Raw genomic sequence first — 72089 nt, forward strand, 5'->3', positions numbered from 1 at the left:
AGAGTTTGATAGGTTTTCAGAAACTGAACATGCCTGCATGACCAGAATTCAGATCAATAACAGAATATAACAGCATCTCAGATTTCTCCTTATGCCCCCTTATAGTAATTTCCTCCACCCTGAAGGTAATCATTCTCCTGAATGTTATCAGCATAAGTAAGTTTTGCCTGTTTTTCTAATTTATGTCAATGCAATAAAATACCATGTACTCTCTTAGGTCTGACTTCTTTTACTAACATTTGTATTTATGAGATTCATCAATGTGGTTGTACAAAGTTACAGCTTGTTCATTTTCATTGTTGTATAGTATTCCTTTGTGTGAGTATATTGTAATTTGTCCATTCTACGGTTGATGGGCATTTGAGTAATCTTCAGTTTGAGTTTATTACAAACAGTGCTGTTATCAACATTCCAATACTTGTTTTTTGATCAACATATATAAACTTTTCCATTAGGCATATACCTAGTAGTTAAATTGCTAGGTCATAGGGTATGTATATGGTTAGCTTTAGTAGGTAATGCCAAAGAATTTTCTAGAGTGGTTTTATCAATTTATACTCCCATCAAGAGAGTATGAGAGTTCTGGTTGCTCCATATCCTTACTGACACTTAGTATTTTCCATCTTTTTCGTTGTAACCATTCTGAAGAGTGTGTATATATAGTGTATATATAGAGTCTTATGTTAAGACTCTAACCAATAAATAGGTGTGACCTTTGGTGCCTCATACATAAGATATATATAAACCAAATCAACAAAACAAATATATATATATATATATCTCAAATCAACAAAACAAATATATATAAATACATAAACAAACATATATAAAATACATATATTATTTTAAAATATGAACCTTTGTCTAGTATATGTATTGTGAATATCTTCTTCCACTTTGTGGTGCCTTTTAAACTATCTTAGCAATGTCTTTTGACAAACAGAATTTCTTAATTTTAATATGATCCAATTTATCAAAATTTATTTCTTTTATGCTCAACCTCACTCATCGTCAGGGAAATGTAAATCAAACCTACAATGAGATATCACCTCACACCTGTCAGAATAGCTAAAATTAACAACACAGGAAACAACAGATGTTGGCAAGGAGGGAGACAGCCAGCGAGAGAGGGAACACAAACAGGGGGAGTGGGAGAGGAAGAAGCAGGCTCATAGAGGAAGAGCCTGACGTGGGGCTCGATCCCAGAACTCCGGGATCACGCCCTGAGCCGAAGGCAGACACTTAACCGCTGTGCCACCCAGGCGCCCCGAAAAGGGAATCCTCTTACACTGTTGGTGGGAATGCAAGCTGGTACAGACACTCTGGAAAACAGTATGGAGGTTCCTCAAGAAGTTAAAAATAGAACTACACTATGATCCAGCAATGGCACTACTCAGTATTTACCCAACGGATACAAAAATACTAATTCAAAGGGATACATGCACCCCGATGTTTATAGCAGCATTATCTACAATAGTCAAATTATGGAAACAGCTCAAGTGTCCATCGAATGACAAATGGATAAAGAAGATGTGCTATATACGTACAATGGAATATTATCCAGGCATAAGAAGAATGAAATCTTGCCATTTGCAATGACATGGATGGAGCTAGAGGATATTACGCTAAGTGAAGTAAGTCAGTCAGAGAAAGACAAATACCATATGACTTCACTCATATGTGGAATTTAAGAAACAAAGATATGAGCAGAGGGAAATAAAGAGAAAGAGAGACAAACTAAGAAACAGACTCTTAACTAGAGAGAACATACTGATGGCTACCAGAGGCAAGGTGGGTGGGGGGATGGGGATTAAGGAGGGCACTTCTTATGATCAGACCAGGTGATGTACAGAAGTGTTGAATCACTATATTGTACACCTGAAACTCATATTACACTGTATGTTAACTAACTGCCATTCACATAAAAACTTTTTAAAAAATTTAAAAAATAAAAATAATTGTTTCTTTTATGCCTTTCAAATCTTATTTAGGATTTTCTTACCTTGTCCAAGGTCAAAAATGTTTTTGTTTTATCTAAATGCTGTATTTTTTGATGCCTTTCACAGATCCGTAATCTATCTCTAATTGCCTGAAAAACTATACAGTTTTAATTTTAATCAAATATCCATCTTTTTTCTGAAAGGAAAATGATGATGATGCTCTTGCCTCTTGCATAGGTCAGATCTGAGCATCCACTGAGTCATTTCCTGTAAAGCATATTTAAGAAGTGCCTGATTTTGTAGTGGTCATAATTGTTATCTCTCTCCAGCTACTTAAAACTCCCACATATCCAAGCCAAATCAACAAAACAGACACTCAAACTTTCTCAAAGTTTTACCATCTATAGCATCCCAGTTGCTTTCTGGAGATTTTCCAGGTCCCTCCCTTAGTTTTTTAACTAGCTGTTCCCATTGCTCTTGCCTCCATGATCTTATAAGCTCTGCAGGGGCAGGGATTGTGCCAACTTCATTTCTGCAGCCCCTTCAGCTTCCTACCCCCACCTCAGGGCCTAACCCAAGGGGGCTTCTCTGGGATGTTTACTGCATGGAATGGGAACCTTTGCTCTGATAGTTTCTCTGGTGCTTGACATAAGACAACCCTCTTCCCTAGGCCCATAAATTCAGAAATAAAGCAGAATCTCCCAGACTAATAAGTTACTTCCTAATTACTAAAACTAAGGGAAGGCCTACAAAGTTGCCTATAAAGCAGCAGCCTCATGAGTTGCAATTAGAATAAAGAGCAGTGACTTGGCAGACTATGACCCACACCCACAGGCATAGAGGCCTTCTCACAGGGCTCTTCAGAGGGCAGTCCTGGCTCCGGAACCCATGGGGAAGATCCAAGTCTGTCTTAAAATGTCCTTTTGGTAGACTCTGGCTTGAACCCACTCCATGTGACCCCCTGGTACTGTTTTATACACAATGTCAGTGTACAGAAGACAGAGTAGACAAGCCCTAATCTTTAAGTATGCCTGTTTCAGAATGTCATGCCAGCCACCCTAGGAAAATGTTTACTCCTGTCACTCTGATTTTCAAGGTGTGCATGTAATTTATTGCTGACAATACTCCTAATGGAGTCTGTCCTTTTCTTTTTTTTTTAAGATTTTATTTATTTATTTGAGAGAGTGTACACGAGAGAGGATGAGTAGGGGGAGGGGTAGAAGGAGAAGCAGACTTCCCACTGATCAGGGAGCCCAACCCAGGGCTTGATTCCAGGGCCCTGGAAACATGACCTGAGCCTAAGGTAGATACTTAACCGACTGAGCCACCCAGGCACCCCGGGTCTGTCCTTTTTCTGACCAACGTGTTCAAAAGCTGTGTTGAGTCACTACCTTAGGTCTGGTTCCTTCCAAATACTTTCTGGGATGAATTAAACATCGATGGACTCTAAACCATGGACTTCTTGCTCCTCTGTGCCAGTGTGATATTTCATAAATTATGGGATCAAACCCATTTATCAACTGATGTCTAGTGAGCTTGGCAGACACTTGTGCTATTAAGCATTAGAAAATTCAGTGTGTGATGATGATGTAGTCAGGAGGAAAAATAGTGTTTCAAAAAAGTAACCTTCGATATTTTGTCAACTAAGTATTTGAAGATAGATTTTACTCATTTAGTATTTTCCATTAGAGATGTATTGATGATAATTGCTTTGAAAACACAGTAGAAGCATGAGACCCGCTCTTTGATGAGTTTGCAAGAATCAGAAAGCTGGAAATCACATGGTGATAGCTTCCTCCCAAGGACCAGCATGTTCCTCTAGCAGGGAATTCAGAACCTCACTGGGAGCAGGTTGGGGAATAGGGGCTTGAGTGTCAGTGGTTTCCACCTTTGTGGAAGAGTTCAAAGGGAAGAACTACGAGTTACTGAACTCCTATTACTTAGCAGGTATGATGCTAGGCCCTTGATGTGGTTTATTTAATCTAGACTTTACATTAACACCAGAAGGTAGATATTATTTCCATGTTTGTTTTCTGCTTTTAAAACAATAAGTGATAATCCATCATATCAACAGCCTAAAAAAGAAAAATCATATTGATATATCATTGATGATCATATCAATAGATATAGAAAAAGCATTGACAGAATCCAATACCCATTCATGATTTTTCAAAAAGGTTTCCATAAATTAGGACTAGAGGGGAACTCCCTAACCTTGATAAAGTCCATCTACAAAACACCTACAACCAATGTCAAACTTAATGGTGAGAAACTTGAAGCTTTCCTACTAAGATCAGAAACAAAGCAAGGATGTCTACACTCACCACCTCTTTCAACATCATACCAGAAGTCCTAGATAATTAAATAAGACAAGAAAAGGAAATAAAAGATATACAGGTTGAGAAGAGAGAAATAAAACTGTCTTCGCTTATAGATGGCATGATTATGTAGAAAATCTGAAAGATTTGACAAAAAAAAAAAAACAACAACCTGGAATTAATAACCAGTTACTGCAAGCTTTCAGGATACAAGATTAATACACAAAAGTCAACTGCTTTTCTACATGCCAACAATGTACACATAGAATTTGAAATTAAAAACACATTACCATTTGTATTAGTGACTCCAAAAATGAAATACTTAAGTATAAATCTAACAAAATATGTACAAGACTTATATGAGAAAACCCACAAAGCTCTGATAAAAGAAATCAAAGAAGACCTAAATAAATGGAGATATATTCTATGTTCATAGATAAGAGGACTCAATATTGTCAAGACTTCAGTTTTTCCCAACTTGATCTATAGATTCAACACAATACCAATCAAAATCCCAGCATGTTATTTTGTGGATATTGACAAACTAATTCTAAAGTTTATCTGGAGAGACAAAGGACTCAGAATAACCAACTAAATATTTAAGGAGAAGAACAAAGTCAGAGGACTGACACTACCTGACTTCACATCTTATTATAAAGCTACAGTAATGAAGACAATGTGGTATTGATGAAAGAATAGACATATAGACTAACTGAATAGAATAGAGAGCCCAGAAATAGACCCCCCATAAATATAATCAACTGATCTTTGACAAAGGATTAAAGACAACACAATAGAGAAAAGATAGTTCTTTCAACAAATGGTGGTTGAACAAGAGGACATCCACAGTTAAAAATATAAATCTAGAGACAGACCTTATACCCTTCACAAAAATTAACTCAAAACGGGTCATAGACTTAAACGTAAAACACAAAAATATAAAAATTCTTAGAAGATAACATAAGAAAAAACCTAGATGAACTTGGGTATGACAGTAACTTTTTAGATACAACACCAAAAGCATAACCCATGAGAGAAATAATTGATAAACTGAACTTCATTAAAATTTAAAACCTATGCTTTGTGAAAGACAATGTCAACAGAATGAGAATACAAACCACAGATTGGGAGAATATATTTTCAAAAGACACATCTGATAAAAGACTGGGTTATCTGAAATATACAAAGAACTCTAAAAACTCAACAGTAAGAAAATGAACAATCTGATTTTAAAATGGGGTGGTGGGGGATGGGGTAATTGAGTGATGGGCATTGAGGAGGGCACTTGATGGAATGAGCACTGGGTGTTACATGTAACTGATGAATCACTAAATTCTACCCCTGAAACTAATAACACACTATATGTTAACTAAATTGAATTTAAATTAAAAAAATTAAAAATAAATAAAAATGAGCCAAAGACCTTAATAAACACTTCACCAAAGAAGATATACAGATGGCAAATAGCATATAAAAAGATGTTCAACATCATATGTCGTTAGGGAATTACAAATTAAAACAACAATGAGATACCAGTATACACCCATTAGAATGCTCAAAACCTGTAACATTGACAATACCAAATACTGGCTAGGGTGTGGAGGAACAGGAACTCTCGTTCATTGCTGATAGGAATGCAAAATGGTCTGGTGCCCTTAAAAGCCAGTCTGACAGTTTCTTACAAAACTAAACATAATCTTCCCATACAGTCCAGAAACTCTGTTCCCTGGTACTTCAATGAGTTAAAAATTTATGTCCACACAAAAATCTGCACATAAATGTTTATAGCAGCTTTATTCATAATTGCCAAGATTTGGAAGCAACCAAGATGCCCTTCGGTAAGCACATGGATAAACTGTACTATATCCAGACAATGGAATATTTTTCACGACTAAAAGAAATGAGCTATGAAGCCATCAAAAGACGTGGAGGAATCTTAAATGCACAGTACTAAGTGAAAGAGGCCAGTCTGAAAATGCTACACACTGTATGATTCCAACTATATGACATTCTGGAAAAGGCAGAACTATGGAGACAGTAATAAGAACAGTGGTTGTTAGGAGTTAGGAAGGAGGGAGAGTTGAAAAGGAAGAGCACAGATTTATAGGGTAATGAAACACTTCTGTATGATACTACAAGAGTGGATACGTTTTATTATACATTTGTCAAAATCCATAGAATGTACAACACCAAGAGTAAACCTTAATGTAAACATGGGCTTTGGGGGATAAACATGTTTCAGTGTAGGTTCATTAATTGGAACAAATGTACCCCTGCGGTGTGGGATTTTGAGAGTGGGACAGGGGTTAAGGAGGGTTGTGAGTGTATGGGGGCAAGGAGTAAATAAGAACTCTGTGCCTTTCACTTGATTTTGCTGCAAACCTAAAACTGCTCTAAAAGTAAAGCAGACTTTTGAAAAGATTATAAGGAAACAATAAATGAAAGAGCAGGGAAGGAAATTTAAGAAACCTCTCCATGATCACACAGTAAATGTTTAGTAAGTCAATCTACTGGTAAAGAGAATAAAATGGTCTTAATTCATGGAGACTATTAGCCTGCTGGTCCGAGCTCTGGCCTCAGTGTGGGGAGAGTGGTCTGTGAACTACCCAAGGCCGCTCAAATAATTGTGTAAAGACATATATTTTTATTTTTCTGGACAGAATCTCCCTAGCTTTCCCAAACACTCCCAATAGGTTAAGAATCACATTGAACTCATGATATTGGAATTGCTCTATGGATAAAGGCAGGAAGCCAACTTTGGAAACTATTTAGTGTTATCAGTGTGAGTATAATGGTTACAACATGTTCCAACCTGTCTAGGTTAGGACTGGTTGGAAAAATGAAAGAAGAACGTCATTGCTGTTCGTTACTGGGTCAGGACACCATATCATGGGAACTCCCTAAGGTTTATCATCTCAGGCTACACTGTATTCTCTGAATATGTAAGTGTCTCTTATGTGGTCGTTGGAGATGTGACTTTGAGAAATCCAAGTTGGATTTTTGAACTCTCCTCACTGAATTCTAAACTTGTTGAAGACCCCCATTTTAGTTACATTATCCTTCTGCGCTGGTACAAGAAATACATACACAGCTGAGAAAAACTATGGTTATGGTGCATGATGTTAGGGCAGAAAAGGACCTTACAATTCTGCCTCTCTCAGTGTACATAAAGGATATTGATTCTGAGAGAGGAAGGGGAGTTGCCTCTTGCCATGGATCACACAGCAAGTTTTAAGAGCTGAGTCAGAAATGAACTGAGGTCTCTTGCCTCCCAGGCCAATATTCTTTTCAGAAAGGTGACTTCTCTAACTTTCAGACTCATTGTCTCTAAATGCTTACTGAACATCTCTATTTGGATGCTCCTCTCAGGCATTTCAAACACAACAGACCTCAGAGCAAACTCATGACTTCCTCTCTACTCCTCGCAAAACATCCTCTATTACCTTCCATCTCCACTCTCCCTTGTCTTCACAAACCCTCAAACTACTTCCATAGCTCCATAGCTCCTCCTCTGTTCCTGTTATCCACTGCTGCATGAAAACTATCTCAAAATAATGGCTTAACACAACATTTCTCATGCTTATGAATATGCAGTTTGAGTAGGGCTCTATTCTACTTGGCCTCAACTGACTGTCTTGAAAGCTGGGGAATGAATCTCTCACATGTCTTGCAGTTGGTAGCCTTTCCATGTGGTCTCATAGCTTTCTCACATGATGGTGCCTGGGTTCCAAGGTAAGCATCCCAAGAGAGGAATGGAGTGGGCAGGTGGAAGTTCTATTGTCTTTTTTGACCTAGCCTCACAGTGTTACTTCTGCTACACTGTGAAGGCATTTACAAAAGCCTGAGTAGGTTCAAAGGGAGGATAAATACACTCCACCTCTGTCAGAGGAACAGCAGAGTTCTGCAAGAGCATATAGTTCAGAAATCTTGCCAAGACATCTTGAGACCATTCATCATGGTACCAATCACCAGGAACTGCTTCCTGTTTTGGGATTTGGAGCCTACTTGTCTGCTTTTCCAGAACTCTAAAAAAAGCTGTGTGGTGTTAATAGTAGCAGGGCTAATCTGATTTCTTCATTTTCCTCCATAAGATCTAACAATAGGCCCATTAAAGTGTTAAGGAGAGGGACCTTGAATATTCTTTCTGCATAAGAGAGTTACATTCCTTAAGGACCTACATCTAAATCTACTGTCAGTGCCTATGGGTTTCATGCTATTATGGCATGTTCTGCAGACTCATAAGGTAATGTGCAAGGCAGTGTTCACAAATGTTTCAAATAAGTTTATGACCTCCACTATAAAATAGGACCTATTCATTTGGGGATCTCACTCACTCACTCACTCACTCACTCACTCACTCACATGTGTTCTGATTGATTTGTTAAAAATCATAATACTTCAATGGATCCTACAAAATATTCTATCAGATGTGTTCTTCCTAAAGGGACCATTAACTGACTGCAACATGAAAATGGAAATGGGCACTTCATAATTGAGATGGTTAATTGAAGAGTGTTGTGGCTAATAATGTGCTAGCAAAGTATTCATACCGAGAAGTTAATGGAATCTCATGTGACATAAAGTAGAATTTTCAGGAATAGATGAGAAGTCTGGTCTACTGTGTATAGTTCAGGCAATACCTGGAACCAGGGCTAATAGACACCATGACCGATATAAAGGGACAACCCCTGGCAACCCTGCCTGGAATATTATATAACCATGGGCACCATGCATCATCAGAGGAATAAGGAGAAGCATGATCATGTTCTCATGTTGGGGTAGGGGTCTCAGAACTATGTTATGTGATGAATAGTGAAGACCCTCGGGGTGATGTGGTAGATTAAGTTGTTGCTCCCAATTCTTCATCTTCTGTAATACTGTAATATATCCACATCTTTGCCCTAGTCTTGTGGTGAGCACAGAATACTTTCCTGACCTTTGACTTTGGTCTTAGCCAATGTGACGTCAGTACATGTGATGCAGACAGAGCTTGAGGTTCGGTTACTCTCTTACACTCCTACATTTCACCATGAGAACATGCCCATGTAGCTGCTGGCGCAAGAGAGAATGAGAGACCTGTAAAGCAGACCTGGATCCAACCCACAACTTAGAGCCAAGCCCAGCTGAACCCAACCTAGACCGCCAAGCCCAGCTGAACCCAACCTAGACCACCTGAACCCCAACCAATTTGCAGATGCATGCATGCAAACCAACTGCCTATGATGGCATTGTACTGAGTTTGGGAGGAGGGTTTGTTATGCTCGATTATTGTGGTAATAGCTATAATTGAGATGGTGATCACTTAGAAGTTACATAACACTAGTGCTGTATTATAATCGAGTCCCAGATGGAGTAGAGTAGAAAGAAAATGCGACTATATATCCGTCTAAGGACTCTTGTAGCCCTGATATTTTCCAGTTTCATGGAAGGGTATGAAAAGTTTTCTGAAGTGAGCAAATGTCTTTTGATCCATCAATTTTTACAATTTGAAGTCAATAAAAAGAAAACACTCAATCGAGTTAAATGAGTTAAAGTCAATATCCATCTTATTCTATCACCTCAAAATCTTTCAGATTTCTTCCAGGTGTGAAAATAACTAATGCTGTGGCTCTAGATCAACTTCCTCACCTCTGAAAGTTTGGTGAAGGTTCCCAAAGGCACTGGATCTGTGCTTCAGGGAAGGTCAAGAGAATGAAGCTGGGCAAAGTGGCCTGGCCAGCCCTGTAGGTCCCAGAGGGAAGTCATCCACTAGCCGTTCTTTCCTTAGCTTTAACATATGCCAGAGAGATATTCTTCCTTTAACAGATTATATGCTACTCTAATAAATTCCCCAAATCCACAAGGGAAAGATGGGAGGTTGACAGTTATTTTGATCTCCATTTTTCATAAGGACTTTGGTCTTGGAATGTCAGTATATTAGTAGTGTTGCTAGAGATTTTAAAAATCCAGGGGTCACTGGAATCTAAATTATATACATAGCTATGCATCTTTCCAAAACTTTCTAAAGGTGGAGAAAAGTGGTAACTGCACAGCAAAGATGACTTTGTAATGCACTATACCACTGACTGACTCAAACTAATTTTCAGAGATATTAAAATCTCTGCTAATGGATTTTCTATTTAAATAGGAATTAAATAGTATTTATTTTCTGCCTCCCTTGCTTCCAGCTTCCTGCTACATCTGCACCCCCACCCCGAACAGAAATACATACCCTCCCGCCTTAAGGCTTTGTGCCAGCTCTAACACCAGACTGAAACTGATTGGTTGAGCCCTGCAAATAAATACGCAAACCACACTAGGACCAACTTAAATAAGGAGATGTTGTTTCTCAAAGTGCAGACCTCAGACCACTAATGGATCCCTGATAATCTAACAAGTGATTCCAAGAGAGTTCCATAGTTTTAGTGTAAAAGGTGATGAAATAAATTCATTCACGGAGGCTCCTTAGGTTTGAAAGGTAAGATCAATTATGACTGTCACAGAAATTCTTTAACATTCCTAATAAGTAGTACAGTCTTTAAAGGATGGAATTTATCAGCTTGTCTTACCAAATAATTCAGTTACCAGATGGCTCTTCACTTACATTTTTATGTCATTTGTTGTTATTGTTTATGGGTATTGTATTTTTTGTTGCTCCTATTGTTTATTGTCCTTGATTATATCCCCAATTCAAAACAGTAGATCAATGACTCACAATGGTTTAATGAGGTGTAAAAAATCTCAAGAAAATGGTAACATAAATATAGTTCTAAATAATGCTGTAAACTTAAATAGTGAGCAGAACCCAAGTATGACTACAGACCGTGTGTTCTAGGACAAGTGGATGTGTGCTTGCAATGATTTCACATAAACAGCCAAAAAAAAAAAAAAAGAGGGAAAATGTAGCTAGGAGATATGCTGATGACTGTGTTAAAAAATAAAACTTTGTTAAAAGATTGCATACAGGCATCACAGCTTTCATGTCCTTTTCTAACAAAGCACACAACATTACTTCCAATGCAATACACAATAAGGCTTTCTGGAAATAAATTAATCATTTTTTTCACTAAAAGCAAAGCATAGGCCAAACTACAGATGCTTTATTCAGGATTTGCTCCTTGTAGCAAAAATCAGGATGTGACAGAGGCTGCTAGGGGTCACCCATATCCATGTACCCCTTTTTGCATAAAAAGAAAGTCTGACTTCTGTTGGGCACACACACACTCAGAATACATAGAAGATGGCTCAGTTTTGTTTTGTTTTGTTTTGTTTGCAGCTATGCTATGCGTGGTCATGGAACTTAATTTTAGCCAATGGGATGTGAGGGCAAGTGACGTGTACAACTTCTGGAGTATGTCCTTAAAGGGAAAGGGTGTATGCCTTCCCCGCTCCTTCCTCCATCTGCCACCTGGAACGTGGATGCAGCAGTGAGCCATCTTGGACCATACAGGTGAGGGCAACAGTTGAGAGGAGGTGTGGGGAAAAGCTACAAGGAGCCTAGATCTCTGGATGACTTCCTGGAGCGAAGCCTCCATGCCAATTCTGAAGCTTCTGACTCCAGACTGACACGAGATAGAAATCAACTTTTAGTTTGTCGAAGACTCTGTTAATTTTGGTCTCTATTTCATGCAGCTAAACATATACTCAGACTTCATAGCCAAGTTAAGCTAATTGATTGCCAAGAAGGTTGTGATAGCAGCTGCAAATTTAATGACAAATACTCTGCTCAGAGAGAAAGACTAAAAAGGTGTTAAATGACACTGTTGGTTGTTACAAAACATCAATGACAAACAAAAGGAAGAGCAGTTACTATCACGTGGCACGAAAGCAGATATCTCACACTATAGTTAAATAAAACCACTGATGTATAGAGTATAAATCAGCTCTTGGCATATGTGTAGGGCACATATGATTGTTGCCTTCAATTACTTTTATTATTGCTCTGTTTATTACTGACAACCCAGAGTACAGAAGGGTTTATTTTCTTCATTTAGTTAATGATTATTTTGTGAGTGATGATTTTAACAGGGAAGAACAGTGCATCTGAATTACTACTGATAGAGAATCCACAATGTGCACAGCAAGGAAGGGTGTTATAAAACAAAGAATTAGAGGTCGTGTCTGAGCACTGCAAGCAGATTTGTTCATAGAAAACAACTGATGGTCAACAACTTGTCTCCTGATCATGTCTTGGTTTTGAAAGGAATGGTGAAAATCGTGAATATGATCAAAATATGGCCTCTGATTTTACTTCTTTTATGGTTGTTACAAGAAGAATCAAACAGTGAATCTAAGACTACTTTTTGACAATAAAATATCCTGGCTGTCAAGGGGCAAGATGCTACGTGTGTCTTTGCAACCAAGGCTGAGATCTCCTCGAGACACTGAAACAATGTCAATAATGACCATTCTGACTTTCAGAGACTTGCTCAAGTAGCACATCTAGAAGAGTCTGAATTAACCCCATTCGGGGTTAAGCTGGCATGATGTTTTATGTGAAGGCTAAAATAGAGGGATTTCTTAAAAACAAATTGGTTCTAGCAGCTTGATCTCCAAGAGTTGGACTCTTTCCCATCACTTGCTCATTATTTTCACTTGTGGAAAAAGGCAACTGATGACATATTGTTGGATGTGGTGGGATGATACATGAAATAATGACATTTCACATATTTTCTGTCCCTACAATCCTTTTATTTGCCACATCACCCCTCCCCATATTCAAGCTAGACTTTGGCCTTCACAGCCTCAGGGAAAGGAATGTCGGCAGTTGAATTAGGGGGGAAAAAGTTAATTCTTTTTTTCTCTTTTTTTAAACCACTTTATTGAGCTATGACTGACATACAAAAAGCTGTACATACTTAATGTGTACAACGTGGAGAGTTTAGAGATAAGTATCCATCCAGGAAACCATCACCGCAATCTATGCCATAAATCTTGACTTCTGAACTTCTAGCTGGTTTTACCCTAATATGGAAGGAAAGGAGGCACAAAGTTTCTGGGCAGAAAGAACCAGGTGAGAGTTTGGAAAGGAAGCAGTGCAGTCCATTTCGTACAGGAGCCCCAAGGGTGCCCCCGTTACCTCCTCCACCAAGCAGAGTCCCAAGACAGGCATGACATAATCGCCTTCAAATTTAGAGTTTAGACCCATGAGTGCAAATGGAAGAGCTCTGTGTCTAAGCATGAGAGGGCCAGGCTCAGTTCCTGTGACTCAGAATAGCAGGGGAGGGAGTCCATAAGTTCTCATATCCATACACAGATCTCCAGAGAAGGCCCAAAACATAAATTAGAGAGAAATGCATCATCACTTTTCTACTTCCAATCGGCTCGTTCGCATCAACAAATATACCTGCAATGTTCAGCATGTGAACACATCCCATCCTACAGCCACGACTCTGCTGTGGTCTGAATGTTTCTGTCCCTCTAAAATTCATATGTTAAAATTCGCACTCCCAAAGGTGATGGTATTTGTAGGTGGGGCATTTGGGCAGCGATTAGGTCCCAGGGTGGAGCCCTCAGGAATGAGATTAGTGCTCTTTTAAACAAAATCCCATAGAAGTCCCTAGCCCTTCCACCGGGTGAGGATGCAGCCAGAGGTCAGCAGTCCACAACCCAGAAGAGGGCCCCCTTCCAACCATGCTGGCACCCTCGTCTAGGACTTCCAGACTCCAGAATTGTGAGAAATCGATGTCTGTTGTTTATAAGCTCCCCAGTCTGTGGCATTCTGTTATAGCAGCCTGATTGGCTTAAGACAGCCTCCTTGACCTCACATGCCTGTCAAACTTCTGTCCCACTTCTCTGGTTCCCTTTATGGGGAAACTCAAAAGAGCTGTCTCTTCTTCCTGTCTCCACTGTCCTCCTGCTGTTCTCTCTCACACCCACTTCGGGCAGGCTTTGACCTTACTCCTCCACTGAAAGTGTTCTTTCACACATGACCTCTATATTATCCTATCCAAGGGCAATCTCAGTCCTTAGACTATTTGCAATCTTCCTTATAATAATACATAATAAATATCAATTCCATTCTTCCAGTTGCTCTAGTCAGAAATCTTGGAGTCCTCTCTGACTCCTTTCTTTTCCTACAGCTAGTCCATCAACAAATCCAATGGGCTGTACCAGCATAATATATCCAGAAGCTTAGCACTTATCGCCATCTTCAGGGCTGTACCCCAGCACAGCTACCATCGTCTTTCACCTGGATTATTGCAAAGGTCTTCTAACTAAGCCCCTGCTTCTATTTTTGCTGCCCATAACAATTTATTTTATATATATACACATATATACACACACACATAACACATATATTACATATATACACATACACATACATGCATGTGCATATTAAGTTTGTGTATGCGCATGTATATGCATATGTTATATATGTGTTTAAATATATGTATATATGTTCTATTATATATATGTAATCATGATTAATATATTAAGACCATGAAATATGGGTATAGAAATAGATATATGGATGGATGAATGGAGCAGAATATATATATATACACTTGGGGACCACATAATCATGTTACATTAAAAATCCCACTGGTATTTTGATGTCAACTACATCAAATATCTTTCCTGTCCAGGATTATGACACATCTCTCTTTGGTTGTTTTTCTGTAAATTTCTTCATACAGGTATTTGGGTTTATTCCTGGGCATTTTCTATTTTGCTTTTACTGTTATTTTGCTTAATTTTTTGTTGGACAATTGTTATTTGCTATTGTAGAAGGGACCTTCTTATCATTTACACATTATAAATTGTCATGGCCAATGTAAAGGAAAGTTCTGAGTTTTGTTTATTGACATTTTATCTGGCCACTTTAATGAATGCCCTTACTTTTTTAGTATTTTTTTAGTTAGGGGTTTTATGTAGAGATAAAATATTATTTTCAAAGTATTATACTTTTGTCTTTTTCTTACCAACATTTACACATCTTTACTTTTTCTAAAATCACCTTATTCCATTGGTTGGTATTCCTAGTGTACTTTGGGAGCCATCTTGGAATTCTGCCTGTCATACTCCTGATACCTTATTATTTGTGTTATAGTTTTATTGGGGGCATGTTTATAAAGTAAAGAAGATACCTATAATTATTTTTCATCAAAAAAGGATATCAAATTTTATCAGCACTATTTTAGCACCTATTGAGATAATCCTGGTGTTCATTTCCTTTAATATGTTAATGTAGTAGATTCTATCAACACATTTCTTTTTTTAAAGACTTATTTATTATTTGACAGAAAGAGAGAGAGCATGGGGGGAGGGGCAGAGGGAGAGGGAAAGAGAGAATCTCAAGCAGACTCCCTGCTGAGTGCAGAGCCTGATGTGGGGCTCAATCTCACGACCCTGAGATCATGACCTGAGCTGAAATCAAGGGTCAGACGCCTAACTGACTGAGCCACCCAGGCACCCCTATCAATACATTTCTTAATGTTAAACTAACTTCTCATTCTTTGGATAAATCCCGTGTATTAATTAGGAGCTACTTTTGGCTGCTAATGATAAATTGAAGAGTGGCTTAAATCAGTGAGCAGTTAATTCTCTCACATTAGGGTAGTCCAGAACTGGTCTGGAGACTGTACCCAGTTATCAAGGAGCCAGACTCCTTTCTTCTGCCTCCCCGTTCTTCACCTGCAGTTCCATTCTTCACTTTGCCTCATTATCCGAGATGGCTGTGGGTACTCCAGCTAACACATCTGTGCTCCAGGCAGGAGACATGGTGAGTGCATCAGGCAGCGTCCTGGCAAGACCTGGTGTAACGGTGTGAATTCGATGATGGACTCTTCATAACAGTGTGGGAAGGGGGAAAGGAAATAAACAAGGAATGGTAAGGAACCCAGGGGTTAGCAACAGCAGAGAGCCCTTAGGAGTTGTAAGCTTGAAGAGGTGAGGGGAGGAAATAGTTGCAGGAATCCAGAGAGAGCTGCAACTATACTTGTAAAGGGGGGCTACCTGTCCAGAGCTGTGGCCTTAGGTAGAGGGAAGCAGCCACTGTCAGTGTATGGCCTGACAGCAAGGGAGCCCAGAGAATAAATACACTGATTTCTCCGCCCTCCAGACTCCACCTCCTGCTGGTGCCTCTCACTGGCCAAACCCAGCTAGAATCTAGAGGGCAAGGATCCTTGCTGATGGCTTCCATCCAGGTCAGCTTGCTGGGCCGTAGAGCTGAGTGAGTGGAGTGGGAAAGGGCAGAGGGTGGCTCTGCAGAGAAGACGGCATGGGGGGGGGAATGAAAGGAATCAGGCCAGCTGCCTGTCCCCACTGTAAGGGCTGTCATGGAATCCTACCCAGAAATTTCACCATCTTCTTTGCCAGGGCTGAGTTATATCATCCCATAAATCTATAGGTGATATTGGGAAATGTAGGTGGTGTGTGTTTGTTTGTTTTCAGCTGGGCACATTCCCCACCAAATAAAATTAAGCTGCTGTTACAAAGGAAGAGGAGAATGGATAATGAGTAGACAACTGACTGTTTGCTACAGCCTATTTGATCCTGCTGCTGTGATCAGTTGCTAATATATTATTTAGGATTTGGGATCTATTTTCCAAGGTAAGATTGCCTATAGTTTTTTCCTTTGGTGTTAAACCTGTTGTTTGTGGAACTCAATGTAGTATAGCCTTGTAGAACACGAAAGTAAACTCTCCATGCCATCATATGCTGTAAAACAACTTGCATTACATATGAAATTTCTTGATTTTCAAAATTATTGGGATATGCCTGTATATTCTCTCGTAAGGTATAAACTCTCCTCAGTAACTAGTTATATCCCCTTTCTTATTCCTAATTTGTTTAGATGTGTCTTCTTTCTTGTCTTGGCATAGTTTCAAAGATTTGTTGCTGTTATTTATGTTTCTTTTAGTTTTATTGATCAAGCCTAATTTTTATATTTTATTAATGTGTGCTTTGCCTTTAGTAATTACTTCTTTCACTTTCTTTGAGATTACTTTGCTGTGCTTTCCTTATCATCTTGTGTAAAGACTTAGGCCATTTATTTTGAATATTTCGTGTTTTCTAATACATGGAGTGACATTTCACTGTGAGTTCTACACTGGATGCGTCTCACAGGTTTTGGTCGATAGCGTGCTTATGGTTGTTTATTTCTAAACAGTGTATAAATTTCGGTCATTAGTTTTCACTTTAACCCAACGATTATTTAGAAAAACATTACAATATTTTCGTTCATCCTTTTGTGGTCTATTTCAAATTTGAGTGAATGAGGTTAAAGAATTTGACCTGTGTGATCTCGTTTTTGAGAATTTATTTTCTTTGTGGCTTCATAGAGAGTTAATTATATTTTTGTTTGTTCCATCTGTTGATTTCTTAGATGGCTAAGTTCAAGTCTCCCAACAGGAGTGTAGACTGAATTTTCAGTTTATTTTTCCATTTATAATAATTTTTACATAATGTATTTCCAAACTGTGTTCCTAAATGTGTGGGAAACTCGATACAAAATGTCCATTTTGTCACTTTTAATGTTTCTCATCTTGAATTCTATCTTTTTCAGTATTAATACTGCTGCCTATGTTCTCCTTCTGTGAACGTGCACATGGAGCATGTTTTTACCTTTGTGTGTCATTTTAGTTTAGGTGCACCTCTCAGAAATAGTATGCAATTCGATTTGTTTTTTACACCCAATCTGGCCATTTCTGTCTTTAATAAAGGGATTTATTTGCAATTATTATGGTTACTGATCCATGCTATCTTGATTTGTTTTCTATTTACATAAGAATTTGTTATTGTTGTTCTAGCTTTTCTGTCTAGCCTCTGTTGCCTCGCATGTTTTCCTTAGTCTATGTGTTTTTTCCTGTAGTGGTTTTCAAGTTATACATCCCTACTTCTATTCCTATAACATGAACCCTTAAAGTCTGTCCACATATTTAATCTTATATTTGTAAAGTCAACATCTTAAAGTTAACACTAACAATGCTAATAGTAATAACTGACATTTATGGAGTGCCAGACACTGTTCCAAGCACTGTACAACTATTAATTAATTTCAGCTTCGCAGCACTTCATGAAGATGGTTTTAATTATTTCCATTATACAGATGAAAAAATCTGAGGCAAGGAGAGGTAAGTAAACTTTCCAAAGTCATACAGTGAGCAAACAGCAGAGGTTAGGACTTGACTCCGCCAATTGATCCTGCCGCCCATGTTCTAAACCACCACCGTGATCCAGCCTCTCTGCAGTGATAGAATCAGGCCAATGGCCTTTGAACTCTCACAAGAACTTTAGTGTGTGTTCACTGCCTGCTCTTGCCCTCCATGTTTCGATCATTTGATATTTAATTTCTTACTGTTCCCCTCCCCTGCCTTTCTAAAAATATTATTCATCACCTGCTCTTCGGACCGAAGTGTAACTTCTACAGACTACTTTGTCCACTTCCCTTTTGTGCACCTCACGTCATCTTTTGTTCTTATATTTATTATTTCATTTTTCTGAACTACAGCATCAAGAAATTCAAAGGTTTAGAGGCGCCAAGGTGGCTCAATCAGTCTGCCTTTGGCTCAGGACATGATCTCAGGGTCCTGGCATCAAGCCCCACGTCGGACTCCCTGCTCAGCGAGGAGTCTGCTTCTCCCTCTCCCTCTCCCTCTGACCCTCAGCCCTGCTCGTGCTCTCTCTCTCTCACTCTGCTCTCCCTCTCCCAAATAAATAAATAAAATCTTCAAAAGAAAAGAAATTCAAAGGTGTAAACAAAAAGAAAGAAATTCAAAGGTTTATAATCAAAGCATTATGAACTTTTGGGGCTCAAATATACCTGAAAATCACTTTATTTTACTTTTCTGCATGAGACCTTGTTTAGCTAAGAATAGGATTCAAGGTTCAAAATAATTCTCACTTTTACCATCTCATCTTATCCTCTTCTCACACCCAGTATAATTGATGAGAAGTCTGATGTGAATCTGATTCTTGTGCTTTTGTGTGTGATCTCTGGCAGCTATTAGGATTTTTTTCTTTATCTTTGGGGTCCTGAGATGTCACCATGATATCCATAAGTGAGTATCTTTTTCATCCATTCTCTGTGGCATTTGCATCTCTCAAGTGTCACGTGTTTCTTTAGCTCTGGGAAATTTCTTCTATTATTGAATCTCTTCCCTCTATCATCTCTTTCAACTCTTTTTCTAGAACTCTGATTGGAAACAATTCCCCAGCTACTTGCCCTGACAGGTATCCTGGAGACTCTCCAGCTACTTGCATCTATTGTTTGTGAGTTTGAAGGGATCTCTTAGTTTCAGTCTGATCTGTTTTCTATCTTCCAGAGATTCCTTAACGTTTCTGGCCTCCCGATGGCAATCTTTCTTGTTTATCAGCACTACTTTACATTTATTACTTTCCTGTAAAACATATTTTAATGTATTTTCTAATGATGTTAGGCAGTGGGGTTGAAGATGTATGTTCTTAATCTGCTATTTTGAGCCAAGCCTCCACATTTATTTTTGTCTTATTGTACAGAGTATGATTTATGTTGCCTCACGAACTTTGGAGAACTAGGCAGGTTAAAAATAACGAATACATAAACATACATAAACATCGTAGAAGTTATTGCGATGTTACCTGTTCATTTTCATACAAGTATTTACCACAAACCCCTGCAACTCTGAAAGCTGTCAGTCATATGTTATCTTGCAGACAGTTTTGGGGGCTTACGTCCTAAACTGTCGGGTCTCCAGAGACAGAAATATGATGGTTTCTGCATGGCAAAAGATTATTTCAGATCTCTCAGGCTCACAAGTGGGAAGAAGAGGTAGACTGTAAGACTCACCCATCAAGGAACTACATCTGTTTGTTTCATTGCTCTATTACTTGTGCCTGAGCCATATTTGTTGTTCAATAAATGAAGGGAAAAGAGAACTTGTTGCCCAGCGAGAAGGTGTCAGTTATGCCCTCACACTTCTCTTTTCCTGTTCTTATATGAATGCCAGAATGAGATTTTGACCCGTGGCACCCTGTGGATACAATCTCAAAGGCAGCCATGTGTGAATTCTTTCAGCAGTAGTCCAGAATCCTTCCTCTATCTTTTAGCAAAAAACAAGAGCTAACATTCACTTGGTGCTTATTCCGTGACACTCTTCTAGGCGCTTTATATGTGTAAGCTCATTTTACCTTTACAACAGCTCTCTGAAGTAGGTGCTTTGGTTATCTCCAGTTCACAGATGAGAACCCTGAAGCTCAGGGGCATTAAGTTGCCCATGGTCACATAACTGTGGGGGTAGAGCCACGATTTGTCCTGAGGCAATTGGATTCTGAAGGGGAGCAGAATGTACCAACCCCAAATCTGCCTTTTTGGCATATTGATTATTTTGAGCTGGTTATTTTTTATTTTTTTTAAAGAGCAGATGTGGTGAGGTTCTGAAAACCAGGTACAAGTTACCTTGTTGTAAGAACCATTGACATTTAAAAAGAGAAATCAAGATTTGTAAGGGTGTCTCCCCTGTACCAGGAAGGGGGGGTTGCTCTAAATCACTGGAAACTATTATCCGTGGAGAAGACAGTGACTTAAATCTGCATAACAACCTCTCCCTTATTACTGTGCTTTTCCTGATCACCTCTCGTAACTGACTCCGCACCCCCCTAAAATCTTCTTTTGTCTTTAGCTGAGGATGGTATTTAAGGTGGTGGCTTTGGCCATTTTGGAGAGTTATTCACTTTTCTTGTGTCTCTCACATGGATACAGGAGGTAAGCATGTTATTACACTTTGTTTGATTTTCTCCTGTTAATCTGACTCATGTCAATTTAATTCTTATACCAACCAAAAGAATCTTGAAAAATAAATAAAAAACTTCCTTCCCCAACAATTCCGCGTGCTGAACCTCTGGCACATCGCCTCCATGTCCGATATTTTCTGTTGGCCTTTCTCTATTTTCTCTTTAAAAATGTCTTGAAGCCTTTGTTCGGATCATTGCACCTGATTCCAGAGTCTCTTGGGACATGGCTTGTAGGTGCTCAACCTGGTCTTTTATTAGCCAGTTCCATAAAGTCAAGACACTGAGTCAGATCGGAGTCAACGCACTCGGGCCCAATGCAGTGTTCCTTCAAACAAAGATGTCTTGCATGAAGTATTATGTAAATCTGGTTGTAAAGTCTCCTCATAAAAATCTGGAATGGATAGAAACAATTTCTGATGTTAATATTATTAGTAAGGAAATAGTCATTTAATCAATGTTGTACTGTCCTTTAGAAATTATGATACCTCTATCTATTGATTTATGGACCACACAGTTGTGCATAAACTATTTTTTAACTCTATCACACACCTCATAAAATGAGCAGGACCAATTCACAAATGATGTAACAGTCTCTCTCCTCCCAAAGGAGATTTTTCCTTCCTGCCTGAGAGACCCAGTGCCTTAAACCCAGCAGCCCGTCTCCGATGCATTCATTTTTGGCTGTGTCATTTTTCAGAGTCGTACTCATAACTTTTAACCATATTTATAAGGAGTGAGGTATTATACTAAACCAATGGATTGATGCAGTATTTGGATTTAAAATGTTCCATTTTTTACTCCATTTTGCCATGTTTCAGCCAAGTATCCATGTATCTGTGGAATGCAGTTTAGATTTTTCTTTGCTGCTTGCTGATTTTCTGCTAGTTTATTTTTCCTTTACCTTTTGTGACGTTGCCTTCTGTCTGGACATTTTTAACTCTTGAGAACTGGAATAACATAGGCTATAAGAAGCAGCGGGGAATCTGACAGCTGATGAATCAGGTGGCCGTGTTCAAAGACAATCCATTAGGAGATTGCACAGTATGCGTGGTGGGAGTTTGAGGAGGAGGACAGAGTCCCCTATAAATAAGGATATCGTTTTGGCCAATATTTGATAGAGGAACCACTAACTTTATGCTTTAATGATCTGGAAAGGGCTGTTCCTGTGCACCCTGATATTTATAGACTGGAAACTGGGGAGGGAAATGTGTCTTGCCTGGAAAAGGTTAAAACAGATTTGTAACCAAAGAGATGTTTCTAAGGGGGCTCCTTTGAGACTTAAATAAGCTAAAAACCTACCCTTCACTTAGATGGATTGAGTCCAGGTTTTCCCTTTCAAAAAAAGAATTGAAATTGGAGACCCCACCTCGAATAGCAAAGGTCTCTTATATTGAGCCCTGTGTATGTGGGATCAAGTTTCTCTTTTTCCAAACAGGATTGAATTGGAAACCAGCCTAAACTGATCTCCCACCTTACCCACCCCACCCCCAACCTGGAACTGAACCCAAAGAATCATTTTAAAGTCTCAAATCCCAAGTGTAACTAAATTACAATAGCCCTCCCCCCACCAAAAAAGTGAGATATTTCTAATACTCTTAAAAACCGAGCCAGCTCAAACTGGCTTGGAGCTACATTTGTTAGACCTAAATACATGGAGAATAACAGCAACAACTCAAAGGAAAACTTTACATGTGGGCTCCTGGGGTGTGTGGCTTTCATCTATGTTGAGCTGACTAAAAACAATCCCATTGTAGAATAAATAGCAAACTTATTCTGCAGCAGGGGGGAAGGACGACCTACTCTAAATGGAATCTACACATCCTTTGTGTGTGTATACGTGTGTGTGTTGGGGGTGATGTGTGTTGCGGGGGTGACACATGCAGAAGGAGGATAGTGTGATTTGTGTTAAATCTCTTGCAATCACGTTCAAGTTGACAACAAGATAACATATCACTTAAGAGCCTTTAATTTCAGCAGAAGCTAATTATACAGTGGATTGTCTAGGGCCACTCTGTCGTTATCACATCTTCCCGCTGAAAACTCTGCAATTTAAACCCTTCCCACCAACACAAAGACTGCAATCTATAGAGTACTCACCGCTGTGCACAAAACCACTCCGGTTAGAAATTTCCTGAGGGACACCCTCTGCTACCCTGTGCCCCCCCCCCACACATATACAACAGACATCATGGTTACTGCCTCATGTTGCCGGCATCTGGAAGGCACATGAACATTCCCTAAGATGAAACAAGCCTTGGGGTTTGGGTGCGATAAGTGAATCGCTAAGTGAGTTTGCCTGTTCAATCCAAGTAACTAAGATGTAGATGCAATAAATACATTTGTCTGCCAAGGCAGACTCTGGGCTCTGATACCCGCTGCTCTCGGTGACTTCAGGGTGGCTATGTGTGCTCTTGAAAACAGTAATCTGTTCCTGTTTCTGATTTTTATTAATCTGCCTTCAAAAGCTTGAATTTCTTATTCAGGACCTAGAAGTCTTAACAAGGGAAATACGGAAGGGGGTGGAAATAGGAATGCATGCTTCTGCTGCACAGAACAAAAGAATTCAGGTGAAAATGAGCAAAACTAGAATCCCATCTGAAAGTAGAATTTGCAACACTAGGTAGCAGCTGCCTATGAATGTCTGTGGGGAATTTATTTTTTTCCAAGTTACAAATTAAAAGGGGTTCTTTGGCTAAAGAAAGATTTGGGGGAAAACAAACTCGAACTGCCATAAATCTGAGACAAAAATATTCGGAGTGGTAATGAGAGACATTTGGAAGTAATAGCATCGTACGCCTCTCCTGAGTGATCGCTTGATTTTAAGGAAGCGATTTTTCCCCCCTCAAAAAACAAAACAAAACAAAAACCTTTTGAACTTTCAGAACTCCATTCATTCATGTTGATCTAATTTTTCAAGGCTAAAAAGGCTGTCTGGGTGAAATTGACACTCGTTTCTAGGCATACATTACATGTCATAACCAGATTACCTTTTTCCTGATCCCTCTCCACTGTTTCTTCCTCACTGATGAGTCATTACATTGTGGGTTGCCACCTCAGGTCACCCGAGAAGGTCTCCATACATCATCATGGCTGGAATCTGTCACTTTTGACTGGCCCTTGTTTTGAAGCCTGCGATCTGGTGTTAGGGAAGTCGGTACCCATTGACCTTTCTGGTGTAACTCCTGGCATAGACTGCTTGTTTAGCTTTTAGAGCCTTTAGGTTGATTAGACAGAGTGATTAAATCTCCCGGATATGTTCACTTACATTGAATGTTCTTGGACATTAATTTTAATGCTCTCTAAATGACTTGGCTTGATAAGGTGTTAAGTGACCTAAATGGATAGAAAACAGCTCAGGGACCTCAAAAAGGCTTCCCCCCAACTTGGGTGGGGGGGGTTCTGAACCAGAGAACTTATGGGAAAAGTCATCCTCGGGGAGTTCTCCGTCTTTTCTTACGTCTCACTGTCAGGAGGCTCCCGGTTACTTGGTTGACAGGAAGATTGTGAGTGAGGGGCGGCACAATGTGGAAGGGCAAACAGGCCAAACGTGCAAGCTTCAATCAGAGTGCCTCCCTCAGAAATCCTCCAGAGAAACGTTTCACTTCTGAAGATAAGTCTGGTTTAACTACTAAAAAACGAAAGCAATTCTCCCGAAGCAAAGCCATAGCCATAGCCATAGCCATACAGGGCTATTCTTTTCCATGGCCAACCCCAAAGAAAGCCACAGACAATTTTTGACCTCCAAAAATGGCATGGTTTCTGTGACTTGCCTTTCAGAATCAAGTATTTCTTATTCAGCTCGCATCTCTGGGCCAGTCGTACCTGCAAATCACATCTCAAGATGAAAATGTCAATTGACCCTTAATAATTGGCATTAGGGAAAAAATGATTTCTAATCTGTGGTAGGTCTGCTGCCTGTAGTCCTCGTTAGAGGGCCATCAATACATATTAAAATGCATGTTAAAATCAAGATCATCAGAAAAATATTTTAATTCTTCTTTAATGACAGTTGAATCATTGTCACATATGATCAAGTAATGAGGGCTATGTGATTCAGCTAATGACATCTTCACTAATTTGAAAATCTTACAAAAGAATTCCCAGCTAATTATGATGGGCTTGCTTTCTCTTGATAAGTAAGACTGTTTTCAAAAAAGTTAATAGAGAAATCCTATTTTAAAACCACAATCTGTTTGACTTTAAGTGCATTTTAAGGTTTCTAAAATCTATATTAAATAAAATGACATTTGGAGGACAGCTCATTGGGTACCCACTTGGGGCAGATACTAGAGATACCAACATGAACAAGGCAGGGAATTATGGAGACCAGTGCGGGTAACAGGCAGGTATGCAAATAGCAGTGCATCTTGCAAACTCCAAAGGATACGTGCATTCAGGGAAGGCACACAAAGTGTTACAGGAGGAGAGGGGAAGCTGCTCCTGCCATAGTAGAGGTGACGTTAGAGGCTGGTATGGACCTGAATAAGATGGCAGGGAGCCGAAAGGATAGGAAAGGAAGTTACCGGAGGGACCAATTTGAACAAAAGCCTGAAGGCGTGAGAGCTGGTGATAGATGTAATGGAAGGGGGAGTAGTCCAGTATAACTCAAACTTCAAGGGGGTGCTGTGATATGAGGCTGGATAAGTGGTTTGCAGGCTAGTTTTAGGACAACTTTGGACGTCCAGCTGAAGTGAGAGTTGAATATAACTCTTCCAGCCCCCAAAACATGCAGTCAAATAGTTCACCCTCCAGTCAAGGAGTGTGATGGGCCCAGTAGACCAGGCCCGAGAATGTCTGTGAGGGGAGAGGGAAGGAAGGAGGGAAGGAAGGCTGGGTGGAGTGAGGGGAGTCTGGCAGGAGGGCTAGGTGGTTGGGGTTTTCTAGTGTTTTCTTTTTTTTAAATACGAGTAGATACGTCACTAAGATAAGCTTCTACTGTAGGTGGAACGTGGGAAAGATTGAAATTATTATTACTTTATTGTTACTTTTTGAGAAAAAGTGAGACAAAAGAAACTGGCAACTAAATTTTTTCATAGCGTATGGTCAGCACCAAGACTCATTCATCCATCTGGGAGATGAATGCCTTTCACGTGTCAGGCACTGGGTTAAAAGCTGAAGATACAGAGGTGAATAATAAAGCTATGTCCCTACTCTTCAAGGGGGTCACAGAGTGTGAGACCAAGAGATAAATAATCCTTCCCCATGCAAAGGAGTCAGTGCTGGACTCTGGGTCAGGTAAAGGTGGCAACAAGGAGGGGAAAGATCAAGTTTTCTTAGGTGGGTCTGGGAAAGCTTCCCAAAGGGATAGAAGTCTGAGCTGGATCTTGTCCTTATAAAGAGGAATGGTTTGCCAGGGACACCAGAGTTTATAGAGAAACCTCCAAGCTGCCTGACTGGAAAGCCCAGAGTGGCCATCCCTGAAGAGTAAGGACCACAGGTAGTAGGGAGAGGACAGGGGCCAGTGCCTATAGGAGCCTTGAGGTGGGATGGGCCCAAAGACGAGATGGAATTGGTTGGGGGAAAGGCTGGGCATTGTAAAAAGGAAGCCAGAAAGCAGAGAACGTATCTGTCCTTTCTTCTGAGGGCAAGAAGCATCCTACCAGATATTACTGAGTGCTTTTGTTGAAGGCTCAGAGCACAGGATCATGAAAGCCACGGTTATTTGTTTTTCTTTTTCTTTTTTTTTAAATAGTGGTAAAATACAGATAACATGAAACTAACCATCTCAACCATTTTTGAGTGTACACTTCAGTGGCATTAAGTACATTCACGGTGCTGTGCAGCCAACCACTAGACAGCCCCATAAGTCCTTTCATCTTGCAGAACTGAAAGTCTGTCCCCATTAAACACTAACTCCCCAGGCTCCCCTTCCCCCAACCCCTGCCAACCAGCATCATGCTTTCTGTCTTTATGATTTTGACTATTCGAAGTACCTCACATAAGTAGAACCATATAATATTTGTCTTTCTGTGACTGGTTTATTTCACTTAGCATAATGTCTTCCGTGTTCATCTTTGTAGCATATTGTGCAATTTTCTTCTTCTTAAAGGTTGAATAATATTGCATTGTATGTATGTTCCACATTTTGCTTATCCATCCATTGGTCGATGGACATTTGTGTTTCCTCCCCGTTTTAGCTATTGTGAATAATGTTGCTATGAAACGGGGTATACAAATGCCTTTTCAAGACTCTGTTTTAAATTCTTTGGATTATATGCCCAGCAGTGGAATTGCTGGGTCATATGGTAATTACATTTTTAATTTTTTTGGAACCTCCATACTGTTTTCCATAGCACCTGTACCATTTTACATTGCCACTGACAGGGCACAAGGGTTCCAATTTCTCTGCATCTGTGCCAACACTTGTTGTTTTCTGCTTTTTGGATAGTAGCCATCCTAATGGATATGAGGTGGCATCTCATTGTACTTCTGATTTGCATTTCCCTGGTGACTAGTGATATTGAGCATCTTTTCATGTTACTAGCTGTTTGTATATCTTTTTTGGAGAAGTGTCTATTCTAGTCTTTTGCCCATTGTTGAACGAGGTGGTTTGGGTTTTTGTGGTTGAGTTTTAGGGGCTCTCTATGTATTCTAGACATTAATTTTTTATCATATATATGACTTGCAAATCTTCTCTCCGATTCTGTGGGTTGCTTTTTTACCCTATGGATAGTGTCTTTTGATGCACAAAATTTAAAAAGTTTCATGAAGCCCAACTTGTCTATTTAGACAAGTAACCTGTGTCTTTGGTAGCACAGCCAAGAAGTCATCGCATAATCCAATATCGCAAAGCTTTTGTCCTATGTTTTCTTCTAAGAATTTTATTGTCTTAGGTCTTACATTTAGGTCCTCGATCCATTTTGAGTTAATTTTTGTGTATGGTGTTAGGTAAGGGTCCAACTTCATTCTTTGGCATGTGGATAGTCAGTTTTCCCTGCACCGTTTGCTGAAAAAGAAAGCCAAGATTAGAGATATTAATTTTAAAAATGGGTTGAACCAATCACTACCCCACTGCTTCTAAGTGTTCTTTAGAAGAACAGAAAAGATAACCCATTTCCCAACGCCTCATAATACATATGACTAAAAGGAGATGGCCATAACAAGACCCGAGCAACTCACAAAAATGATATGAAAAGGACATTCTGAACATGACACTCTACTCTTTTTTAGTTCACGCATCACAGCCCTTGGACCCTCTGTGTTCTGTTTTCCCCACCCTGCTCCTGCAGCCCTCCCCATGGGGAACTGCCATTGGTTTCTGTTCAATGTTTGCCTGCAGTCCTAACTAATTGCAAGTGGCGGAGCCAAGATGGGGCCTGGATTGCCCAGAAACGTGTTGGTTATTTGATGAAGCAGATAGAATTAACTCTTGAGCATCTGTAGCCTGGTCCTCAGGGATGTTTATAGGAACTGGCCTTGTGTCTGTCGGTGAGGACAGCCACAAGGCTTCACCTCTTGCAGCCACTGCTATTGACAAAGATTAAAGCTAGGGTGGCAATTAAAGTAGCTTACAGCTCTAGTGAAGGCGACTTTCAGGGGTTAGAGCTGAGACCCGTTGAAATAAAGGGAGGTAATCTCCAAGATGTCAAACAAGCCCACGTGTGCAGGAAGGGTCACCGTGCTGTTTTTACAGGTGTCACCCTGGAGACACTGTCCTCAAATAACAATGTTCGTGAAATAGAATTAAAACTGTTTTTGGCAATTAATAAGGATAATTGCTCACTGAATAAAATATACAAACCAGTTGTTATAGTGCAGTGTCAACTTCCGAATTGAACAACTCTCTACTCAATCAAAACACTTGATATGCTTTAAATAAACAGTAAAGAAATAGGTTGCTCACAAAACATGCTCTTTGTGGTGAATAAAGGTAACTATAGCCAATCCCTTTAGGAGCACATGTGCCTTGAGTTTAGGATTATGCTGCATCACCTAAACTCACCAATAATAATGATGGCAAAATAGTAGCCCCTATTCATTGAGCACCTACTAAGTTTATATAATTAAATGTAAACGTGGGGCACCTGGGTGACTCAGTCGGTTGGGTGTCTGACTCTTGGTTTTGGCTCAGGTCATGATCTCATGTGTTGTAGGATCGAGCCCCCCGTTGGACCCCCTGCTCAGCATGGGGTCTGCTTGAAGATTCTCTCCCTTTGCCCTGCCCCCTACTCATGCTTTCTCTTTCTCAAATAAATAAATCTTTTAAAAAAATGTACATGCAGTTTCACTTAATTATCACAATAGCCTTTCAAAGTAGACATTATTTTTTTTCCATTTTCCAGTGTGTCCAGTTCTCACTCTACTCTCCCAGGCTGCCATGTTATTTGTTCTCTTGTCTCAGGGTGGCTAGAAAGAGACCAGCCTAACAGTTAAGAACCTTATGTTCACTTCGTACTCACTGTGCTGTGTCTTGCCTCCCATACTGATGGCCTTCTAGAAGTTTCACCCCTTCTTGATCTGTCTTTTGGCAAAATTAATTTTCCCTGGAGGAAAGAGTAGTGGTTAGAAGAGGGCATGAGGAAGACTTTTGGGATCCAGGTAATATTCTGTTTCTTGACCTGGATGGAGTTCCATGGGTGTGTTCACTTTAAAAACTCATTGTTTTATACTTCTCTGTATGTATACTGTACTTTAAAAAAATCCTACCCTGTTTGCCCCTGATCTGTCTCTATTATTTATTCCCACTTTGAATCAATCATTCAGTCTCCTGGTAACTTGCCAGGTAACTGTCCCATGACAAAGTGGCAGGAGGCTAGATGGAATTAAGGGGTAGCATGCTACATGGCTAAGCGGTCCATGTGTAGATCAGTCTGGAACCTTTGATCTGTTGAGCACTGTACTCTCCAGCTGATGGAGTTAAATTAGCCAGTTAGCACAAAGTGGCCCCATCACAAATTGTTTTTTTGCATCAAATCCAAGATTGGTTCTTATCCCTGGGTATGCTCTGGTCAGACCTATGAGCAAAGCCTTATCATTTGCGTGAAGCTACTTCTGAAAAAGAAAAGTGGCTCTTTGAAATACTTTTGAGCCCATCCCACTTAGAAAAGTTCAGAAAACAATCTACTCCATTGCTTTACCCTGGGACAGAAGTCAGGTTAGGTTTGGTGGCAGGGATGGGGGTGTTTATATCCTCATTCTCCATTTGCCAAAGTGGGTGGAGAATTACGATAAATTCCTCTGGCCCCAGGGAGCGCCCGGTGCACGAGAGAAAGAATGGTAGTGAGTGATCCTCTGATGTTTGTTGAACACTTCATGTGGACCTAGTGAATGTATTTTCCTCTTAATCCCGGCTAAGGAAAGACAGGATTGCAGATCCATTTCACAGATCAGGAAAATAAAGACAAGAGTGGGAAAGTGGTTTGCCAAGAACATATAAGTTGAAGGTGACAGAACACAGATTAAAATGTATCCTTTCCGGGGCGCCTGGGTGGCACAGCGGTTAATCGTCTGCCTTCGGCTCAGGGCGTGATCCCGGCATTACGGGATCGAGTCCCACATCAGGCTCTTCCGCTATGAGCCTGCTTCTTCCTCTCCCACTCCCCCTGCTTGTGTTCCCTCTCTTGCTGGCTGTCTCTCTCTGTCGAATAAATAAATAAAATCTTTAAAAAAAAATGTATCCTTTCCACTATCCTACAGTATGTATACACCCAAATCACTTAGAAGGAGGAGATGGGTAGATGAATTGAGTCAAACAACTCATTCTCATCCAGATGAAAACTTGTCTTTCTCTGTCAATAAGAAATTTCAACCACGTTTTTTTTCCTATTGACAAGCAGGAGTTATAAAGACTTGGAACTGGAGGAACAAATCTGGGTTTGACTCCTGATGCTACCACAAACTGTGCGACCTTGTCATTTATAATCCTAAGCCTTAGTTTATCTGTAAAATAGGGATAGCAAAGCCTCCCTGTGTCACAGGGTTAAGATCACATGAACTACGATATATGACACTATTTGGAAATAAAAGATGCTGTTACATGTATAAGGAGGAATTATCTGCATACAGGCTAAACAGTGACAAAGCATGAAAGAGGCAAAGAGCAAGTATTTTGCAGGCCCCGAGAGGGAGCAATCACCCGTGGCTGTGGGAACACAGAAGGCTGCATGGGGGGATTGACCTGGGAACTGAGTCTTGACAGATGAGTAAGATTTCGGGGCGTCTGGGTGGCTCAGTTAAGCATCTGACTCTTGATTTTTGGCTCAGGACATGATCTCAGGGTCGTGAGATGGAGCCCTGCATTGGGCTCTGTGTTGAGCGTGGGGCCTGCTTGAGAATCTCTCTCTCCCTCTCCCTCTGCACCTCCCCCTGCTCTCTCACTCTTCCCCTAAAAACTTTTTAAAAAAAATTTTAAAAAAATAAAGGAAAGATGAGAAAGATTTGGACATGTAGGCATGGGGTAGGGGCAGGATGTGAATGATGGAAGGAGTAGCTTAAGCAAGAGCCAAGGCTTGGAAAGTCTGTCATATGGGGGAGCAGCAAGTAGTTTAGTTTGGATGGAAGAGAGGATACAGGAAGAGGAGTAGTAACAAAATATTGGTATGGAAATGTGGTCCTGGTGAGTCTTTTAGACTCTCATGGAGGATGACTTTGAATGCCAGGGCAAGGAAGCAGGACTTCCATCTGCAAGCAAATTGAAACCTTTCAAGGTTTTGCAGTGGAAGTGGTGAGTAAAGAGGCATGAGATAGGGCTGTGTTCCAGGATAGGTGCTCAGCCACAGTGTGTGGGGTGGATTGGCACAGGTGCGTTCATTGGGTGGAATGGTGTATGTGTGTCCAACACCCAGCAGTAGACCCTCAGAGAGATCATGACTGTATCCTGTAGGGGACAAAAGCAGGCCACCCCAAGTTGGGCCACTTGGCATGAAGATTATTTTGAGTTAAAGCACTCAAAACCCAGCAGATTCAGGAAAATCTCTTGACCTCCCCCTCAACTGCCTGACTGCACCAGGAAGAGAGCTGTTAACAGAGATTCCTGTTTACCTAAGAAACTTTTTTGCTTAATAGGGCACCTTTGTTTTCCAAACATCTCCTCCTACCTTCTTGCTTAGTTGTCTTTCTCCCCTTTGTATCTGCAGACCCCTACCCTTCTCCTGAGCTCCCATAAGCATCATGTTGCTTCACTGTCTTTGGAATTCCATGTCTGTGTGGATTCCCTGTACATATGCTATTAAATTTGATTTCCTCCTATTAATCAGTCTCATGTCAATTAGATTCTTAGTCCGGCCAGAAGGACCCTGAAGGGCAGAGGAAATTCCTGCTCCCCAACAGTCCCAATAAGAGGTAATGAGGCGCTGTGGGGGCAGCCACAGGGAGGACACAACAGACGGGAGAATCTATAATACAAAGAAATAACAGGACAGACCCAATGATAAGAGGCAGAGAACAGAGGATAGGAAGGAGCCCAAATGGCTCAAAGCCTAGGGCCAGAGGAGCAGGCAGGGGGTTGATGAGGCAGTCTTCGATACACAAGGAACTTGAGCTCCACTGCTAGTGTCTGGCGTGTTGAACCACCCAAGGCTGGACCCCTGGGTAAATCTGCTTCCGCTCTTACATAGTGACAGACAGGCGGAAGGTCATTCAAGCTTGGGTTGAATAAAACCTCTGGTAAGAACAGCTTTTCCATTTTATTGTTGCTAATAATGTAGTCTCAACTCTATCTATATAAAGAGCTCCAATAATATATTTACCGTCTTACAAATCCCAAACTGTAGCCCCGATCAAATCGTAGCACGCACACACAGCCCACTGCTCTCTGGGGTTTAATATGCTGCGAACACGTTTCTGCATCTTTAAATGAACATAACACATTTGCTCAGACCTCTGGCCTTGTCTTGGTCCCATTGTTAATATGATAGACCCAGCCAAATGCTATCAGAAAAGTATGATTTATACATCAAAGATATTGTCAGGAATGGTTGAGGAAAAAAATGCGTGAAGGAAAGGGGCATTTCATTTGGCTTCATGTAACTCTTTAAAACCAGTGCGAGTAGCAAGATGACTGTGTTCTTCAATGAACCTTTGATAAGACATTAGGAGGCTGACATGGGCTCTCTTGATGGGCCATTACTACCTGCCTTGGATGCCAAGTACTTTCATCCACCGCAGAGGTATATTAATGAGGCAGGAAAGGCGTATCTGGGAAATGAAATCATCATCTAAGCATGGCTTTTCTTCCTTGTTAATCATCCCTTCTTTCTTTTTTCTCCTTTCCATTTCAAAAGTTGGTCTGGGCAGAGGGAAGCCTGCTGGAGTTTTAGGAATAAGACACACACGCTATCGGCTCCCACCGGGTTTCCCTGACTTTTTTTAAACACACGCGGAGTGCCGGCATTTTGATGCTTGCTCTTGGGTGGCTTTTCCCAGGTCTTTCCTCCCTCTGACTTCTCCTTTTTCTGGGCTTCAAAGACGTAAATGAGGAGTCAGTGGCCACATTTAGCAGTCGGAGTAGAAACAATGGCTTTTCAAAGGGGTGCCACGGCGGTGGAGGTTTGGAAGGTGGCTCGAGTGGGTTTCGGGGAGCGCGGAGAGTTCCGCCGCGCATGCCGAGCTGCTTCGTTCAACGGAGCTTGGCTAGCACCCTGGAGACTTTCAGCTCCGAGCTTCCGCATTCATTTCATTTGAAAGAGGGCGAGAGAAGCATCGGGAGCATTCCTCAGATGCAAGTCGCCAGGAAGCCCGCCTGTCCCCTGCACGGAAGCCTGTGTTAATCCATACGAAATCGATTTATGTCACTGCCAGTTATGTGCTCGTGTGGAGACGAGAGCAGCCCCATCGAGATGAAGGGCCGCTCTTTATGCCGCCTTCGCGTTTGTGTGAAGAACTTAGCCGACAGAATTGCCCTGGGCTTCTCCCCCGCTCCCTCTTCTGGGAGAGACAGATTTCGGGTGCGTTAAAGAATAGTGTTTGCTTAATGATGCACTTAATGAAAGTCCTTGATCAATGATAATTTGTGGGCTTCTAGTAGGGGAGGCTTGAAAAGCACAACCATTTAGCTAGTAACTATTTTCTCAGGCAAAAAGGGGGGAAAGCACTGCTTCGGGTCTAGCAGGCTGCAAGACTATGACAAAGATATGAGCAGATAAATGCTAGATAGACAAAAGCTACAGATGAGGGTGGGAGAGGGGGTGTAAACCAAGGTGATAATTGGTGAAGAGGGGATGAAAAACCATGAGAGTGAGTGATGTGTAAACAGGTTAAATGAAATAAGAGATGAAATAAAGAGTGGATTGAGCAGCAAGGGCATCCTTGCTGAAATCAACAAGTTGGGAGACCAAAAAGGAAAAAACACAACATGGAGATCAAAACCAAAATTAAATCATCTGTAAAGCAAGACAGCAAAACAAGGTAAACAGTTGTTAAGTAATCAGCCACTTGGCATACAGCAGGCAGTAAATCACTCAGTAATTCAGTCAGGGAGGGGAGCCCTTACAGCAAGGGGAGAGCCCTGCACTAGAACCCCCTCCCTGCAACATGATAGACAGGGACCTGGAGGAAGGAGAAGGGGACTCACACCCAGCACACAACCCAGCAGGGGCTCTCTGGGGTACATGAACTTTGCGTTCTGCAGTTTCCAATATAAAATCAACGTTTCCTCCCTTTTTGAAATATTCAATTATAATATGAAGAGTGCCTTTTCAAATTCCATAGAATCTGACACACCCTTACCTTGGGGAATGTAGCCCCCCTCTCCCACTGAGAGTCACTGACCTAGTGTATCTTGAAATAAATAGTAAGAGCCAATTAACACGAATCTTTAAAGGCAGATTCTTAGAGCTATTAATATCCTTAGTCTAAAGGTACTAATACCCTTAGTTTAAAGATGGAGAAACTGAGGCCCAGCGGGGGAAAGGATTTGTCTAAAGTCATACTTGGAGTTAAAGGCTGAGTCAGGTTTGGTATATAATATCTCTTGAGCCCTGTTTTGCTGCTATTTCTGCTTGCTTTCAGTAATTTCTAATTCACCTTGGGCTGGGCTGAAATACACTTGCGCTTGATCTGGAAATAAGAATTTTGTTGTCTGTATTCTAAAGGAATGTGTCTCATCTGTCTACTTCAGGAGCTGGGGAGAAACACAGGAGCTGGTCCTAGCACCTAGCACAGAAACTGGCACATTCTACGAGTGCAGAAGGTATTTATCCAGTAAATAAATTAGTGAATAAATACAAAAGCAATCATGGGAAAGCTGCCTAGTATAGGTTCCAAGGGCAGACCTCCCCAAGATGGGCCACTTGGGCATGAAAATTATTTTGAGTTAAAAGCAATAAAAACCCAGCAGATTTAAGGAAAGCTCTTTGCCTCCCTTCGATTGTCTAAATTTATGTTGGAAGGGAGAGACTGCACCAGGAAGACAGCTATTAACAGATTCTTCTTTACCTAAGAAACTTATCTCCATAACAGAGCAACCTTTATTTTCTGAACAGCTCCTCTCAATTTTCTGGTAATGATCTTCCTCCCCCGTTGCATCCTCAGACCCTTAGCCCTCTCCTTAGCTCAGGATGTCATATAAGTCTCCTGTTGCCTAACTGTCTTTGAAATTTCAAGTCTGTGTGGGTTCCCCATGCGTAGGAAATAAAATTTCATTTTCTCTTGTTAATCTGCCTCATGTTAATTTGATACTTAGTCCAGCTAGAAGGACTTTGAAGAACAGAGGAAATATCTTCCTCCCCGACACTAGTTTAGCCCTTAGCCCATGATGCCCGCTTTCTTCTGTGAGCCTCAGTTTCCTAATTTGTTCAAGAAGAGCAATGATGTTTTGTGTCTCAAGCAGCCAAGATTTGTATGGATCAAATGCATATAAAAGTGATTTGTAAACAGGAAACACGGATATTAAACGGAAGAGTTCTGGGAATTTGTTTAACAAGAAGCCCAGAGAACAGAGATAAATAAAGCCCTCCCCAAAATGGAATTATACAACTCCTTTCCCCACTGTGAGTTCCCCTCAAGCAAAATTCTAGTGTCGATAGCTTTATCTCTGTATACTTGACCAGAGACAAATCTCCATATGAGAAAATGTGAGTCATTCTTGGTAGGGGTAATTAGAGAGTGAGGGGACCCAGGTGGGAAACAGAGAGGAAAATGGAGTGGGTGTTCAAACAGGAGTGGACAATTTGGGGTCTAAAATGAAGCTGGAGATGAAAAGGAAACTGCAGCATGACAGTTAAAACTACAGCAAACCTTTCTAAAGTGCAAAGCAAAATTTTAAAGACACAGATTTAAAAATCACAACGCCTTGCTTCTTGATTACACCATGCATGACGTGATATTTACATAATAATTTTAAAAAACCAAACGTCAGTCTGCTTTAGAATAAAAAGCAAAAGGGGGAGAAAAGAGCCTTTGGGAAATTAAGCAAAATAAAAAGAACAGACAAACCTGATTACCTGTAACTAAATTGGAATAAGATTAGAACAGGTTATTTTTCTTCCTTTAGCTCAGACATATTTATTGAATTACACACATACCTATATTAACACAGTAGTGTGTGGCATTTACAATTCATGCATACAATAATTATGGCTTGGTTCTCTATGAAAGAGGTGATAGATTTGCACATATAGAAACAAGGAACGTTGATTTGATAAAGAAGGGAACGGAAGTTAATATGTGCTTTGTGGTGGGTGTCTGGGAGCTTGGGAGAGACCCAGGAGGAGTTAACCACAGGACTGCAATATAGGAAAGTTCTTGAATGGAAAAGCAGACATACAAAAATAAAATTGTCTTCTTCTCCATATCATGTGTAACAAAGAAAAACAAATGTAAAAGCCTCTCATTGGCAATGCTGGGAGAGAGATCCAGGGAACTTCCTAGTTAGCAAAGGTTGGTATATGTAAATGAATTGGACAGTTTTCATGTCTCTCATTTGTGATGCATAAACACTCTTTGAAATCTTTATTCAGTGATCTGTCTTAACTGCTTTATTTTTGTGAAAATAGAAAGTATTGTTAAGGGGTTTTAATCGCTACCTTGGTCTATCAAGATTATTTTGGCCTAAGGTCTGTCAATTGTCAACCTCAGAAGAAAAATAACCCACCATAATTAACTGTTGATCAAGAAAAGTCTGATCAAGGAAAGGTAGATAAATCAATGCTAAAGCATGATTAGGATTGGACATAGTTTGTACCTTATTAATAGTTTGGAATTGGTTGACAGCGAAGTGAGGGTTTTTGAAGTAAGCCTTGAAGAGAAACAATTATATAAACAGCCCGTTGAATGACCTTTCATTTTAAGAAGAGGACCATTATTCTGAGGAGAGTTATTTGTCCTTTTGTTCAAATCAGTGAATTTTCAGGAAGTTCCTGGGGGGGGTATATATACTTTCATCTTCCTGGATTAGAATTTCATGGAATGGCAAGATCATGATCTTAATCCAATTAAGCTGTGTGCCAAATTGGTGGTAACTTGACCATTTTTTTTTTCCTTCTGTATCTCCATTCCTGAGCCCATGGTAGCCTGGGACCCAAAAAGGGCTCCAGGAGAAAACTTCTGGTTCTGGCTCAAGAAATGGAAATCAACTATGTCACTCCATTTGGGCTTGCTGTCTTCTTACTAGCTAAGTCTATGAAAGTCTGATGAGCCAGCCTGGCAGCGGCCACCATGCTATTGCTCAGGGAATGCTTGACGCTCACTGGAAATTGTTTAGGCCAGAAGGAAAATGTAAAGCTTTTTAAAAGCATTTAAAGGAAAAAACCTATCAACCAAGAATTCTGGGGGGGGGGATATGATACCAGAAGAAAACCTGGAACATTAGGAATGAAAGAAGAACAATGTAAAGAGTAAATATCTGGGTAATTATGATAGATTATTCTCATCTTGAGTTCTTAAAGCATATTTGAAAGTGGAAATCAAAAGTTATGACATTGTCTGATTGGGTTTTAATGAACAAAGGTGTAATACATAACACAATTACAACATAAAATGGGGGAAGGTAAAGGAACTGATGGAGTGGTAAGGTTTCTATACTCCTTTGAGGTGGTAATACATTTATTCTAAGTAGACTGCTAAATATGTACATTGTGATTGCTAGAACAACAAATAATAAAAAGTAACTCGTCAAAGATATATAACCAAAACCACAAGAGATAAATTAATATGCATTACTAATGTTCAAATAACCATAAAGAAGGCAGAAGAGTGGCAACATATTAATGAAAAATAGAGAAAACAAATAATAAATAGTAGTTCCAAATTCAAATCTATCAGCAGTTACATTAGAGGTACATGGTTTAAACATATGAGTTAAAAGATAGAGATTGCCAGAATTCATTCAAAAACCCACAGGACCCAATTATAGGCTGTATACAAGAAACTCACTTTAAACATAATGGTATAGCTAGATAAAACGTAAAAGGATGGAGGGGCACCTGGCTGGCTCAGTTGGTAGAGCACACAACTCTTGATCTTGGGGCCATAAGTTCAAGCCCCAAGTTCGGTGTAGAACTTACTTAAAAAGAAAAAAGTGAAAGGATATAAAAAGATACACTGTCAGTCATCAACCCAATGAAAGCTGGAGTGGACAAATGAATTTCACTCAAATTAGAGTTCAGAACAAGGAAGATTATTGGGGTGAAGAGGGCCATTATATAATGGTAAAGGGTCAATTCACCAAGAAGAAATAATAATTCAAAATATGTATGAACCAACAGCAGATATTTATAATATATGAAACAAAAACTGACAGGACTAAAAAGAAAAGTAGAAAAATTCCGAAGTATAATCAGAGACTTCAACACTCTTCTCTCAGTAATTGATAGAATTAGTAAACCAAAAAAGTCTAGGATATAGAAGAATGAATAATACCATCAACCAAGAGGAATTAATCAACATTTATGGAACACTAACAACAGCGGAAGAAATATTCTTTTCAAGTGCATGTGGAACATTCACTGAAATAAAGTTAAATCCTTGTTTGTTTGGTTGGAGTTCAGAGAGGGAAGAAGAATGACAGGAGTTAAGACTGGAGAGAAAGGCAGGGACCCGATCATGCTGGGTTTTATGAAGCCATGTTAAAGATTTTGCATTGTTTTAAGACCCATAAGAAGTCATTGAAGTGGTTTTTTTAAAAAATATATTTATTTATTTATTTGAGAGAGAGAGAGAGAGAGAGAGAGCATGCATGAGTCGGGGGAGGGGCAGAGGGAGAGAGAGAATCTCAAGAAGACTCCATGCCAAGCATGGAGCCCCACGTGGGCCTGACCCCACAACCTTGAGCCAAAACCAAGAGGTAGACGCTTAACTGACTGAGCCACCCAGGCACCCCTCATTGAAGTGCTTTAAATTGGGTTGTGGGGGGAAGGTGTGTGACACAAGAGGTGTGTTTAGAAATACCCACTCTAGCTGCAGTGTGAAGACGACATCAGAGGAGAGTCAATGTGGATGCAAGGAGGTCAGTTGGGAGGCTGTTGTGCTAGATAGGTCCCTTTGGGGTCCCCACTGGCATGCAAGATGAGTCTATTCAGGGTTGTCAGCTGCTCTACACTAGCCTTCAGGACAAACTTCACAAAGTCATCTAGCATGGGTTAAGGAATGGGCTTTGTTAAAGAAAATACGAAGTTACAGGGCCAGGATAGCCAGGGAAAAAGGCTTGGACCTTCCATTCTCCCGTCTGATGGAGAGGCGAGCCGAGGGCCAGCACACTACTGGGTCTCAGTAAGGAGAACATACGTCCCTTGTAGTCCTGCCTTTTATCGCACAAACATGAAGAGGATTCCTATCAATGGGGGACGACACGAGCTGCCAAGCAACAGCCAGTTTGGATTTGGGGTGCCAGTGATTTACAGGGATTCTCTGGGAATGCCAGCTGCCCAAGGAATGTTACAGTCTCCACTCTTGGGGTGAATAAGGCATCAGTCTCATGGGAACTTGCACTTGAGTGCAGCCTCTTCCCTTCTAGGAGATGGGGGACCCCTCAGCCCTAGCCAGCTCATTCTTCAGGTGACCCACCGTGAACGGCCAAGGTCAGAGTCTGGTAGTTCTGCTCACGGCACTGCAGAAACTGGTACAGTAGCCTAGACCAGGGGCTGGCAAACTCTTTCTGTTAAGGGCCAAATAGGAAAGAGTTTTGGTGTCTGTCACAACTATAGAACTCTACTCTTGTAGCACAAAAGCAGCCATAGATAATATGTAAACAAGACATAAACAAACGGGTGTATCTTTGTTCCAATAAAACTGAATACAAAAATAGGTAGTGGGGCCAGATTGGCCCCTGGGCGTAGTTTGCTAATCCCTGGTCTAGGCAAAAGATGATGGCTCCGATTTACTTCTGACAAAGGTACAAAGACAATTCAATAGAGGAAGGATTGCCTGGTCCACAAATGGTGCGAGAGCAGTTGGACAGCCATCCACAGGCAAGACAGTAAACTTTGACCTAAACTTCATGCTTTCTACAAAGATTAACTGAAAATATATCATAGAAACAAATGTAAAACCTAAAACAGCAAAACTTCTTTTAAAAAAGATTTATTTATTTATTTATTTGAGAGAGGGAGAGAGGAGAGAGAGAGCAGGGGTAGGGGCAGAGGGAGAGGGAGAGAGAATCTGGAAGCAGACTCCCCACTGAGAGTAGAGTCAGATGCGGGGCACAACCTCAGGACCCGAGATCGTGACCTGAGATGAAATCAAGAAATGTAAATGTAAATGAAAACCACAGTGAAATACCATTACAAACCTTTTAAATGGCTAAAATAAAAAATATTGACCGTACGAAGTGCTGGTGAGAATGCAGAGCGACTGGAATTCTTACACATTGCTGGTAGGAGTGCAACACGGTAGAGCCACTCTGAAAAACAGGCAATTTCTTATAAAGTTAAACACATACTCACTCTATGATTCAGCAATCACCCTCTCCCAGAGAAATGAAAAGTCGTGATCATGCAAAACACTGTAGGCGACTGTCTGTGGGTCTATTCATAATCACCTGAGTCATAGTTGGAAACATAATCAAACTAGAAACCGCTCAAATGTCCTTCAAAGGGTGATTGGCTGAACAAATTGTGGTACATCCGTACAATGGATTATCACAAAGCCATAAAAAGGGACGCTCTATTGATAGACGCAGCAATCTGCATGAATCTCAAAAGCATGCTGAGTGAGAGAAGCCAATTTCAAAAGGTCATATACTGCATGATTCCATTTATATGACGACCTTGAAAAGATCAAACTGTAGTGATGGAGAATAGATCCGTGGTTGCAGGGCTCGGTGGGGGAAGTGTCATTATAAAGGAATTGGAGTAGTTTTATGGGGTGAGGGAGTTGTTCTGTATCGCAATTGTGGTGGCAGTTACTTGAATTTATGCATATGTCAAAAGTCATAGAATGTATACCCCCAAGTGTCACTTTTACTTTGTGTGACTTTAAAAATCAAATAAAAAGGGGCGCCTGGGGGGCTCAGTCAGTTAAGCTCCCAACTCTTGATTTTGGCTCAGGTTGTGATCTGGGGGTCGTGAGATGGAGCCCAGTGTCGGACTCTGCCCTGGGCATGAAGCCAGCTTGAGATTTTCTCTCTCCCTCTTCTTCTGCCCACCCCCTGCTCATGCTTTCTCTCTCTGGAAGAAAAGAAAGAAAGAAAGAAAGAAAGAAAGAAAGAAAGAAAGAAAGAAAGAAAGAAGGAAAGAAAGAAGAAAGAAAGAAAGAAAGAAAGAAAAGAAAGAAAGAAAGAAAGAAAGAAAGAAAGAGAAAGAAAGGAAAGAAAGAAAGAAAGGACCCTATCAAAACCTGAACAGAGAGCTGTGACTCCATGTGCCATTTTCCTTCCCAGCACCCTTAAACGGGTATTCGTTGATGTACCCTGTGGAACCAGTGTCCCCCCAGTAGCCATGAGGATCACACACTTGCCCTGGGCAGGGACTGAGCCACGTGGGACATGGGGACCAAATTTTGCTGTACCGGCAGAACCCTAGGCCACCCGTCCCTTGAGAATCGCAGTCCCTTCCCCGCTGTGTACCACCCTGGCTGGAAAGGATCCCTCTGAGCTACCTGGGAAACACACTTTTATGGTAGTGATTGCTTGCTGCTCAGAGGAGAAAAAAAAAGAATCTCTTAGAGCTAATTTTAGAGCAAATTAATAATATCAACAATAATAATTACTAATACGCATTGCTATTCTTTTAAGTCAAATTATATGTTGCTATAAACCAGACCTAAACTACGACTTTCTCCACTCGTGAAAGTCTTAATTAAAATGATGCATTTTAATATCCTTTTGCTACACGATATAAATTATTCCTCAGCACCTCCATTTTCGTACTCTTCCCTTTAATAATCCTTGCTGTGCAGTGTTAAGGAAGAAGAAAATTGGTGATTAATAAAGGCGTGAACAGGTGGCTACACTGCTTCTAAAAGATCAGTAGTGTAATAATTTCTTAATTATTATTATACTCTGCAAAGGTTTTTAAATACATGATGATAGATTTCCTTCTTCTACTTCTGGCACCCTATAGCTCCTGGCATTACGTTTCATTCTGAATAATAATTAATGAGAAATGAGGTATCCGTATACATTTTATTCCTCCTGTTTTAGTCTCTGAAGTAACCATCCCGCCGCATTTGCTGTGCATGTCATTTCAGCAATATGGGAGACGGCCTCTCAGAATGCCTTGAAGTACTTTTTTCGAATTAACATTTTATTCCTGAAAGCAGAATTTTCCATATGCCTTTCAAAGAGGCAGATGAAAAAGCCGCGTAATTGCTCTGTTTTCATCAAGGTGAACGAACCAATGAAACACTGAAAGTGTCCGACAATGGAGGGACAGGCGTGCTGGGGTCTGTGAAAGGCTGCTACGGGTACAATTAGATACGGAGTACCTGCCATCTCCTTAATAACCACCCACTTAGTCGGATAAGTGTCCCGCCTGTCCAGATAAGGCATGTGTTTGATTAAGGGAAATCGTTCAGTGTAAATGCTGGCCTATGGAGCCAATCAAAGGCGGAGTCAGCTTGTCTATTATGGCTCTGTCAGTCTTGTCTGTTTGCTTATTAAAGTTTCTTTGGCAAATCCAGTGGCCTCCCTTTGGTATGCTAAGCAGCCCTAAACGTTGCTAACATCTTGGAGTGAAGTCACAGGCCTTTGAATGACTCTGGGAGAGTCTACAGGCTTCCCCAACTTACCAAAGCATTTTGTTCCAAAAGTTTGTTTGTAAGTCAGTTGTTTGGAACTTGAGAAGCGGTTTTTCCCATGGAAACAATGTTACAAATGGTGAGAAGGTTCCCAGGCCAGTCCACAAAGGCCTATTTAACCCAGAATATGGCTGGACTGTAGGACCCATAGCACTAGGGAGCCAGCCGCCATTAGGATCATTGTTTCTATGGGAAAATGTGCTCCCAGGGCTAATTGTGGATGCCATAAGCAATTCCCCAGCCCTTTCTAGCCTCTGGCAGCTGGAGCCCAAACTCCCCAGTTTCTCATTTCCTTCAGGCTTGGAAGGTGGAAGGTGGAAAGTCCTGGGGGAATCAAAGAGAGGGGGCGTGGGAGGTTCAGGGCTTGGGCAGGAGAGCTCTGCCGGGGATAGGGCGGCAAGATGAGCAAATAAAGGTATTGGGAGCCTAAAGTTGACTTTCAGAAAAACGATGAATCCCTTTTAGTGTACGTTCCATGCAATAATATGTGGGGTATTCTTATACTTAAAAAAAAAAGTCTTTGTTGTTTATCTAAATTCTAATTTAACCTGAGTCCTATATTTTATCTCACATCCCTGGGTAGGGATCACACGCTTGGTGGGTTGCCAGGGCTGCAAGGATTCTGGAGCAGAAAGCCAGGGGTTCAAGGAGGAAGGATGGAATCTTCCTAGGTCAGAGAAAGTCTCTTCAGGGAAGCAGCAGAATGCCGCGAGTCCTTATAAGGGGACATTTCAGATAGCTCCAGTTTATAGCCCTCAGCTCAAGAATGCTTTTGATTTGAGTTCTTTCAGTTGGAAATCTTTCTAAGGCATAGGGAATGCTTCCTTGCCTTTTTAAAAGAATGAATTTAAGTTCTTCTTGATGATTTAAGAGTGACATTATGACCTTGGGAAAATTGTTCAACCTTTCTATGCCTCAATTTTCTCATCTGTAAATGGGGCTAATAATATTATCTTCCTCATTGTTTTGTTGTGTGGGTCGAATATGCTACTATGTGTAAAGGCTTTAGAACGGTATGTTTTCTATTTTACCTATACTCTCAGGCACAAAGAGCTCTGTGGAATTTTTTGCTCCAACACCACATGGCCCAGGGCGCCTGGCTGGCTCAGCCGGAAGAGCATGGGACTCTTGATCTCGGGGTCATGAGTTTGAGCCCCATATTGGGTGTAGGGATTACTAAAATAAATAAACTTTTGAAAAAAACACTACATGGCCCCAGATAATATTTTCCTTCTCTCTCTCTCTCTCTCAAGCTCACTCTCTTTATTTTACATATTAGCTGTTGCTTTTCTCTTTGTCTATAGGCCTCAATGCTTCTAAGCTGGTGCCTTATTTTGTATAATCACATTAAAGCCTGAAGTTTGTTATGGCTTCCCACAGAGTAGAGAACACAGATTTGGAGATATATATATAGATATATATATATATATAGATGTAAAATAATTTCCCCAAATATTTTATAATATTGAGGCCTTTGAGTAATCCCCTCCCCTTGAGGGTGGGCTGGACCTCATCACTTGCTTCTAATAAATAGAATATGGCCAAAGTGATGAAGTGTCACTCCCAAGATTAGGTTACAGAAGACTGACTTCTGTCTTGCTAGCACTATCATTGTATCACTCCGACGGAAACCAGCTGCCATGTCGTGAGCCGCCCTTTGGAGAGGCCCATGTGATAAGGAACCGAGGGAGGTCTATGGTCATCAATGCGTGAGGAATTAAATCCATCCAACCACCTCTTGAGTGAACTTGGTCCACCCGCCTCCCCCCAGTCAACCTCATGAGAGACTCTGATCCGGAAGACCCAGCTGAGCCACGCCCACATTTCTGATCACGGAAACTTTGAAACAATAAGTGGATGCTGTTTGAAGACACTAACTTTTGGAGTTATTCGGTACGCAGCAGTAGATATCATCCCCCCATTGTATCTATATCTTATCATTAACCTCTTACTACACTTGCCTTATCACTGCACTTCCTTTATCTGTTCATCGATCCATCCTTCTATTTATCCATCAGCCCATCTTACTTGTTTGTTTGTTTTATGGCTACGTATCTTTTTCACTTCTAGATTGATGGCTATGCTCCAGTTGCTGGAGGATGTCAGGACACTGACCTTTGGATAATTAAAGTAATAGGGTATTTGATTCTTCCTAAATTATGGGTCAAATACTACTAATCACATAATGCAGGGACATTGTCCAATAATTTAACCTTGAAAATGAGCCTCTTGCCTCTAAGCCATTGTTCCCAGTCTGCCTTGTGAATCTTTCTATAGTGCATTTACTTATTTATTCATCTTTCAACTTTCCATATTAAGGTGTTGTCATCTTTTGGTGCTTTAGTCAAAATTTTCATTTTATCATTCTGTTCCAATTACTATTGTTGCATAACAAACTGCCTGAAACTACCCTGTGAAATGCCAGCCACTCGTTAGCCGTGCTCAAGGGTTCTGTGGGTCAAGAATTTGGACAGGGCACAGTGCGGATTATTCTCCCTTTCCTGGGGCCTCGCCTGGGAAGACTCCTAGAACCAGGGTAACTGAAACAGCTGGGGACAGGAACTACCTGGAAGTGTCCTTACTCACATCTGACACCTAGGCTGCAAAGTCTTCAAGGGTAGGCTTAGCTGGGGCTGTTGACCAGAGTACTTGCACGCGGCCTACCACTGTGACTGGGATCTTTTATGATATGACAGCTGTTTCCTAAGAGAGAGCATCCTGAGAACAGCTTTCAAAGAAAGCAAATGTTTCAAGAGAGCGGGGCAGAATGTACATGGACTCTTATGACCTCGTCTTGGAACAGAGTCACTTCCGCCATACCTAACTGTCAAAGATGTCGCAAGCCCACCCGGACTCCAAGAGAGGGGGCGCGAACCCAGGATCTCAATGGGAAGAGTGTCAAAGGGTTTGCAGCCATGTTTTACAACCACCACACATCTTAATTTCTCAGAAAGTGCTGCCAGAATGTTCCCACGTCGCTTTCAAATGATCACTGGAAATAATACTCAACTCAGTAAACACTGTAATCTCCAAACTACAGCTGTTATATCATACTCGAGAAAAATTGACAGAAGTAACTGATGACTCATTTGCAAATTTGGGAATAAAAAGTTGTTGGCGTTACAGAGCACATTGCCATCCTTCACTCTCTCAACTGCCAAGAAAGCCACCGCTGAAACATAGAAAACTTCTCCCTTAAATTATATTTCTATGTGTCCTTAAAGTATATATGTATGTAGGAATTTCACTACGCCCTTCATGTCTCTCTTCTCAGTTACAAATCTGCTCATTCAATGGCTTGACCCATATCCTCTTATTCAGAGAACCTCTTCAAAAACATTTGGTGAATGAATAATCGAATAGATGAGCAAATGAAAAAAATCATTAACTGATCCTTTACACACCTGAAAAGAAAATTATTGAATTTGGGGTCTGGAAAAGGAGACCTTTCACCAGATATGAAGAGCAAATTCTGGATTAAGGAGATAACTATGTTATTAGTTTAGTCACCCATCCATCCATCCATCCATCCATCCACCCATATTTACTATGTATTTGGAACTTAAGTGTAATCGGACAGATGACCATGAACAAGTAAAATATCTGGTTTATATAATGAAAATATATACTAAGTACTATGAAGGAAAGGGCAGGGTGTTCTAAGAGATAATAATGTGAAGCCCTGCTTAGATTAGATGGCCAAAGAAGGCTTCTCTGGGGAGGAGACATTTAAGCTGAAATCTAAAGGATGGGAATGAAAGTTAACTGAAGAACGAAATAGAGACAGACAGAAAACAACACGTGTCAAGTCCCAGAGGTAGGAAAGGCATTTGGAGTATAGCTGGACTATAACGGACGAGAGGGAGAGTGGTACTAGACAAAGTATGGGCTAGGGTAAGAAGGTGGGAAGGTTTTAAGCGAGGGAGTGATGTGATCCGATTTCTGTTTCAGTGAATGCTCTGTCTGCTGTATGCATACTGGAGTAAAGGGGTAAGGGTGAGAGCATTGCTTGCCTTTTCACTTTCAGTGAAGTCTCTTAATAAAAACAACTTATTAATATTTTCTTTTATTGTTTGGTGCTTTTGCGTTCCATTTAAAATGACTTTTAATCTTCAGCTTTTGAAGATACTCTCCTATGTTAATTTCTAGGTTTATTATTTTACCATTCACATTTAGCTCTACAACAAATTGATTTTTCTGTATAAATGAGGGACAGGCCCAATTTCATTTTTTCCCCAAATATATATCCTATTAATCCAATACTATTTATTGGAAAGGCTATGCTTTCTCTAGTGCTCTATAGTGACCTTTTCCATATATGTGTGGGTCTATTTCTGAGCTTTCTGTTCTGATCACTTTGTTTACTTTGCTATATGTTTGTGCCACACTGTTTTAATGTACTTTTGTAACAAGTCTTGATATTCAACAAAGCAAATCCTCCCATGTTGTTCTTTTCAAAGCTTATTCTTGGCCCTGTGCATTTTTATATAAATTTTAGAAGCAGCTTTGAGGTTCTACACACACACACACACACACACACACACACACACCTGTTGAATAGAATTGGCATTGAATCTATAGAGTGGTTTGGGGACAATTAATATATTTGCAATATAGGGTCTTCCATTCCATGAACATGGAATATCTCCCCATTTATTTCCATGTTCTTCAATTTCTGTCCATATTATTTTACAATTATCTGCACAGATGACTTGAACATTTTTTTTGAGTTATTCCTAGGTTTTATATTAATTTAATGCTATTTTAAAGGGTATCTATTTAAAAGTTGTTTTATCTAGAAATGCAATTGATTTGTGAGTATTGTTTTTGAATCTAGTAAACCTGATAACTCTTATTAATTCAAATAATCTGTGAGTAATTTTGGATTTTCAATGTATGTAATAATATCATCTGTGAGCAATAGTTTTGTTTCTTTAAAATCCTTACCTTTTTCTTTTTTTCTTGCTTTACTGTGCTGACTAGGAACTCTAACACAATGTGGAACAGAAGTGGTGATAATGGACAGTCTTTGTCTTCTTTATCACAGAGTGGAAGATTTGAGTGTTTCATCAAATGCTTGTTTGTGGTAAGTTTTTTGAAACACTATCAGATTTAGAAAGCTCTCTGCCACTTAAGAGGTTTTGATGCTTTATCACAAATATATGCTGGGTTTTATCAAACATTATTTCCTCATCAATTGATAAAATCATGTGATTTTTCTCCTTTATATTAATTTAATAGTAATTTTCTGTGTATTAATAATGAATTACATAAATTAATTTTCTAATGTTGAACCAACTTTGCATTCTTTTTTTTTAAGATTTTATTTATTTATTTGACAGAGAGAGACAGCCAGCGAGAGAGGGAACAGAAGCAGGGGGAGTGGGAGAGGAAGAATCAGGCTCCTAGCAGAGAAGCCTGATGTGGGGCTCGATCCCAGAATGCTGGTATCACGCCCTGAGCTGAAGGCAGACGCTTAAAGACTGCGCCACCCAGGCGCCCTGAACTTTGCATTCTTGAGATAAACCCAACTTGATTATGATGTGTTTTTTTCACATACTCCTGGGTTTGGTATGCCAGTATTTGTTGAAGATTTTTACGTCTGTGGCTATGAATGAGATTGACATGTAATTTTTTTTAAATTTTATTTATTCGACAGAGATAGAGACAGCCAGTGAGAGAGGGAACACAAGCAGGGGGAGTGGGACAGGAAGAAGCAGACTCACAGCAGAAGAGCCTGATGTGGGGCTCGATCCCATAACACCAGGATCACGCCCTGAGCCGAAGGCAGACGCCCAACCGCTGTGCCACCCAGGCGCCCCCAACATGTAATTTTTTTGTACTGTACTTGTCAGGTTTTATGTCATAGTTGTGATATCTTCATAAAATAAGTTTGATATATATCCTGTTTTTTCCCTTGAATAGTTTGTGTAACACTGAAATAATGTCTTTTTTTAGATAATTTTTTTATTTATTTGAGAGGGAGAAAGAGAGAGCAAATGAGAGCACGAGAGTAGGGAAGGGAGAAGCAGACTCCTTGCTGAGCAGAGTACCTGACATAGGGCTCCATCCCAGGACCCTGGGATCATGACCTGAGCTGAAGGCAGACGCTTAACCGACTGAACCATCCAGGTACCGGTAGAATTCTTCAGTGAAGTAATCTGGATCTGAAAGAACCCAGCTCATGTAGAGTAGCTCTGGCTGCATAGCCACTTGATGACCTATGGTCAGGCACTTTGTCTCAACCAGGGCCTGGTAGCATACCAGGGACTAGCTTATGAAATGTGTATAATTCTCTACCATAGATGGCATGGCCTTGCTGTAGAACCCTAGAGGTCTTCATTGTGATTCTTCTGTGTGGGCTTGCCATAAACCCAACTGACACAAGAGACCTCCATTTGCCCTTCTCCACTATGGTACCTCTTGTATCACAGGCCAAGAAATCAATACGGGTCTCATGCCAACTACCAAGTATGTCCATTCTCATTATATACTTGGAGACCGGGGAATGATCATCACATGAGTCTGTGGCTCTAGTGGGCACACTGTGAGCCAGACCTGGGCCAGATCTGCGTTTATTATCTAGTCTTCATCTGCCCCTACTTTAAGGGTCATGACGATGCCTTCAAGTATCTAGATATACATTCCATGGATATCAATAGAAACTTGAATTCTGTGAAATGTTTAGATAGTCCCCTCTCATGAGTATATAATTACCCAAGTAAATGGCCATTTATCTTTCTCGAAAACCCCAGAGGAACAATTGCCATATATACATGCATGGTGCTGCAGGGTTCTCCCTCCTGGAGACCCTTCATTCAGGTCTGAAAAGTAGCTCGGGTCTCAAAACTAGGCAAGGGATTTTGACTTTTTTGTTGTTGATTGCCCACATCCTCTTGCACCCATCTGACTTCCTCTGATCGTGTAGATTGAGAACTACCCTTGCAGGCTACCCCTCTATCTTGTCTCTAGGGAGCCTGTGTGTTGTTAACTATCTCCATAGCTCTCTATGGGTCAGGCCCTCCTGGCACCTACAGTGATTGCACACACGTAATTTCTGATGCTAACGTGTCACCACCTGGCCTCTATTTATGTCTGCGGTGCTGTCAGTGAATGCAGCTCTATGAGCACCTCTTTTACTGTCTTCCCTGTCCTACAAGGGAGATCCACCACTGACCTTGTTAGTGATGTTAGTGCCCCTCTCACTGCTGTTTTCCTGATGGCCTGGGGAATGGTATATACCCCAGGCCCTCCTATAGAATATGGTTGTCTGGTAAGTCATCCAGACTTCCATGGAGTAGCTACCCTAGTATGCCCACTTCTTGGAGCCTTTGATCCTTTCATTTCTATTGTCTGCCTTGATAATTCTGGCATTTCTACCTTGCTTGGTGTGGACCATTGCTTTTTCCTTATTTCTAAGATTCATCCCAAGCAGCATTTTCATATGGTCTCCCGGGGTCCTTGCCAGGTTAAGTCTTATATTTCTAGCAAGAGCTCCCATGTCAGGACCTTTTATCCAGTGTTCTGTTTGGCTCCCCCTTGACCCCGTACACTCAGGATTCAGACCCAGGCCCACTCTCCTGACTCCTGCTGGTCCATGCTGGCTAGGTCCAGCTGCTCCTTTGAGGTCAAGTCCCTTTCCTGCCTTGGCAGGCCGAGCACTTCCTCAGCCAGATTATACTGTGACATAATCCTAGCTATTGGGCAGGTGCAGAGGCAGGGGCAGATCCCGAGGGCGCATATGGCACCTTCAGGGGAGAAGCCTTTGCATCATCCATAAGAGAGGGGGGAGCATTTCTAGAAGAGTGGGCTGCTTCTAGCTACAGAGCTTTCCGGCCAATCCTGAGGATTCCAGGTTTCCAGGTGCATCAGCTCAGGTGCCACACGCTGTGATTCGGGGCCCCATTCTTTCCCAATCACGGCTAACAGAAATGGGTTGGGGGTACGAGCTTCTTTGGAGCTCTGCCACCCTGATGACTGATTTCTAGGCCTGGACCTCAGCTTTCTCTGTTCTCTGGATACAAGAGATGAGACCTTCTTTACCTCCTGCAAGGGAAGCCCTCTGTTTTTCACACTTAGCTCTTAATTGCCAATTAATCACTCACAGCCTTTGGTTGTCTTTCTCCAAAAGCATCAATCATGCTCAGCAAAGGCCACCCAGTTCCACTCTCGTGAGTGAATTATCTTGACATCCCAGGTCCCACAGGTACAAGTGTTAACAATTGAATTGTTACCTTGTCCTGGAGATATTCCACTGCCACTTATGTCCAGCGAAAGGTGCCTCAATGCCAGCTGTCTGACAGGTGGATCGGCTCCAGAACGCTGTCCTAGTGTTCGCCTCCCCAGATGACTGGCACCAGCTCCGGCAGTTTGCATTACATTGGATTCTGACATGGAAATTAGGGTGTCAGAATATTAGGGAATGTGACCAAGTGTTTTTGTAGAATGGCAGGAAGCAGGCCTGGGCAGAGGGGAACGTTGGCCTGTGACATCTGCTCAAAGCTTTAGTCACTCCATGAGTGCTGAGGCTGGAAAGGCCCTTCACTTTGCAGTGAGGTGGCTGTGTCCTTGAACTTCATGAATGATGAGTCACTGCATGCAGGCTATCCCTGAGGTGTGGTCTTTCCAGCCAAGGTCAAGTGCCGGCACCATTCCTAGCAGCTGGGGAAATAAGTTCTCCTAAAGGAGAGTCTGGATGGCAAATGATGGCATCCATACGGTATGTGTGTGTATATAAAATTAGCTAGAGGAGTCAAGGAAGACCTCTTGGGGGTGATATTATTAGGGCTGAGGCCTGATTAGCAGGAAGAAGCCAGCCCTGCACATCTCATCAGGAAGAGTGTTCCAATTTCAAGGTACCAGGGGCTCTGAGGCAGGAGAAGCTCAGCATGTTTGCAGGAGAGAAAAAAGGCCAGTGGTTGGAACATGCTAAGAGGGGAGGAATGCCCCCAGATGACTATGGAGAGATGAACGGGGGCCAGCCGGGTCATGTAGGGCCTTGTAGGTCACAGGAGAAAGCCTGATTTTGTTCTAAGTGTAATGAAGCCGTTGGAGGGATTTAAGGAGGAGAGGGGTAAATAGTTCTCGGTCTGTTTTAGCAAGATAACTGTAGCTGCAGTGTTGAGAACAGGCCAATGATTCCCAAACTTCACTGAATACTGGAATCACCTGGGGATCATTAAACATGCTAATGCCTGGCCCCCACCTTCCAGGCTTTCTGATTACATTAGTTTGGAGTGTGACACGGTCGTGGAAAGTCTTACAAGCTCCCCAAATGATTCTAATGCATAGCCAAGTTTGGGAAGCAGGAGAATAGATTGAAGGAGACCGAGGGCAGAAGCCGCAAGACTGGCTGAGGAGACCGTCACGGTGATCTAGAAGAGATGGTGCAGCCCTTGACCAAGATGGTAGCATAGTGGTGGCTGCAAGTGGTCGTATCTTGGCTATCTTTCTGACCTCTTCTCCTACCTTCACAACCCCCCCTCACAACCCCCTCACAACCCCCATGCTGCTCTTCTCACTGTTCCTGGTCTCACCAGCTTGTTTTTGCCTCTACCTTTGCACCTGCTTGGTCATCTGACTGGAACACTTTCCCAGACCTTTGCAAGGCTTGCTCCCCTGCCACATTCACCCTTCTGCTCAAAAGTCACCTCTTCAGAGATACTTTTCTTGACCACTCTATCTTCAAACAGCACTTCCGCCCCCAGCCTCACTTACTGTGTCTCTCATAGACCCCTTACCCTGGTTCATTCTGCTTCATAGTGCTTATCAACCCTCGATATCGTATGTTCGTGTGTTTGTTATTTGTCTCTCTTCCTAGACCGCAAGCCCCATGAAGGCAGGGTCTTTGTCCAATTTGTTCACCCCTGTGCCAGGTGGGGGGATGCGTAACTAGCTTCTAGAAAGCTCCGGGCACGTGTCACCCTGCTGCCGGATGTGGTGGGGGACTTACCATCATTACTGCAGTGTTCCTTGTGCATTTACTTGAATGTCCTGTCAACCACAGGGTGAGATTACAAATGAGTGTTCTGTGCCTGGGGTTAATTGATATCCCTGTTCTGCCTCCCTTCATCCTCCCATCCTTCAGCCCAGCACTCAGAGCCCCACTCCTCCTCTGTTTGGCCTTGGGGCCCCACATGTTTATCTAAAGGATGTTGATATAGATCAGAGCTCCTTTAGGAGTCATATCTATAACTAAATGTTGACACCCAACCTGATTAAATTCCACGCCATTGAGCATTTCCAGTCTAGGGTCTCTCCTCCCAGTGCCTGTGTGCTAGGCTTTTTCCCACAAAGGACGGCAGCAGCCCCTAGCTAAGATCTCATTTACGGGATCTAATTTGTAGAATCTGCCCAGCCCAGCTTGAAGAGGGCAGGGTACATTTTACCTCTTGTGACTACAGTGAAACCATATATGATTTTTCATATTTAGGAGATGAGGCAAGTTATACGGCCATTTTTCAATTGCCATTTCATGAGTCAGGGAAACAGTGGCCATTTATTGAGCGTCTTCTCCGTGCCAGGGACTGTGCCAGATGATTTTCCGGATGTTACTCATCTAATTTGCAAAACAAACTGGGAGTTAGATGTCCATTTCACAGGTGAGGAAAATGAGGCGTAGGCTGGTGAAGGAATTTGTTGTAACTTTCCCAGGTAAGAGGGAGAGTCTCATCTTGGCCTAGTATCATTGGGTTCCTAATAAATGGTTTTTTGATGATTGGCTGAGGAGTGGGGCTGGGACGTGAACCTGGGCCCACCCAGTCCCAAATCTCAGGCTCGGTCCAGCTCAACAAATGGCTGGAGAAACACCACAGTCAAGGGCCGTGCATTAAGGAGGCCCGCCAGGCTTTATTTTGCACATCCAAATCAATCCCGATGCCCTCACTTGACAGTCACCATATTTCTTGGCATCAGTTGACTGAGAAATGCGTGGAATAAACTACTTTAGATAAGTTACATTTTAAAATAAAATTATATTTCATTTATTATAATATATAATATAGACATTTTATATAATACAGACATCAGAAAATCGTGACGTGTGTGGAATAATGATCCAATATTTATATGCTTCATGTATGCTAACTCTTTTGTGAATGTTACTATTTATGCCTATCATATAGGTGAGGAAGCGGACATGGCGAAGTGAGACGCCATCAGAACTGAGATTCGAACCCAGGCAGTCTAGCTCCAAAGTCCCTTCTCTTGACCACTATACCATGGCATTTCTAGGAAGCCTCTGGACCATTTATTTAGTCTGGGGTCGAGGCCTGCTTTCCATGTTGAGCCTTCTGCATTAACGTGGAATCCCCTCAAAGACGTGTGGTTTCGCAGGTTGGGAAACACTGGTCTAGCACCGAGGCCAACAGATCTTTCTCTTGGGCACCTCTGGCCATCTTTCTCTGCCGCTCCTCTGTGCCCAGCACAGTGTCAGGCACACAAATGGTATGCAAATGTGCGCGCGGTGAGTGAGCGAGTGCAGGGGGTGGGACAGAGTCATGAATGACAGATGAATGTCCCCAGTCAAGTACGCTGGTCTGGCTCTGTCTGGGCCTGTCCTCAGCAAACATCAGCGATTCCAGCAGAATTGGCAGCCCGGGAGGCCGACGGCAGATGCCCACAACTCTGGCCCCACACTTTGTCTCCAGTCTTCTCTCTTGCTGGAGCCTCTCCTCCTCCCTCCTTGGGGTCCATGTTGTGCTTGAGCTGCGTCGGAAGGCACAGGTGATTCAGGTGGCCTTTCAAAGTGACACTGGACATCCGATCTTACCTGTGTCATCTGAGAGAAGGAGTGATATGCCCTAACAAAGAATGAAAAATGGGTGAGAGTGGTAGGGTAGTGGGACCTGTGCCTCGAGTGGCTCTGGGTCCCCGACATCCCCTAACTGTTCTGGGCTGGGGGACATCCTCTGGGCCCATCACCAGCCCACGGCGGCCAGCTACCTGCAGCTCCTGGGGATGCCTCTGCAAATAAAGGATTATCTTTTTTTTTTTTTTTTGGATTGTGCTAGAACACGGATAACATGAAAGCTACCCTCTTCACGCATTTGTAAGCGCACAACCCAGTCTTGTTAACTGTAGGCACGATGCTGGCCAGCAGACCTCTAGCGTGCTTTCATCTTGCATGACTGAAACTATCACCTCTGCACGGGACTCCCCAGCTCGTCTCCCCACACCTCCTGGCCACCCCCATTCTAGTCTTTGCTCCTGTGCATTCGACTGTGTTAGACCCCTCCTCGGACTGGGGTCATGCAGTATTTGTCCTCACGAGGCCGGCTTATTTCACTGAGCATCATGGCCTCCAGGTTCATCCATGTTGTCACATGGAGCAGGATTTCCTTCTTTTTTAAGGCTGAATAATATGCCACTGTCTGGCTAGACCATATATATATATATTTATTGATCCATTCATCAGTTGTTTGTACCTCTTGGCTGTTGTGAATAGTGTAGCAATGAACATGGGAGTGCGGCCAGCTCTTGGAGATCCTGGTTTCAATGCTTTTGAATGTAGACCCAGTAGTAGAACAAATGCTAGTTCCATTTTTAATTTTAGGGGGAACCTCCATCCTGTTCCAATTTCCATTCTCAGCCAACCGTGTACAGGGGTTCCTAGGTCCCCACATCCCTGCCAAAGCTTATTTTCTGGGGTTTTGTGTCTGGTTTCAGTTTTCTTAATAATGACCCTCCTTACAGGTGTGAGCTGGGTTACCTTTTTTGTTCGTTCGATTTCTGCATGTTGCAGGAGTGCAGCAAGATCCTTAAAGTAAGCGACACGAAGCGCCAGCATGGACTCCACACAATTTAAAGGCTTCGCTCGTCTTCGGAAGAGATTCCTGTTGGTTCTTCTGCCTTCTCAGTTTGGAGCATATTTTTTGTAAGAAGAAATGGGTTAACTTCTTCCTGATCAGAATCTGTTGCAATCCAGAGATTCCTACGCTTGTGGGAACCAGTCTCCCCAATGAGAGAGAGCTGGCCTGAGGGCTGGGGACAGCTACTGGCCCAGCCTGCCTCAGAGACTGTTGTCTGATGACTGGTGTTTGGCAGGCTTTTCAATCTCTGGGCCTGCTCCTATTGGCGAGCAGCGCTGACATTAGTGGTTCACAAACCAGGGAACTGACGAGTCCTGCGGTGGAGGCCCTGAACGGTTACAGCACCCACAGTGAGCTCGTCCATTCTCTCCCCTGGCAGGTCAGCCAGGGCTGCGGGAGCCCAGCATGCAGAGGTCTCCGTGCCTTGTGAAGAAGCCTCTGGAACAGTATGCCATAGACGAGGGCCTAGGAAAGCCGAGTCATCTCGGGCTCCCAGGGGGGCTGGCACAGGTCCAAGTCGAAATGCCCGCACAGTGCCCATCCCGCCACTGCCAAGCCCACTGCCGTGATGCTTCACCTCTGAACACTCAGAGGGGACAGAATCCATCTCCCTCCAAACCTCAGAAGTTCCTGCTCAGGCCTTGAAAGGAAATGCTGAAATGTGAGGCGACACCCCTCGAGAGGCAGAACCCTCGTGCTCATCCGCAGCCTTGGCAGAAGCGGAGCAGGGGAGGCAGTACCGAAAGAAACTCCTCCAGAGTAAATTCCCGGCAGGTGCAAAACGGCCGTGTCTGTAGTCGGGTCACTTTCAGCTTGGAGCGACTGTGAAAGAAATAGGTGGCGTGGCTCATGTTCCACAGGGCCGGTGAGAGCTCCGATGTGCAGCTAGCAAGTTAGAAAGGGGAAGGTACGAAAGGCGCAGCGTGTGGTGCCCCGAATGTACGATCCTCCAGAGCGTGTGGTCATCAGCGTTTGAAATCTGCCTTCTCAGATCTCCGTGGCTGTTGAGATAGACGGAGAGAAAACAGGCAGGTGAGGTTTCATCTGGGGTCCCCCACATCCTCCGCTGCTTTGGGAGTCTGACCAGCGCGTTTTGCTCATCCCCTCCTCGTGTTGGGATTGCCGAGTGCTTCGGGCGGCATTCCACCCCCATGTTGCTGAATCCTTCACAATTATAAAGAGGTCGTGAGGGCCCTTTGATGTCCTCCCAATCCACAAAGCCTCTGCCGACAGCTTTCTTCTGACTCGGAATCAGAGGACACCCCAAGCTCCAGCGGGTCACGGCCTCGTTTCAGAACTTAGAAGTCAAGAGTATTCAAAGATCTCAACTCTGGCAGGCAGCCGTGTTCCTCCTTGCAGGGCTGCCCTGGGTTTCAAGCTGGGGCTTCAACTGCCAGGTGAAAGGATGAGTTTCAGACGCAGGCAGGAGGCGCCAGCAGCCCGGGTCCTGGTTCGGCGGGCCTGCCCCCCGCGGGCACCCCCACCGGCCAGCATGGGGACCCGCTGGGAGGAGTGTCCCGAGAACCACGCGCTTGTAGGCTCAAGTGCGCCCACCTATGTCTTTCCCACGTGAAGTCGGATGAGCGAGTCAGAGAATTGTTTGCGGCCGGGAAGCAGGACAGCCACGGGACTCAAGCCCTCTGACTTCGACGTCTGGCACTCGCCACAGAAATTCTGATTCCAGAGGCCGGAGGGGGTAGGGACAAAACCAGTAACGTACTTTGCAAGGCTGCGTGTAAAATGAAAACGCAGGCCCCTGTTCAAAAGGTATGACAAATTTCAGTGCTCCAACAGCAGACATGGCAGCGGGCAAACTCCCCGTCAGGCCCGCAGGAAGCCGGCTCTGGCTACAACAAGCTTCAGGCCTCTTTGAGGAGATACCGTGTGATCGTGTCTTGTCTACACCGCTCCCTAGGTCGACGGTTGTCCACTTAGGTTTATGGCCCTGAAGGAAAGGCACGGTGGGCTTCTCCGCAGGCCTTATGTTCTTAAGACTAGAAGGTTCAGCCAGCCTGAGGGCTCTCCTGGGCGCACAACCTCTTGGCTTAGTGGGGCTTCTGGGGTTTCTTCTGAAGCACTCGCTTCCCGGTGTCCACCTGTTGCTCACTCACCCGGGACGCATCACACTGTTGAGAATTGTAAAAGACACACAAAAACACACCATAAAATAAATCAAAAGACAACTAACAAACTGGGAAAACATATTGTAACTTAGATCTCTGATTAGGGCTCATATTAAGGCTACTATTCCTTATATTTAAAAGATTGAAAAATCACTGGATGAAGGACCCCAAACCTGATAGAAACATGTGAAAAAATACAGACAATTCACCAGAGGGATATAGAACTGGCCCTTAATCGTATTAAAAGCAGTTTCAGGGGCGTCTAGGTGGCTCAGTCAGTTAAGCGTCTGACTCTTGGTTTTGGCTCAGGTTATGGTCTCAGGGTCCAGAGATCAAGCCCTGTGTGGGGCTCTGTGCTCAGTGGGGAGTCTCCTTGAAGATTCTTTCCCTCTGTCCCTCTCCCCAGTCGTGTGTGTGTGTGTGTGCGCTCTCTCTCTCTCTCTCAAATCAATCTTTTTTATATATAATAATTTTTTATTAAATTATGTTAGTCACCATACAGTACATCCCTAGTTTTTGTTGTAAAGTTCCATGATTCATTACTTGCATATAATCAATCAATCAATCTTTAAAATTAAAAAAAGCTGGGGGCACCTGGGTGGCACAATTGGTTGACCATCCAACTCGGTTTCAGCTTGGGTCACGATCTCATGGTAGTGGGATTGAGCTGTACGTGGGGCTCCGTGATCAGCCCCAAGTCTGCTTGGGATGCTCTCCCACTCCCTCTGCCTCTCCCACTTATACTCTCTCTCTCGAATAAATCAATAAATCCTTTGAAAAAAAGCTATTTCACCTCACTAAAGTAAGAAAAATGTCAAAAAAAAACTATCCTGAGAAAAGGAAACCAACCCAAAACTGACACAGATTTTAGAATTAGCAGATAGGAACATTAAAACAGTTATTCAAACAGTTTAGTAGAGTCATAGAAGGCATAAAAAAGACCCAAATTACATATCTATATCTATATCTATATCTATATCTATCTATCTATATATATATATCTCCTAAGATACATATCTTAGGAAGAAAGTGGCCTAAACAGTGTTGGCTTTGTGGCCTCCAAAAATACCATTACTTTAGTCCTTTGGACTAACTTTTAGTAGGCTGAGAAGTGTGGTTTTTGTGAGGGCTGTGAGTTGCTGACACAGTAGGGTGGGTATCACTAACCCCACTGTGAGGTAGGTGACCGGCAGGCAGTGACTTTGTGTGCCTTTTCAGGGATTGGCACTGCTGTCCCACACAGAACACCTCCCCCCAGCTAGGTCCACACCCCTACGCACACAAGGAAATACCATGTTTTTCTGTGGGAGGCTCGTCTTTGGTGTTCAGTCCTGACCCAGTCCTTATCCCCACTTTCTGGCTAACTGGACCTTCTGGTCTAACCCCCAACCCCGACAGACCCTGCTCCCTCCCGCGCAAGCCTGCCTCTTCCCTTCCTTCCCCACTCCCCACCATCAGAGAACTCACAGAGACACACAAATTTTCGTTAACAGGTTGGTTTTATTTTAATTTTCACGAATGGTATACCCCATTGGTGTAAAATTCGATGTCTATGCAATCGGTCATTTCTCAGGGGGCAGACCTCAGAGACTTGGCAGGTAGTCCTGAGGTCTCTGGCCTCGCTCTGGAGTTACTGGCTACCCAGGTAGGCACGCGAGGTGGTGGGTTTCTCCGCCCTCTCTCGGTCCCACTCTGGCTCATTGTGATTCAGCACTTCGTTCAGTCTATGGTAGTGGCCGAAGAGTTTTGACCCTCTCGATTTCTTAACTTTCCTTGAAGGGGTGGAAGGTTTTGGAGAAGCTTTTTTTGTCAAGCTCCTTCGAGGGTGACTTGTTACCCTCATGGTTGTTTTGGTCACCTGGAAGGACAACAGAGTGATCACAGAGGGGTACTGGTTTGGGAGAACAGGGTGAGGGATGGATGGGAACAGGGGCTTCAGGAGAATGAGTGCACTCTGCAGAGGGGGTGTGCGCCAGGCAAGGACAGGTGAGGAGTCTTGCGGGGATGACAATGGGGAAGACCTTGAGTGGGATCATCTCACCTTGCCACTCTCTGTGGACCTGGGTGGACAGGATGTCTTCGCGTGTTTTCTCCCCTTGGTGCTTGAGGTCGGTTGCTGCGCAGCTGCCCTAGAAGCCAGCGGAGCTTGTGTTTTCCTAGTCACCTTAGCCATTTCGAAGACTCCCAGCGGTGTACCCCCGAGCGCCTGAGCCCCCTATATATACCCCACCCCAGGGCAATGGCGGGCCACACCCAAAGCTTTGTGTGGTCAACAAGTCACTCCCCCAGCCAATGGCGGCTCTGGGGGGGGCGGGCCAGACATCACAAAGCACCATCTTGAAACCTTCATGGGCAGGAGGGAGTGCAGTGCGGGTGAGGCTGAGATGTTCTGGTGGGAGAAAGGGGCCACTTCTTTATCACCCCCTAAACAGCCTTCCAGACTCACCTGCCACCCCCTCATCTCCACAAGTCAGTTCTACTGGGTCACCTGGCCGGGTCACCTGTCTCCTCCGTGCCTTTTTTCAGAGTCATCCTTTTCAGTGACTCATTCTGTTGTCTCTCACCCACCTTCACCTAGATTTGGTATGTCTAACTGAAAATCCCTGTGAGGTGATGTGGTCACATTTAGCTTTCTGTGGAGATGTGAATCGTCCCACTTCCTGACTACAAATGACTCTTACGCACCAGGAAGCTTTCCCATCCCACCTGCTTTGCCCGGCGTCCACGTAGCTCTGCTCCATTTTCCATTTTCCAGTCTGAAAGCACTGCCTTCCGGCCGCCAGGCTTCGGCAAATAGAACTGCCCCACCGAGCATCCCAGTCTTGTTTCAAATCTGGGGGTCAGGCTCGTCTCATTAGGTATAGTTCCCGACTTGGGTGTTAACCCTGTAGGGGATGAGGCAGGTATCCACGTGCCAGCGGTGCAGGGTGACAGCACGCAGCGAAGTTCAACCTAGGACTGGTGAATGCTCCGGGGGGAGGGGGCGGTCTTAGCTTAACCACAGGTGCGTGAGCCTCACGTGCACGGGTCTTCTCAACATGTGTCCTCACAAACCACTCTTCTCGTCTGATTTTACGGTTAGCGCTGTTGGGGTGCCAGCTTCTTATCATAGCTGAGACATGGGTTGAGGTCATTTCTATGAAGGAGCCCAAGAAGCTTCCAACCTCTTGGAGGGGAAAACATGTCATCAAGTCCTGTCCATATAGTTCCTTAGGTTGAAGGTCTCCCATTCAGGTTGTTGGCTCTGGAGGAAAAGGAAAACAGGCCACGGGCCTCACTGTAAGCCCTGTGTTCCTAATTGACTAGTGGATTCAGCCAGTCTGAGGTGCTGACCCAGACACACAGCCTTTAGGCTTAGCAGGACTTCTGGGGTTTCCTATGAAGCACTCACTTCCCAGTGTCCACAGATTGCTGACTCACCCAGGATGCATCACACTGCTTAAAATTAAAAGGCAGAACAAAGCACACCATACAAAAAGTCAAAGGACGATGGGCAAAGGGGGGGGGTGCAACCTAGGTCATTAATATCACTGATACATAAAGCCTCTTCCAACGTTTAAAACAAGGATCCAAAACCTGAGAGAAAAAACGTGAAAAAGATACAAGGAGACAATTTATGAAAAAGATATAACACTGACCTTTTGCCATATTAACAAGCTATTTAACCTCACTAAAGTAAGAAAAATAAAATTGAAACTCCCTTGAGAAATCAAAACTGCCCTAGAATTGGCACAGATTTGAGAATTAGCAGACAAGGACATTAAAATAGTTATAATAACTACATTCCATATGTTCAAAAATTAAGCAGACATAGTCACTAAAACCTGGATGCAAACAAGACAGCCTTCAGTCAGTAAATGGATCAAAGAACTGGTCCATCCATACAATGGAATCCTACCCAGTGATAAAAAGGAATGGGATATGAAGGAGACCAGTCTGAAAAGGGGACACACTGTATGATTCCATTTCTGTGACATTCTGAAAAAGACAAAACAGAGACAGAAAACATATCAGCCATTGCCAGAGGTTTGGGGAGGTGGTAGCACTGAATAGGTGACCACGAGGGATTTCTTAGGATGGTGAAACTATCCTATGATACAGTGGTGTGAATACACAACAACATGCATTTGTCAAAACCCACAGAACTTCACAGCACAAAGTATCAATCTTCAAAAGAGTCCATTGGGCAATCATGAACCCCAATGGGCAGACCATGACAAAATAATGTAACTGTATCACAGATGGATGACATCACTTCACTGAACCGGATAGGGTATAAGGGTGTTGGCCTAAGTCACTTTGGAAGTGAGTGACGATGTTAAGTCTAAAGACAATAGGAACTGTACATGAGTACTGTATTCTAGTTGGTGAAGTTGTTTCCCATTGTCTGGGTTGACAATTTGGAAATCACCATACATGTATGATGGGATCGAACAAAATAACTAAATGGAGGGCAGAGGGTGAGAGGCAGGTTGGTCAGTGTCGGAGTGAGGGACACAGACCATCAAGCAAGGCAGGCTAGAATGAGCCTCGTGGTCCTAGAGTAGAGACAACAGTACGGACTCACGTTGAACTTCATATAGATACAGATGGAGGTACAGATACAGATAGATACAGAAATAATTACAGATATGTGTGCACACATGGGTCAGTAAGCACAGGTGTATTACCTACCTCTATCCACTGAGACAGGCTAGCAGCAATGACATCCCCATAGCAACAAGCATAGCTGGCACCTGGAACTTGGTTTCTAATCCTGTTATCTAAAGAAAGAAACCAAGGCTCCTTAGAGAAATGGAAGGTTCCAGGGCTGGGGAAGGAACTGTGCAGGATCAGCGTGGAGCATCTTGTAGTGCCAGAGAGTGAGGATGTGATCAAAAACACAAAAGGGTGGTGCATCTCAAAGTGACACAGGAGCCACTGAAAGAGCTCCACATGGTCACAGCTAGAACAAACCGAGCAACAAAATAAATAAAGGACTATTAGATTATTTCTCAAGGCATTAAACAGCATTCAAGAGTCGACACTGACATAAATAAATGATAAAATCAATACTTAAGTGAAGGAGAACAAACAGATCTCCTGTACAAGGAAGACCAAGTAATTTATGTAGATACTACCCCCTCGAGGAGGCAGAGCATAACTCCCCACCCCTTAAGTGTGGGCTGTGTTTAGTGGTTTCCTTCCGAAGAAGACAATATGAAGAGGGAAAGGAGTAACTCTGTGGTGTAGAAACCTGACAAATACTACCTCGGCCAGGTGATCAAGGTTAAAGTCAACAGTGATGAGTCATGCTGATAGCATGCTCCCTTGATATGATGAAATGGGGAGGACACTTTGCCCCTGTGACTGGTTTTCCTCCCCAGAAGCCAGAGCCCCACTCTAATCATGAGAGAAATATCAGACAAATCCCAGCTGAGTGTCATTTGACAAAATACGTGACCCGTACTCCATGAAACTGTCAATGTCATCAAAAACAAGGAAAGCCTGAGAAAACTGTCACAGTCAAGAGAAAGCTAAGGAGACATGACATCTAATTCTAAGCCTGGATAGGATCCTAGAACAGAAAAGAGACATTAGGTAAAAACCTAGAAAATCTGAATAAAGTATGGGCTTTAATAATAATGTATAATAATGTATCAACATTGGTTCATTAGTTGTAACAAATGTCTCATGCCCATATCAGACGTTAACAATAGGGAGGACTGATGGAGTACACAAGAACTCTTTGTACTACCTAACAATTTTTCTCTAAATGTGAAACTATTCTAAATGTAAACATTCGTTAAAAACACAAAAAAATAAGCTATTATAGCTGTGTTTCCTATGTTCAAAAGTAGCTAGGGCACCTATAATCCTCACCTCCATTTTAGAGGTAAGACAAGAGAGGCTTCGGGAGGTAGACCAGGTAGCCCAACATTATAGAGGCTCGTACATGAGGAACTAGGACTTTGAACCACATCTCCCTGATTCTCCTGTCTTGGTCTGAATGGAAGGAAGCCAGGCAGTAGAGAAATGCCACTGTATTGTAAGCCATGTTTTGCTTGCATGTTTGGCTTATGAAATTGATGGTTCTACTTCTGGTTGATTTTTTCTTTCTGGATTTCATATTCTGGAAAATCTCTGATGGAACACTCGAAGAGACTGCACTAAATAAAAGAGAGCTTTTTCGCACAGGGTGAAACTTGTATTCTTCACCATCTGCCTGGAGGAGGAGAACTGAATGGTGATGTGGGCACGGCTACAAATGGAGATCTTTTCCAGGCTGGCCCAGCATCAAGAGATAGGACCCAGAGGTTACCCTCCGAGACCCAACTGGACCACTCTCCATCCAGAAAACACCTCTGGTTCCAAAAATTTCTTCTCACATCTTACCACTCAGTGTCATCTTTCCAAAAAGAAAGGGAGTTCATGGCCCTCAAATCTCTCTTTACTCCAAGGACTGAATGGTTTCACTTATCCCACATCTGTAATTCCCTCTCCCAGAGGAGAGGAAGGAATAGGAAAGGCAGCTTGACCTCTGTCAGAATTGTTTGCCATCATGTGTCTTAGAGAGTTCTTATATCCTCACCCCCTCTTCTCCCCTCCAGGCCCTCAGCTGCGTGGCTTGAGATGGGATGGAAGGAGAAGAGGTGGAGAAAGGTGCAAGCAGAGATTGGTCAAGGTGAGTGACTCTAACGTCACCGCTGTTGGTTTTCTCCTTCCCTCAGGAGGTAGCAGAGGCCTTGGTACAACATTCCCTACTATCATCAGCACTCATATTTCCTCATTTCTGGGTGAGCAACCTGAGGTTCAGAAAGGTGAAATGACTTGCCCAAGGTCACACAACGAAGAAGAGGGACCGAATTCAGAGTGGGCTTAGAAGATACTCTAGCAGATGGGCAGAGGGCAGAAAGTTGAGGTAAAGTCCATGCCCTTTGGTCTCAATTTCCTCAGTGAAGTAGGGACACAGGAGGGAATAGGTGGTGTGCCGAGGTTTGGGCGAGCGGGAGAGCCAGCTTGCTGGGTGCCGGACAGACACCCAGGAGTGTCCTCGTCAGCATCTTCCATAGCTCAGGGGTGTGAGCGCCTGAGGCAGAGCAAGCGGTGCAGGAGCAGACACTCCCGGGCCCAGTCACCTCTTCTCATCCGTTCAGAGGGAACGGGGTGGGGATGGGGAAGGAAATAATTTAAACCAGTTGTTTGACAAAGCCACCAGTCAATTATCTGATATTTTTCACTTTTCAGGTGATTTTATTGGCACTTGTGTAGACAGCCTGAGGCCGGGTTTCCGGGCCTGTAATCATACAGGCCACGAAGTCAGTGCTTTCCTTAATTACCCAGGAAATGAAGGAGAAGGAGATTATTTATTTTTTCAGCCTGAATTATACAGTCTGAGCTGCCCAAATTCACAAGACGTTACCAGTCCTCCGGAGTTGGCAGCCCGGGTTGTCTACGTGAGTGGCCGTGCCCTTGTCAGCTCCCACGCTGAACCTACTGCGAATTAAGGCCTCCTCCCTCCCCCACTAGCCAGTTTGTGTGGTGAAATATTTTATCACTTAAAGACCTTTTCGGGGGGCAAATACATACCTTCCGGGTGCTGAAAAAGGCAATTGATCTCCTGCTCGACGTCAGACACCTACACTTGTTTGGACTGCCACAGAATCGTGATTCAGTGAGAGCCTCATAATCGGGCTTGGAAGGTGGTTATGGCCCCTCAGCTGAGTTTGCTCCCCTCACTCTGCACAATTATGGTGCGATTTAGTAGGCATTTAAATGGAAAAGGGTATTTATCAAGTGAGGGCAAAAACATGCTATGTGCTAATTTGGCAAAAGAAAATGTGGTTTTTATGTTAAATGTACACAATCGTTTTATATATCTGTTAACAACAGACAACTTTCAAAGTACAATTTTATGAAAGTTGAAAATGTCCATCCGTGCAGAAACAATTTCTAATCTTAAGAAGGAGAGGGAGGAGCTATTAAGAGGCCACGTTGTGTCATGGACCACAAACACTGAGGGGGACTAAGTGTGCCGGCCCACCCATCAGAGCTGACTAGATAAGCTTCTCACCTTGCTTCTAGGCCTTGGCCAATGAGCAACTCAATGACCACCATGATGGCCAAGAGGCAAGAAGCTCTTCCTTGAGTTTCTTGGATAGAGTAAGCCCTGTTGTTCTTTTAAGATCCATTGGAAGCGAGGAGGTTCTCCTGGCATCACCACCACAAGAAAAACAATGAAGGGGCGCCTGGGTGGCACAGCGGTTGGGCGTCTGCCTTCGGCTCAGGGCGTGATCCTGGTGTTACGGGATCGAGCCCCACATCGGGCTCTTCCGCTATGAGCCTGCTTCTTCCTCTCCCACTCCCCCTGCTTGTGTTCCCTCTCTCGCTGGCTGTCTCTACCTCTGTCGAATAAATAAATAAAATCTTTAAAAAAAAAAAAAACAATGAAAACGATGGCGCTCTCTGGAAAGCAGAATACTGGCCCCCAAAGATATCTATGTCCTAAATCCAGAACCTGTGGATATGTTACCTTTTATGGCTAAAGGGACATGAGTTGTTAGAATCTGAGAAACTTTCCTAACTGTAGTCAGAAGAAGATGTCATGATGGAAGAAGGGTCAGAGAGATGTGACATTGTTGACTTTGGAGATGGAGGAATGGACCATACATCAAGGAATGCAGATAGTTTCTAGAAGCCAGAAAGGACAAAGAAACTAATTCTCCCCTGGAGCCTCTGGAAAGGAACTCAGCTCAGCTAACACCTTGATCTTTAGCCCTGTGAGACCCAAGTCTGACTTTTGACCTCCAGAACTATGAGATGATAAATTTGTAGGAGACCCTGGGCGGCTCAGTCGGTGAAGCGTCTGCCTTCAGCTCAGGTCATGATCTCACCAGCATCCTGGGATCGAGTCCTGCATCGGGCTTCCTGCTCAGCGGGGTGTCTGCTTCTCCCTCCCCCGGCTCTTGTTCTCTCACTTGCTCTCTCGCTCTCTCTCTTCCTCTCTCCCTCTCCCCCCTCTCCCTTTCCCTCTCGAATAAATAAACAAATATCTAAAAAACTTAATGTGTGTTGTTTGAAGCCACTAAATTGTTGGAATTTGTTATAACAGCAATACAAACCGGACTCAGACACTGATCGTCAGAGTGTGCTCAGAAAGGTTATTCTGTCTGTTCGAGGAACACTACAGCATTGTCTGTGCTGCTCTAACCAGCAGAAATAAGTTCTAGAATTACGAAAGTGGGGTTCCGTCTAGCAACTGGGATTTTGCAGTTGGGATCATGCGTAAGGAGTGCTGTGAATAAACAGGCCACCTCCAGTTCGCTGCTTTGGCATTGGACCGTTAGAACCAGCACAACTTTCCGAGCTTCCCTGGTCCCTTGCCCGTGCAGTTTCTGAGGCCGATCCACGAACAAGAAAGGAAAACTGAGAGAGAGCAGGAGAGGGAGAGGAAGCAGAAATGAGAGTGTGCTGCCAAATGTTTTTGGCTACATTCAGGATATTTGAGCTCGAAACCCCTTTTAAACATAAATTTTAGAGTTTTAATGGCTTAATCTTAAGGAATAGTCCTATACATCATTTATTCCCTCAGAATGTCTTCTAATGCCTTCGTTTCAAATTGTTGCCCAAAGCAGTTGATGTATATACATGTGTACACACACACACATACACACACACACGCCTCCATGCCCAATTGGGTAAAAGGGATCTTTAGCTTCATTCTAGAGTGGGGGCTTAACGGACTCTGTCATTTTCTCCAATTTTGTCCCAATGAGGTTTGCTTTTTTAAAAATCACATTAGAAACTCTTTCGTAAGATGTTTGAATGTGTAGTTGGACGATTCATTCTCTATTCAGAGAGCCAGCCTAATCGAATATGTAACAAGAAGCTAAAAGCTAATCAATAATGGAACCCAGATCTGCCTATGGAAGTCCCCGCGTGCGAGAGAGAGCCCTCCGAGGGCACTTGCAACTTTCTATTTATTCTATGACGATTCAACTCCATGTGTAATTCTTTGTATTGTCACTTCCAATTATTTTTGGAACAAAAACACCAGGGAAATGAGTTACTCCTTTCAAAAAGCACATTCATATTTGATAAATAGCTTACAGGTTAGAGGGAAGATGTTTACTGAAACCGGGATTGAAAGCTCTTTCCCGGGGATCGGACTGAAGCGCCATATGAGGGACGCCAAATCCGCATTGCCCAGAACACCCGAAGCTAATAGCGCAGGGCTGGGCCCAGCTCCCCGCCAAGGCACTTCCCTGGGCAAAGAGCACGAGCACGGGCCTTTCAGTGCGGTTCGGATCAGGTGCAAGACTCTAAGAGGCCTGCGTCTGTCTCCTAACTTCACCTTCAGTAGCTCAAGGGATGGCGTGGGCAGGGGCCAGTTCCACCTTGAAAGTCCAGAGCCAACTCCCAGCCTCACCGTCCTGGTAGAAATGACGTGGCCGCCCCAGGCGTGGCGCCCCTCTGTTCCCGAGTCCTTGATTCTCTCCTTCCCATTCCACGGCCCAGCAGAGGTTTGGGAACCCAACAGAAGTAGATCTCTGCCTCCTGAGCTCTGGGTCCTACGAAGTAGAAGTGAAAAGTCTCTTCTTACCTCACTGCTTTTCTTTGGCTTACTGAGCGGTTTGATGGGCTTAGTCAGTTCAGGCTGCTGTCACCAATGCCACCGACTGGGTGCCTTATAAACAGCAGAGACGTATTTCTCATGGTTCTGGAGGCTGGAAGTCCAACATCAGGGTGCCAGCCTGGTCGTGTTCTGCTGAGAGGCTACTTCCGAGCTTCGGACGCTGGACTTTCTGTTGTATCCGCACAGGGGGGACGGGGAGGGGGATCTCCGCGGAGCCCCTTTTGTAAGAAGGCTACTCCCATTTGTGATGGCTCTGTCCACATGACCAAAGCACCTCCCAGACGCCCCATCTCCTAAAGCCTTCACCCTGGGAGTTAGCATTTCACCAGAAGAATTTAGGGGGGGACACAGACGTGCAGACCGTAGCAAGGGTCATTTAACCTAAATCTTTGCTGAAAAAAATTCACAGGCTTCCTTCGTTCATTCCTTGATTCACCCACCCCACACATACTATCTCAGTGCTAGATTGTCTTCTGTGATGTCCGCCGGCTGCCAGGTTCAGCTCTGGTCCACAACTCATTTCAAACGGAATGCTTCTTCTGCGTCTTCGTCTGTACCCCAGCCCAGCTGTCCTCGGTTCACAAGCAGAAGGCACGCTGTGTGGACCAGGAAGATGACTTCCTTGGTGGTGCTGGGTCTCTAGGAGGAGCTCAGCAGCCGGACGCCCCGACCTGCTTGAGCACCAACTTTGTAGGGTTGTTTGTGAGCACTAAGCAAGTACAGGTAAAGTGCTTTGAAGCGTGCCTGGCAAGTGCTAAATGCTGTCGGAATGAGAAGCTAGGCGTGTAAGATTAGTAGAGATACCGACGACCTGGTTTCGGCCGGGGGCAGCCCGGAGCCTAGGGTAGTCAGTGGGGGTGTGAGTTGCCAACTTGCTGCCTTCGTGGCCCTCAAAGTAGTGTCCAGCTGGTCTGGGAAAGCCCTCCTAATCCTTTGTGGAGGGACTAAGCTCTAGCAGGTAAGGAAGGCGTCCCTTCTTTGGGGGTCTGGCCATTTAAGGCCAACCAAAAAATGCCTGCACTGGCCCTGGGAGGGAGAGCTTGGCTTTCGGGTCTTGCTACTACTGGCTCCTCATGCCGCGGTCGTGGTGAGGAGGTATAGTGGTTTGAGGGTTCAGCCGACGCAGCAGAGATCGCTGTTCTGAGCCATGGGAGTGCGTGCTCAGACACCTCCCTTCAGCCATTTATAGAGGCCTACTCAGTGCGGAGCAGCATGGCTAATGGGCAGATGGAGGGGCAGGGCTGGCAACGTGCAGGGCCATACAGGGCTAGAGCCCCATGAGTCCCCGGGATCTACTTGTTGACTGACTGAATCACGTCCAAGTGTAGTGATTCCTGAGGACACTCACTTTTCCCCTTCCAGGAAATCTAAGCTAGGAAAATACTTCTGGAAGGCCATTGAGCCTTCCCTTTTTTGAAGCACCATCTTACAAGGGCAATAACAACAGCAAGACTATATTAAGGATGTACTGAGTTCCAGATATTGTGCTAAGAGCTTTATGTGTATTATCCCACGAATTCATTCTCATAACTCTGTGAACCCACTGCTGTTATTCTCATATTTTACAGAGGAGGACGTTGAAATTCAGAGGACGATGACTGACAGAGGAAAATGACTTGTGATCTCACATCATTGGTAAGGGGAAGGGCTAGCATTTGAATCCAGGGCTTCGGACTCCAGAAACCATACTCTCAGACACTGTACATTACTGTCTTCCCCAACGGGACTGAGCCCTTGCGGAGAGCAGGAGCTGTGGCCAAAGTTCCCTCCAGACTCCACTTCGATGCGTACATGGTGACTGGCAGACTGGCCCTATGGAAGGTATCATGGAGCCTGCCTCTGCTGCGTAGTGAAGAAACCTACCCCACCCCCATTCCCCCCAAAGACCCCTTGACTGGACACTGGTAGGGATCAAGGTTTGCTGGAGCCAAGCCCGGGGGGGGGGGTTCCCAGTCTTTACTTCATGAGGCCATTCTTTGCCTTTCAAGGGCTTTTCTTGCTTAACATGCAGCACCGATCATAGACTCCTCTTTTCAATTTAAATGGGAAGACAATAGCTTCCATGTTTGAGGCCTTTTACAAGACTCTGATGATCTTTATCTCGTGCAGAATAAATACCGTTATGGTCATTGAACACATCGATCATTATGCTGTGGCTATGTCTTCCCAATTAAGCATTTGGCATGCTTGTTGCTAATAATGCGCTAATATGGGGGAAAAGGCTTTTAGGAACAAAAGGGGCAAAGTGGGTTCATTCATGGATTCCAGGTGCATGTGGCTGCCGTCTCACGTTAGGCTTCGAAATCAAGGTAGCATTGGTGTGAGCAGAGATCCATTAGGAATCAGGAGACATCACTTCAAAATGGTGGTTTTGTATTTGATCAGGATTCTAACACAAGTACCATAATTTATATGGAGGCTCTTTAAACATTGTGGTAAGAAACCTGTAACATAAAATTGACCATCTTAACCACTTCAAAGTATACAGTTCAGCACTGTTCAGTATATTCACATCCTTTGCAGCCAGTCTCCAGAACTCGTCCATCTTGCAAAGCTGAAACTCTTTGCCGTCACGCGTTAACTCCCGACTTCCCCTCCCACCGCCCCTGGCAACACCACCCCTTTCTGTCTCCAGGAATCTGAGGGCTCTGGGTGCCTCTTCTAAGCGCAAGCATACACTATTGTCCTTTCGTGACTGGCTTCTTTCACTGAGCATCATGTCCTCGAGATCCATGCGGGTCGTACCATGTGACAGAATGGCCCTTTTTAAGGCTGAATAACGTCACTCGGTACATACAGACGGCATTTTGCTTATCCGTTCATCTGCTGGTGCACACTGGGGTCGCTTCTACGTCTGCGTGTTATAAAGCTGCAATGAATGCAGATGTGCAAATACCTCTTTGAGATCTTGATTCCGTTCTTTTGGAAATACACCCGGAAGCGTAATCTCTGGATCACAGGGTGAATCTGTGTTAGTGTTTTGAGTAACGGCCATACTGTTTTCCATGGCGGCTGCGCCATCTTCCATTCCCGCCAGCAGAGATTCCTGTTTCTCCACATCCTCACCAACACCTGTTGTTTTTTTTTTTTTTTTGCTCTGCAATAATTTCTTGACATATCAAATGTCTTCTTTACGTATCAAATGTGGCCTACTGTGTAGAATTTCACCAAAATGATGAAGAACAATGTACTCTCTGTACCCACAGCAACAGTGCACTCTGGGAGACTCAGTGTGCTTGCTCGGGAAGAAAGCCGTAGCAGTTGCTTGTGTCAAGCTTTAAACCTCCGGATCTCCTCATCTTTGATGCCTTCCGGCCACCCTCCAGGAGGAGGCAGGCACTACCCTCTCAGTGCCCTACAGCGTTATATTGCTGCTCTTGGTCTCCACGTCTGAGGACTGGTCCCACTAGCTCATCTCAGGGTATGCTCAGCCCTGTGTCGTTTCTGGATGTATCACACGGCACAGTGTCACAATGCAA

This window comes from Ursus maritimus (assembly GCF_017311325.1).
Source record: "Ursus maritimus isolate PB19 chromosome X unlocalized genomic scaffold, ASM1731132v1 scaffold_X1, whole genome shotgun sequence".
Taxonomy (NCBI): Eukaryota; Metazoa; Chordata; class Mammalia; order Carnivora; family Ursidae; genus Ursus; species Ursus maritimus.